This window comes from Ursus arctos, unplaced genomic scaffold (genome assembly GCF_023065955.2).
Source record: "Ursus arctos isolate Adak ecotype North America unplaced genomic scaffold, UrsArc2.0 scaffold_14, whole genome shotgun sequence".
NCBI classification, from domain to species: domain Eukaryota; kingdom Metazoa; phylum Chordata; class Mammalia; order Carnivora; family Ursidae; genus Ursus; species Ursus arctos.
The window spans coordinates 22,449,843-22,510,790 of NW_026622808.1; the positions used below are offsets into that span (position 1 = coordinate 22,449,843).

Sequence of the window (60,948 nt, forward strand, 5' to 3'; positions counted from 1 at the left end):
TTCATCAGACATCCCGCCATCCCTAATATTCCTATTCCCTTTAATTGCAAAACTCACTGGTTGTGTTCTATTTTACTGGAAGTACTTTATGTCTCCCGCCCCCTGACTTCATTGCCAACAATCACCCATGTGCTCCTGAGCTCAATGTTCACTTCTTTCTTTAACATCATCAATGACTCCATTAATCAGCTCATCAGGCAAAAAAATGAGCATAAAGATCTCTAGGTTCTAGGTTAGGCTGGTCATTGTCCGCTGACCTCCGGTCAATGCACCAGATTTGGATTGTCTCTGACCCTTTCCTGCAGGACCTGCTGGAGTCTGGGAGTCACCTGAATGGGAACTCTGAGGAAGGGGTCTCCGTGTGGCAGTCTGAATTCCTCCTGGGTGGGGATATTGGTGACTAAACTCTGTCCCCACACAAGATGGCAGGAAGGAGGCTGCTGTCAGTCTCCTGGCCAAACATAGGACTCCAGAAGCAACAACCAGGTCCCATCGAGGCCAAGGTGGCACAGGCAGAGGGACTGCAGCACAGGAGATACTTAGAGCTTCCTCTGTCTGTTCATCAGGCACGTTTCCCTCCTGCTCCCCCAACCTCTAAGGACATGATTTCCCTATGGGACACTGGTGTGGACACAAAGGAAAGTATCATGGAGATTCTGTGTTCCCAACACACCAGCTTATAACCAAGTGAATCCAGAGTTAATTACTCCTTCCTTGGGAACTCCACTGCTCCCAGAGTTCAGACCTCCTGGCACCTTACCCAACGCTGACTTCAACTTTTCCCCGAAGTCTAGGACTGAGCAATCTGTCTGGATTAGATCCCTCAGATCTCCAAAGTGTTGACTTGTGGTGCAGATACTGCCCTACCACCTAAAGAAAATTGCTGTTTTCCTTTCCAACAATGAGAAGAACTGTTTATTTGATATGAACCTTGAACCACTACACACCTCAGCTGTAGGACTCATTTGCCAAACAATTAGGAATTTCATGCTTGTAAATTAACAGCTGTCATTTAGTCCCTTGTTGTGAAGCATTTGTTAACTGTAAGAAATATTTTTAGATTTTTTTTGCACTATAATATGATCTTGTAATGGTAAAGTAGATTCTTCCTGGTAGCCTCCAGAATGAACCAAGTCTTGCAAATGCAAATGTTTTTAGCCCAATGAGAGCCATTTCAGGCTTCTGATCCCCTGAATGCTAAGAACATAAATGTGTATTAAAACACTAACATAATCCTTTTACATAGTAGTAGGAAATGAATGCAAACATTTATACAAAAAAAATTGTTCAGGAAACTGAGATTAGGCAATTGTAGGCAAATGTTCAGTCCTTTGACAATTGGTCATGAAGTATGCTTTCACAAAGACTGCTTTCAGAGCCCTTTTCATGTCTTTGTTCCTCAGGCTATAGATGAAGGGGTTCAGCATGGGTGTGACCACTGTGTACATCACCGAGGCCACTGCACTTGCGTGGGAGCTCTGGGGAACAGCAGAGCTAAGGTACACTCCCAGGACTGTGCAATAAAATAAGGAGACAACTGAGAGGTGAGATGCACAGGTGGAAAATGCTTTATACTTGCCCAGGGCTGATGATATTCCAAGTATGGTGGAAACAATCTTAGAATAAGAATAAAGGATCCCAGCAAAAGGCCCACCACCCAGCAGGACAGCTGCAAAATACATCACCACGTTATTAAGAAAGGTGTCAGAACAGGCAAGTTGGATCATCTGATTGAGTTCACAAAAAAAGTGGGGGATTTGGAAGTGTGTACAGAAGGACAACCGCAACATCATTAAACTTTGTAACAAGGAATTCAGGATACACATGATCCAGGACAACAGAACCAGCAGTCCACAGAGCCGGGGGTTCATGATGACCGTGTAGTGCAGGGGGTGACAGATGGCCACAAACCGGTCATAGGCCATCACGCTCAGCATAAAGAAGTCTAAGACACCAAAGACTATAAGGAAATAAATCTGTGTGATGCAGCCTGTATAGTTTATAACTTTGCTCTTTTTCTGTATATTCACCAGCATCTTGGGGATGGTGGTGGAGGTGAAACAGATTTCTACAATGGACAGGTTGGCCAAGAAGAAGTACATGGGAGTGTGGAGGTGAGAGTCTGAGCTGGCGGCCAGGATGATGAGCAGATTTCCAAACACAGTGATCAGGTACATGGAGAGGAAAAGCCCAAATAGGAGGGTCTGCAGTTCTGGTTCCTCTGATAAGCCAAGAAGAAGAAAATCTGAAATTTGTGTATTATTGCCTGGTCCCATGTGATGGAGGTGACTTGAAGGAAAGAAGCAAACGGCATGACTAATTCTTACACAACCATTTATTAGTCATAGATTCCAAATGTTACTCTTTATATTTTGTAGTCTAGAAATTCATTTCAATATGTTGTGCATGGATATGGTCCCCTTCAATGAATCTCTTGTATTCCAATCCCTTTGTTCCCCAAAAGGCCATGTATTCCACAGTTTTAATTAAAAAATTATCCCCAATTTCAGAAATATAAATTGAGTGTTGGCAATGTTTTAGGCATTCTATAGGCAAGGAGTATAGGGTTCTAGAAAAAAAGAAGTCCCTATCACGCAATGATGGAGAAAGAATAAATTAACAAATAAGAAAATTAATTACATTTCTGATGGTGGCAGGTGGTAATATGAAGAAAAGGAAAAGAGGGATAAAGCAGAGAGTGAATGGGGCATGTTATTTTCATGCGCATGGAGGCCAATTCTGCAAACAAGGTGACATTGGAACACAGACCTCAAGTAAGAGATGGTGGCAGATCAAGGATTATGGGAAGTGTGTTCCCAGCAGAGGGAATGGCCAGTGCAAAGGCCCCAAGGAAGGCACTTGTTTCCAATTTTCAAGTCAAAGAAGAAAAGTCCATACTGCAAGGGAAATGAACAGGAGAGGGACACTGAGGAGAGAAGCTTTCAGACTTGCTGAGGAGGGAAGTGGCCTCTCTGCTACCTCTGAATCTTCAAGGCACAGGGACTTTCCTGTCCACACTGCCTGTCCCACTGCATTCATCATATTGCAAAGGCATCCCATGAATTGAAGAAGATCCCCTTCTTAGTGGCCTCTCTTGATTGAGTTCTGGCCACTGTGTTGTGTCACCTTGGGATTTATGAGTCCTGGCATCCTGTTGTGGGGACTGCTCACACTCTAAAGTCACACACGCACAGGACACCATGGCCCCCTTTGTTGCTATTCCCTGTCTTTCTCAGCCCCCGCCATCTTGATTATACCAGGAATGGATCTAATCCAAGCAGCCAGATCACCAATCTTTCCCCTGTGAAGTGCAGAAATGCTGATTCTTAAGCCTCCCATGGATAAATTATATATATATATGTTAAGAAATATATATTAATAGTGTACACCCCCCAAAATGAGAAAACAGATTAAGCAACACTTCACAAAAGGAAGTATACACAATACAACAAATGTTGGGCATTTTTATATCCAACATAGAAGACTTATTTTTCCTGTATCTCCTGCATCATTATTTGGCTGATTCATTTCTATGGGGTCTGATAGGAGATGAGGTTAGCCCCTTTTCCCTTTTCTTATGTGACATCTCTTATTGACATTCTTGGGCTTTGGGTATTGCTCTCCTTTGACAGACCCAACGGGCACACTCTAACCCTCATTCTGGATTTCATCCAATGTGCAAAGGCATTCCCAGACATTGGTCTATAAATCCTGCCCACACCATGACAATTCTATCTTTTTGTTCTCAATAATTTGCTTCATATCATTCTGTCTGTGGACAACATATCATACACACATTTATTTCATTGCGCTCTGTCCTCACGATTCATGATTCAAAAGTGCAGGGAATTTGTCTTCTTTGTTCACTTGGTTTTTTTCACTAAGTTATGTGGATATATGTGTTTAATTTAAAAAGACCTACAATATCAAAAGTTATAGAATGAAAAGTATGAAGGGATCACAAAACCTGGTTAAAATGTAAAATGAGTAGTTTTAAAACACCTGTCCTAGGTGAATTTGTATGAAAAACCAAAATGGACTGAAATAGGATATAAAATTGCAATCATTAATGATATCAACATGAATTAATAATTAAATTGCTAAAGTCATAAGCACAAAAGAATGTAACATATAATGTTCCTAGAATTCTCAGTTTTTACTTGTTAAATGAGTTGGAAATTAGGTCTCAATGTATAAGGACATTTACGACATGGCAAGGTTGTAATCCAATTTCACTGGAAAAGGTTGAATTATTAAATAAATAATGGCATAAGGGACATCTATCTGGAAGAATATGAAATCCATCAGATCTTACCAAAAAATTTAATAACTTAATCAGGGAAACCAAAAAACATAGGGATCCCTCACTCTGAGCTAAGTTGAATTGGCTCTCAGGTGATGACGGGTCAATGTTCTTGGATTCCATTCTTTCTGACCCTGTCATCCATGGTCCACTGGGGTGTTGGACTCACCTGGCTGGGGTGTCTGACAGGAAGGTGTCCTGTGGAAGTCTGAATTCCTCCGTGGACAGCAGATGATATGGCCTAAAGCTCTGTCCTCAGCCAAGACAGCAGGAAGGAGTGAAACATAGGCCCCCAGTCAGAATTAGGACTTGGAACAAACAGAGGAGAAGCATGGTCCTTCCCGTCCAAGGTTGCACAGGCTGACGGACTGGAGATGAAGAGGTATTTTTAGCTCCCTGTATCTGCTCATTAGGCACATTTCCCTCTTGTTACTCCAGCTTCTATGCACATGATTCCCAAGTGGAAAAGTTCTCTGGACAGAAAGGATGCTTTCTTAATGAATCTTGGTTCTCAAAAGACTAGATTAGACATCATGTGAATCCAGCTTTTTTTTTTTTTACCCCTTTTTCCTTGATCCCTTTTCCTTGTTCTCTTCTTGCTCTGTGAATCTCCTAGCATCTTACTTACCTCAGCTCAAAGCTATAATTTTCTCCAAGTCTAAAACCCTGTAACCCACCTGGGGCACCTGGGTAGCTCAGTTGGTTAAGGAACTGCCTTCAGCTCAGGTCATGATCCCGGGGTCCTGGGATCGAGTCCCACATTGGGCAACCCCTGCTCTGCGGGGAGCCTGTTTCTCCCATTACCTCTGCCTGCCACTCGGCCTGCTTGTGCATGCTCTCTCTCTTTCTGTCTCTCTCTCTGTCAAATAAATAAATAATTTTAAAAATCTTAAAAAAATAAAACCCAGTAACCATCCTGGATTAGGTTTCTTTATCTTCAAGGCATTGACTTCTGGTGGGGACCCAGCCCTGCTACCTCCACACATGGTCTGTTCTTCTTCTCAAGAAGGCAGAGAAGTGGGTTCTTCTGATAACAAACCTTGGCCACAACGCACTTGGTTTCAGGAGATGTTTGCTGTTACAATTAGGAATTTCTTACTTTATACAAGTTAAGAGCTGCCACATAGTCCTCTGTCATAAAATCATTGTTTATTATAACAGGTGTGTTTACGTCTTCTCATGTATTACAACATGACCTTCACATCTCATATGGATTGTTTCATTTAATTTTAATAAACATCTTATCCCTGAGGAAGTACATTTATGAACTCCATGCTTGGTGCTGTCTAGTGACCTGTCCATATTTAATATCCAAGTATGTGGTGGCCTTGAGTTCATTCTGTCAGGATGCTTCCACTTCTCAAGCTCTGGGGAATTGGTTCTCAACCGGAAATGAGCTTGCTTCTGGGGAAATCAGGCAATGTCTGAAGGGGTGTTGCTAAACACCTATAATCCACCTAAAATACGCAATTTTATTATCCTGCCACAAATGTCAACCATGAACACTGAGAAATCCATCCAGACCAGCATCTCTCCAACTTCGGTGTGCCTGTGAATGCACACGGATCCCACAGCAAGTGTAGAATCTGATCACAGGTCCCTGGGTGGCCCAGAGATTCTGCATTTCTAACAAGCTCCCAGGTGATGTTGCTATCTTGGTGTTAGGAGTTAGTTGGACAGTTAGGTAGTCTGGGCCAGGGTCTCCAACAATAAAAAATGGAGTCAGGATAGCTAAAATAAAATAGCACTGAGATCCTGTTCTCCAGCTTAGACAGAACCTCACTGACATTCTTCTTCATAGCCCTTGAAGAAACGACTTCTTCAAAATGTCCTAAATAAGACAATTAACCACAAAGCATTTGTCAATATCATAAGGGTAAGGGGAAATTAGGCCATATGCCCCCAGAGGACAGGAAAAAAAAAGACCCATCTTTTGGGTTTTCAACATAGAGTATCATGTCATCTGCAAAGAGTGAGAATTTGATTCCTTCTTTGCAGATTCTGATGTCTTTCATTTCTTTTTGTTGTCTTATTGCTGAGGCCAGTACTTCTAGTGCTGTGTTGAACAACAGCAGTGATAGTGGACATCTCTGATGTGTTCCTGACCTTTGGGGAAAACCTCTCAGTTTTTCCCCATTGTGAATAATATTAACCGTGGGCTTTTTGTATATGGCTTTTATGATATTGAGGTATGTTCCCTCTATCCTTACACTGTGAAGAGTTTTAATCAAGAAAGAATGCTATATTTTTTATTATGTTCAGTTATCCACTGTATAGTACATCATTAGTTTTTGGTGTAGTGTTCAATGATTCATTAGTTGCTAAAATACCCATTTGCATCAGCATGGATGGAACTGGAGGGGATTATGCTGAGTGAAATAAGTCAAGCAGAGAAAGACCAAAAACAAAACAAAACAAAACAGATGGTAAAGCACACACATAAAGTGAATACCTGTAATTAAAAAATGCATACAAATGAATTGTTCCAGAATGTGAAAAAGTATTATCAGAGCCTGGGAGGGGTTTTGTCTCTCAAGATATAAAGAATATTTTCATCTGAAAAAAAATAAAAAAGAATGCTATATTTTGTCAAAGGCTTTTTCTGCATCTATTGAGAGGATCATATGGTTATTTTCCTTTCATTTATTAATACAGTGATCACATTGATTTGCAGATGTTCAACCACCCTTGCCACCCAGGAATAAATCCCACTTGGTTGGGGTGGAAAATCCTTTTAATATATGTTGGAACCTATTGGCTAGTATCTTGGTGAGAATTTTTGCATCCATGTTCATCAGGGATCTTTGTCTGTAATTCTCCTCTTTGGTGGGTTCTTTGTGCAGGCTTTGGTATCAAGGTAATGCTGGGCTCAAGGGAAAGAGTTTGGAAGTTTTCCTTCCATTTCTATTTTTGGAAACAGCTTCAGAAGAATAGGTAATAGTTCTTGTAAATGTTTGGGAGAATTCCCCTAGGAAGCCATCCAGCTCTGGACTCCCATTTCCTGGGAGATTGATTATTGCTTCAATGTTCTTGCTGCTATGGTTCTGTTCATGTTTTCTATTTCTTCCTGTTTCAGTTTTGATAGTTTATATGTATCTAAGGATGCATCCACCCCCAAATTCCTAAAACTCATGCAGGAATTCAGCAAAGTGGCAGGATATAAAATTAATGCACAGAAATCAGTAGCATTTCTATGCACTAACAATGAGAAAGAAGATAGAGACATTAAGGAGTTGATCCCATTTGGAGTTGCACCAAAAACCATAATATACCTAGGAATAAACCTAACTAACAAAGTAAAGAATCTGTATCAAAAAACTGTAGAACACTCATGAAAGAAATTGAGGAAGACACAAAGAAATGGATAAACATTACATGCTCATGGATTGGAAGAATAAATATTATTAAAGTGTCTATGCTACCTAGAGTAATTTATACATTCAATGCAATACCTATCAAAATACCATCAACTTTTTTTTTTTTTTTTACAGAGCTGGAACAAATAATCCTCAAATTTGTATGGAAGCAGAAAAGATCCTGAGTAGCCAGAGGAATGTTGAAAAAGAAAACCAAAGCTGGAGGCATCACAATGCCTGACTTCAAGCTATATTACAAAGCTGTGATCACCAAGACAGCATGGTACTGGCACAAAAACAGACACATAGATGAATCGAACAGAACAGAGAACCCAGAAATGGACCCTCAACTCTATGGTCAACTAATCTTTGACAAATCAGGAAAAATATCCAATGGAAAAAAGACAGTCTCTTCAATAAGTACTGCTGGGAAAATTGGACAGCTGTATGCAAAAGAATGAAACTGGACCATTCCCTTACACCATTCACCATCAGAAAGAATGATTACCCAACATTTGCAGCAACATGGATGGGACTGGAGGAGATTATGCTAAGTGAAATAAATCAAGCAGAGAAAGACAATTATCATATGGCTTCACACATTTATGAAACATAAGAAATAGCAGGAAGATCTGTAGGAGAAGGAAGGGAAGAATGAAGGGGGGTAAACAGATTGGGGAATGAACCATGAGAGACTATGGACTCTGGAAAACAAACTGAGGGCTTCAGAGGGGAGGGGATGGGGGACTGGGATAGGCCGGTGATGGGTATTAAGGAAGGCACCTATTGCATGGTGCACTGGGTGTTATATGCAAATACTGAATCATGGAACATTACATCAAAAACTAAGGATATACTGTATGGTGACTAACATAACATAATAAAAATTATTATTTAAAAAATGGATGAAAGACCTTAATGTGAGACAGGAATCCATCAAAATCCTAGAGGAGAGTATAGGCAGTAAACACTTTCACATTGGCCACAGTAACTTCTTTCAAGACATGTCTCCAAAGGCAAGGGAAACAAAAGCGAAAATGAACTTTTGGGACTTCATCAAGATAAAAAGCTTCTGCACAGCAAAGGAAACAGTCAACAAAATTAAAAGGCAACCTACAGAATGGGAGAAGATATTTGCAAATGACACTACAGAAAAAGGGCTGGTATCCAAGTTCTATAAAGAACTTATTATACTCAACATCCAAAAAACATATAATCTAGTCAAGAAATGGGCAGAAGACATGAACAGACACTTCTCCAAAGAAGACCTGCAAATGGCCAACAGACACATGAAAAAATGTTCCACATCTCTTGTCATCAGTGAAATACAAATCAAAACCACAATGAGATAACTCCCTACACTGGTCACAATTGCTAAAATTAATAAATTAGGAAACCTCAGATCTTTATTTTTTTAAGGATGCAGAGAAATGGGAACCCTCTTATACTGTTTTTGTGAATGCAAACTGGTGCAGCCACTCTGGAAGACAGTATGGAGGTTCCTCAAAAAGTTGAAAATAGAGCTACCCTATGATCCAACAAATGTACTACTAGGTATTTACGCCAAAGATACAAATGTAGTGATCCTAAGGGGCACCTGCACCCCAATGTTTATAGCAGCAATGTCCACAATAGCCAAACTATGGAAAGAGCCCAGATGTCCATTGACAGATGCATGGATAAGGAAGATGTGGTACATACATAGAATGGAATACTCCTCAGCCATCAAAAAATAAATTCTTGCCATTTGCAATGACGTGGATGGAACTAGAGGGTATTATTCTAAGCCAAATATCTCAATCAGAGAAAGACAGTTATCATATGACCTCACTCATGTGAATTTAAAAAACAGAACAAGAGCATAGAGGAAAGGAGGGAAAAATAAAACAAGATGAAATCAGAGAGGGAGACAAACCATAAGAGACTCTTAAGTATAGGAAACAAACCAAGGGTTGCTGGAGGGGAGGTGGTTGGGTGTTGGGGTAAGTGGTTGACGGACATTAAGAAGGGCTGGTGATGTAATGAGCACTGGGTTTTATAGAAGACTGATGAATCACTGAACTCTACCTCTGAAACTAATAATACATTTTATGTTAATTAATTGAATTTAAATAAAATTAAATTTTAAAAAATAAAATCTCCAAATTCTAGTATATGCTATACGCATTCTGGTGATATTAAGATAGTACTTCAGAAAAGGAAATGAGTTGGAGAGAGAAAGACAGAGAGATTGAGAGGGAGCGATTGACATTTTCCTTTCCAACTAAGGGAAATTTTCAACAAATATGATTTCTGATTCAGAGTGACCTAGGTTCAAATCCTGTTTTGACTACTTATTAATTGTGTGGTATTGGGTAGCTTAGTTAAAATTCCTGAATGTACTTTTATAACTGCAAAATTAGGAAAAGATTGTCTCCCTCTGTCAGGTGTAGGGAGAGGGAGAGGAGATACAAGGACCTGGAACACTGTAAGTTCTTGATAAATATTGCCTGCATTTTATCTCATTCCATCAATGATGTAGGCTTATTGTGAGCAGAGTGAGAAGAAACAAATGACCATGAATTAAAATACAGACTTTTGGTGGTCCCTAGGTAGCTCAGTCATTTAAGCATCTGACTCTTGATTCTGGCTTAAGTCATGATCTCAGGGTCCTGAGACTGAGTCCTGTGTTGAGAGTGGAACTTTCATAAGATCCTCCCTCTCCCTCTGTCCTTTCCCACCCTGCTTGTACACGTGGACCCGCTCTATCTCATGAATGAATGAATGAATGAATGAATGAATGAATGAATAAATATTTAAATAAATAAATAGTTAAAAAAAAAGAAAGGACCATCATCATAGAGCCAATAACCTAATAAGTAAACAGATGCATGACCAAGGCCTGATTGGCATGACTCACCACACCCTGATTACTTAAGATAGTTCTGCAAAAGAGCTCATAAAAACCCCTTAACATAGAAACTCTGGGTCCCAGCCTCTTGTGCTCCCTCACTCTCTGGGAGCTTTATACTTTATATTGAGTTTATGCTCAATAAACTTTGCTTTGCTGTCTACCACTCTTTGTCTGGCCTACCTTTTCATTCTTCAAAGTGGTGTGATAGGAACTGCAGAGAACTAAGGGAATAGAGATCCTGTAACACTGGTGTGTGGATCACTCTTTGATTAACAAAGCTGTGATCCTGCATTAGAGGTAACTATGGGGAGTTTTAGGTATTTGTCACCAAATATTGTCATTGCAAGAAATTTCGAAGAAATGGTATATTCACTCATTCTCGAGGCTGTGTAAAATCCGTGTTTATTGCTTTCATAACTGAACAGAATAATTCACTTATGATAAAGACTTTGTAGTAGGCACAAGATGGCCCTCCCAAATATGTCCATGTCCTAATCCCCAGGGCCTTTAATGTGTTATTTGTTATAGCAAAGAAGGGTTAAGGTAGAAGATTGTACAGGGTTGCTAATCAGCTGCCATTAAGATAAAAAGATTAGATATGATTGTACAGGTGGGACGAAGGTAATCACAATTGTCCTCCAAATGTTGACAAGGGAGACAGAAGAGTTGGTGTCCGAGAGACATTGAAAATGCTGCCCTGCTGTCTCTGAAGGTGGAGGAAGAGCCAGGAGCCCAGGAATGCAGATGCCCAGCAAGAGAGACTGGAATTGGAAAGAAAACAGATTCTCTCTTAAGCCTCTAGAAGGAACTCAGCCATGTGGACATCTTGCTATTAGTCCAATAAGACTCCTTCCAAGTTTCTGACTCCAGAACTGTAAGAGCACATATGTGTTTGTTTTAAGCAAATAGTCTGGGGATATTTTACAGCAGCCGGAGGATTCTCATACTGACAGTCAATAAAATTATTTTAGAAAACTGACTTTAAGCCTCTCAATTCACTCATCAACTTCCCTTGGGAAAGGGCAGTTTGTATTTAAGGAACCCAAATAAATAGAAAAAGAGAATTGAATCAATTTGGCAATATTCTGCCCCATCAGCTGGCACAGTGAATTCCTCATGGCATGTGTGGTCTGACACTGAGGACTTTGAAGCAGTGACATGGGAAAGGAGCTTATGATCAAAATTAGGGTTACCCATTGTAATTTACAATTTTATGTCTATATTTCTGTATCGTTTTATTTCATGTTGATTCAACTGTTCATTCATTTCACAACCACTGAACTGGAATGTTTTCTTTGGAGTAAAAATTAATTTCCATGCATTTCATTATTTTCTTACAACATTCAAATGAAGTTACTTTTAGTATTTCACACTGCCTTCAGAAATAAGGAAAGAGACCCAGAGATCTGAATTTTTTAACAATTACCTAATAAAGCAGATAAAGCTTACAAACAGCCCTAAATTAGAGACAAATAGAAACTTACACCATGTGCTCTTCATTTTCATGTAGCTCCTATAAGTCATCAAATTGTACCCATTAAAATTGCAGTTTATTGTGTGTAATTACATGCCAATGATTTAATTAGATGGGCAAGTATCTATGGTGCACGGTTAGGGAAGAATCTAGAGCACAGGTGGCTGACTCTCCATTGAAGGTTTGGGAGAGAGCTCTTCTAACAGGGAAGGAAAGCAAGTGTTATATGGATATAGGAACAGTGACATAAAATTCAAATAATTCACATCAGTTCATTTAATTCACAAATAGAAGAATAACTTACATATAGAAATGTAGTAATAAGACCATAAGTTGACTGGTACAGAGAAGCACTACAGCCAGGTACAACACCGTGAATGAGCCTTAGAAACACATGTAGAGATTCACTCCTGACCCCAGACCCATGAGGAGCCCTGCAGAGATCAGAAATGCCTCCCAGAATATAATGCTAATTGATTGTAAAGGGATTACTGATGAGGAGAACAAAGGCAAGAGAAATGTAGCTAGAAGGCAATCTCCTTACAACCTGCAGGCCTTGCTTGATGAATCCCTGAGACACGCAGAGTGTGACACTCCTCCAGGAGCTCATGGCTGCCTTGATGTTGATGTTTTATCAGAGACTAAAAGCAGCGGTATCTTGACAATAGCCAGACCTCCAAGGTCCTGTAAACTTCCTGTACAGAAATTCCCTAGAAATTTACATTATCTCCAGCTCCACCTTCCACAAACTCCAAAGTACAGAATCAGTCACGGCTCACAATCCTGTGTGTCTCTCTCTACCCACGGGTCCTGTCCCTGTGCTAAAGTAAAAGCACCTTTTTGCACTGTAAAATGTCTCAAGAATTCTCTCTTGACCTTCGCACTTGGCCACCCACATGATAGGGGTGTCCCATTTGACAAGGACAGCTTGTTATGCACCATAGGTGACTGACACAGTAATCCAAGTGAACAGATCTGAGGCAGTTAAAACAAGGGCTGCATTTTATTTGTGGCACATGATCTGACAAAAGAGGACAGCAGTCGTGATCGTTCTGTTACTCAAGTTTCTTTCCATTGACGTTATGAACAAGTGTTTGTAGTGGGCTCCCTTCTGAGTCACTGGGAGAGTTTGAAGGACATGCATGCTTGTGCAGAAGAACTGGTGATTCTGAATCACAAGACCAGCAGGGCATCAGCTCTCCCATGAAGTGTCTTCTGGTCATGCAGTTGGAAGAGATTTCTGAGCAGGAAGGAGGCAGAAAATGGATGATACTGATACTGTTCGTTTGCCATCCCTTAGCATTTGTGACAAATTTTAGGAAAAGGGAGACATTTTGCGGACCAATAGAGTCATATTAGCCCGTAACATTGACAGTGTTCAAGTAGGAAAGGAAGATAATTCAGTGATGAAACATACAAGACACTAACCAACCCTTCAACTCAATAAATAAAGAAGCCCCCTCAGTTGTGGACACCAATCTTCCATGCTTCAATAAATAGATGCAAAGCATGAACTTTGATGTGAAAGAAGAAAAAAGTAAAAAAAGGAATATTTTGTTTAGTAACGAAATGAGTGTTTTGAAATTTTTCTTCATAGTATTTATAGTCATCCTGACACTTAGAACATATCAGGTCGATCTGTTTATTGAAATTTGCCTTTCCGTAGACTCCACTGGGAGAGAAATGTTTGCTCATCAGTGTTTCTTGGTGGCTACCATAGTCTTTCTGGACACTGAGCTGAATCACAGGATAAAATCAGACCAGTCAGGAAACACAGGAGAATGTTTATAGAGTAGGTGCCTGACTTTAATCTTTGAACTTCTGAGGCATCCATTTCATAGACAACCATGTTGAATAGACATATTGTCAGGTGTGGGATGCTATTATCAGATAAGCCCTGAGACTACCCCAGCCATGAAGTACCTCTTCAGAAAGACCTGGGTCACCTCCATACGGACATATGAATGGCTCTGCTTTCCTCTTCAGCACCCAAATTCTACTCATATAAAATTGTCCTGCAAAATGTGAAACCAACAAATCCTTAACCACCCTGGCCATGTTCCCCAATAAAGACAGATCCCTCCGCACCACTCTCTCTCTCTCTCAATGCCTCTCTCACCCCTCTGAGACCTCTCTGAATGGTCTTTGGGATCGCCTGTGCCCTCCAGGACCTGTGAAGAATAAACCTGGTTTTGTTAGAGTCTCTGATGGGTGATGCTGAGACCTGTCTTGCAGTCACAGTACGAGCCCAAGGGCTGGTGCAGCCACAGCAGAGGCTCTGGTCAGGGAAGCATCTGTGGGAATGTCCACAAGCACAGGGGTGCAGGGGGTGCCCGGGCTTTCCTAGCCTGAGCATCCCTGTCAGGAGCCTGAGATATAAACAGAACAATGTTAGAGTCCACATTCTCAGGAAGACTAATGAGGGCAGATACATAAAAAGGTTGACAGACTCAAGGTAAAACTATGGTTTTGTATTTCCATCTTCAAATACATTATGTGAAGGGCTTAGTGGCCAAGTATAGTTTCTTCCACATGAAAAATATAATTAATGATTATTCTTTTGTGAAATCTGGAGAAAATTTACTTGGCATGGTATAAGTCATTTGAAATGAAATTATTTTTAAGAAATCCATCTTGCCCTATGTAAGATACAGAAATATCTAGCCATTTGTGCCCAAAGTTGGAGAAAATATTGGAAGTTTATGAAAATAGATAAATGGGAAACTGTCTGTATGTATGGAGAAATTGAATTCAAACAAATGGATATCCAGGAAATAAGTAGGAGAAGCAGATTCCACTTCCACAGCCTGATGGGAGAATGGCAGTTCCTCACTCTGAGGATGTGAGCCCTGCAATCATGGGCACTTCTTCAGCCTCAGGACAATTGGCACATACATCATTGGAACCCTAATGATTCTTTTCAGAGCCCTCTTTATGTCTCTGTTCCTCAGGCTGTAGATGAAGGGGTTCAGCATGGGGGTGACCACCGTGTACATCACCGAGGCCACTGCACTTGCGTGGGAGCTCTGGGTAACAGCAGAGCTAAGGTACACTCCCAGTACTGTGCAATAAAATAAGGAGACAACTGAAAGGTGAGATGCACAGGTGGAAAATGCTTTATACTTGCCCTGAGCTGATGATATTCTGCATATGGAGGAAACTATCTTAGAGTAAGAGTAAAGGACCCCAGCCACAGGAGGACAACCCAGCACCACAATTCCAAAATATATCACCATGTCATTAAGAAAGGTGTCAGAACACGCATGCCCAACCACCTGATTGATTTCACAGAAAAAGTGGGGGATTTCCATGCCTGTGCAGAAGGACAGCCACGACAGCATTAAGCTCTGTAACAAGGAATTCAGCACACTGATGATCCAGGACACCAGAACCAGCAGTCCACAGAGTCGGCGGTTCATGATGACTGTGTAGTGCAGGGGGTGACAGATGGCCACGAAGCGGTCATAGGCCATCACCATCAGGAGTAAATTCTCCAGGAATCCAAACACACTGAAAAAAAAAAAATCTGGTTGATACAGCCTGCATATGTTATGGTTTTGCCCTGAAGCTGGATGTTCCACAGCATCTTGGGGATGGTGGTGGAGGTGAAACAGATGTCTACAGAGGACAGGTTGGCCAGGAAGAAGTACATGGGGGTGTGGAGGTGGGAGTCAGAGCTGACGGCCAGGATGAGAAGCAGGTTTCCAAACACAGTGATCAGGTACATGGAGAGGAAAAGCCCAAATATCAGGGGCTGCAGTTCTGGTTCCTCTGATAATCCTAGGAGAACAAACTCTGAAATTTGTGTATCATTACCTGGTTCCATCTGGTGGATGTTACTATCAAGGAAGAAAAAAAATAACAGAACAATTTTTAGCAAATTGATGTGATTTGTTTTTTTTATTACCCTTTATTTTTTTTTCATTATTTATGTTTCTATTTAAATTCCAGTTAGTTAACATGAAGTATAATACTACAGTCAGGTGTGCAATATAGTGTTCAAAACATCCATATGACACCTGGTGCTCAGCACAAGTGCTCTCCTCAATTCCCATCAACTATTTTCCCATCCCTCACCATCTCTCCTCTGGTAACCAGCAGTCTATTCTCTGTAGTTAAGAGTCTGTTTCTTTGTTTGCTCGCTCTCTTTTTTCCCCCTTTGCTTGTTTCTTTTGTTTCTTAAATTCCACATATGAGTTAAATCATATGGTATTAATCTTTTTCTGAATGACCAATTTCACTTAACGTAATACTCTTTACCTCCATCTGTGTCGTGTAAATGGCAAGAATCGTGTTCTATGGATGACTCTTATTTCATTATATATATATATATATATATATATATATATATATATATATATATATATATATATAAAATATACCACGTACTCTTTATCTATTATCAGTTGAAGGACACTTGGGCTGTTCCCATAGTTTGGCTATTGTAGATAATGCTGCTATAAATATTGGGGAGGATATATGCCTTTAAATACGTATTTTTGTATTATTTGGGTAAATACCTAGCATTGAAACTGCAGGATGAAAGGGCAGTTCTATTTAACTTTTTGAGGAACCTCCCTACAGCTTTCCAGAATGGCTGCATTAGGTTGCATTCCCACCAACAGGTCAAGAGTGTTCCTCTTCTTCACATACTCACCAACAATTGCTATTTCTTTTGTTGTTGTATTAGCCATTCTGACAGGTATGAGGTGATACCTGGTAGTTTTGACTTGTAGCAAATGGGCATTATTAACAAAGTAACATGCTACAATTTATATTTTGCAATCAGTAAGAAATTTATATTTTTTGTATAGATCTGATCCCATTTAAAGGATGTTACCTGACATCTCCAATTAGGAATTCCTGTCCATTCAGCCTTTGCCCTAAGAGGGCAGATATTACAGTTTAAATGAGAAATGCTTTCCTGCATTTGAAGAATATATGTTGAGCACTGACATCTTCTAGACAAAGAGCAGAGGGTGTTGAGAAAGAACAGTCCATACATCCTTTGGGTAAATACCTAAGAGTGCAATTGCTGGAACATAGGGTAGTTCTATTATTAACTTTTTGAGGAAACTCCATACTGTTTTCCAGAGTGGCTGCAACAGTTTGCATTTCCACCAACAATGAAAGAGGGTCCCCTTTCTCTGCATCCTCACCAACACCTGCTGTTTCATGTGTTGTTCATTTTAGCCATTCTGAGGGGTGTGAAGTGATACCTCATTGCAGCTTTGATGTGTGTTTCCCTGATGATGAGTGATGTTGAGCATCTTTTCATGGGTCTGTTAGCCACCCGTATGCCTATTTTGGAAAATTGTCTCCTCATGTCTTCTGTTCATTTCTTAACCGGATTATTTGTTTGTTTGGGGTGTTGAATTTGTTAAGTTCTTTATATATTTTGTATACTAACCCTCTATAAATATGTCATTTGGAGATATGTTCCCCATTCTGTAGGTTGCACTACTATATATTTACCCAAAGGATACAAAAAAAAAAAAAAAAACCTAATTTGAAGGAGTGTGTGCACCCTGATGATTTGCTTAGCAGCATTATCAACAATAGCCAAACTATGGAGAGAGCTCAAATGTCCACTGACTGATGAATGGATAAAGAAGATGTGAAATATAGATGATAGATAGATATAGATAGATAGATAGATAGATAGATAGATAGATATTACTCAGCCATCAAAAGGAATGAAATCTTGCCATTTACAATTACTTGGATGAAGCTACAGTGAAATAAGTCAGTCAGAGAAAGACAAACACCATATGATTTCACTCATGTGTGGAATTTAGGGAAATAAAGCAAACAAACATAGTGGCTAATAAAAGGTAGGCAAACCAGTAACAGACCCTTAAGTATAGAGAACAAACTGAGGGTTGCTGGAGGAAGGTGGGGAGGGTGATAGAGGTGATGGGGATGAAGGAGGGCACTTGTGGTGATGAGCACAGAGTGATGTATAGAAGAGTTGAATCACTAAATTCTACACCTGAAACCAATATGGCACTGTTTGTTAAATAATTGGAATAAATAAAAACTTGGAGAAAAATGAAAACTCCAAACAATCCAATGATGGAGAAAGAATATATATATAAAAAATCACATCCCATATGAGGTGGTGACAAGGTGCTGTGAAGGAAAAAAAAAAATTGGTATAAAAAGGAGTGTATGTGGAGGATGCTGTTTTGATAGGAGTTCAGGAAGACCTGCAAAGAAGGTGACATTTTAATAGAGGCTTGCAAAAAACACTAAGCAGAAGCAAGGTGGAAATCTGAATCAGGTGTGTGCCCTGCAGGGAAAGCAGAGCAAAGGCCCTGCAGAAGATACTTACTGCAGATCTGCAGATCTCAACATGCAGTCAGTGCGGTGAGGGAATGAGCAAGAGGGAGAGAGAGGAGAGGTGGTGGCAGAGAATGTTGAGGACCAAGGTGGCTTTCCTGCTACTGATGGGACTTCAAGACACAGGGAGTCCTTCCTTCACATGGTGTTCTTTGCATCTTATTAATTGTGTTCCAAGGTATTCTGTGAATAGAAATGAATTCATTCCTTATTTCCATCCATTTTTTAACAATCTGGCATTTAAGGGTCACACATTGGAGTATATGAACTTGAGTACCATTGTGCTGAGGACTGCTCATGCCCCACAACACACACACACACACACACACACACACACACACACACACACACATCACTGGCTCACACATGAACACAGTGCAATACCCCCTCCCGCCGCTATGCTACTCTCATGCTTTTCCTGCCTTTAGCCACAATACTGTTGAAAGAAGCGGTAGAAGGCAAGCTGTCAACACGAGATTACCTTTACCCTGAAGACTGTGTAAACAGTACTTAAAATCTATGTAAAGAAACATAAGAAAGCAGTTCCAAAATCACAGCGAGGAAACAAATGGATACAAGGGGGAAAAGAGATCTAATAAGCTCAGGCAGTCCCTGAGAGACTGATGAGCAGAGAGCTTCCCTGGTTCTGGCAGCATTCCAGCCCCAGTCCACATCCCCTGATGCCCAGAATAATTGACAAAGCATGAAAATAACAATGTTTCTAAACAACAAAGCATTGGTATCATCATGATTTCAAGATATTTTACTGATTGAATAACCTTCTAGAAAAAAATGTGCAAACGGAATAAATCACAATTCATAACAGAAAATATACAATGTACGACAATAGAAGGGGATTTTTAAAGATGAAATAATAAAAGACATTTCAGAATGATTTTAAAGGCAAAACTTTTGGAATCAGAAATCCAGGTTTTTTGTTTGGTTGGTTGGTTTTGTCTTTTTTTAAAGATTTTATTCATTTATTTGACAGAGAGAGACAGCCAGCGAGAGAGGGAACACAAGCAGGGGGAGTGGGAGAGGAAGAAGCAGGCTTCCAGTGAAGCAGAGAGCCCGATGCGGGGCTCGATCCCTGGACCCTGGGGTCATGCCCTGGGCCGAAGGCAGACCCTTAATGACTGAGTCACCCAGGTGCCCCAGAAAAACCAGGTTTTGAATGTCAGATCTACCACATATATGCTGCTTGAACTTGGGAGAGACAAGCAATCCATTCCAAATGAGAATATCCTCACTCAGATAGTGGGGATAGCAGCACCCATCCTCCTAGGGTGGCAGACAGCAGTCGTCAGTATGTGTAAAAAGCTTACAGTACAGTTCCTTCCTGTCACTAAGTGAGTGATTACAACCAGTGAAAAGATTTGGCTGAGTTTTTCTTCTACCTTATAAATCTCTCCATCATTTTCACACCTCCTGGTAATGAAGTATTACAAAGTGAAGCTAGTTAGCATATGGCTATTTGTATATGAAATACAATTTTTCATGTGAATACTCAGTGTGAGAGAAGATGCTGAGAAATGTCTGTCTCAGGAACTGCTGTTGCAAGGGAAGAGCTACCTGCATGGGTCTGGGTCTATCTATAAATACGGAACATGCTCAAAACTAATACTCTGTTTTCCTGCTCCCATTAACTGCAGACTCCTTGGATATGTTCTAATTTCACTGGAACCACTTTAGGTCCTCCCCGTTTCTTCCCCCGTCTCATCCAACTGCTCTTACATTCCCAGCACGTATTGTCAACAATGATGACTGCATTGCTGAGTCCAATGGATACTTCTCTTTTGAACACATTACATAAGTTACAAATAATTGAGTCTACTAGTCTCAGGTGACCTCAGGTAAAAGTTTTCAGGTTCCATTCTCTCTGATCCTTTCCTGAAATACCTGCTGAGCTCTCAGACTCACCTGGGTTCAATCTATAAGATGAAGGTCTCTGTGTGGAGGTCTGAATTTTCCTTGGATGATTGATGATGGAGACCAAAGCTCTGTTCCCAAACAGGACAGAAGGAAACAAATGCAGCATGGGTCCCTCTGCGAGACTTAGGAACCCAAAAGCAACAACCATGTCCCGGCCAGTCCAAGGATCCACGTGCTGAAGTTCTGAAGCAGAGGAGATATTTACAGCTCCTTGTGTCTGCTCACTAGGCGCTGTTTCCATTGTTACTCCCACCTCAGAGCACTTCATTCCCTGTGGGCCACTGGTCTGGACAGAAAGGAAACTTATCCTACTGAGACTCTGTTCCCAAGAGAAGAGATTAGAAGTGAATCCAGTTTTGTTTCCTCATTCTCATGAACTTGCCAGCCTTCCAGAGATCTAACATCCTTGTACTTTACTTTAACCTTGAGTTGATATTGATTTTATTTAATTGAAAGGTTACATTGTCATTTGTAGGTTTGGGGAGATGTTAATAAATAATCTATGTGGTCCTCTTCATGTATGGTTTTGAGAGAAAATCTCAATTCTCATGTAGACTCTGAAATAAATTCTGTCTTTGATTCTTCAAAGGGAGGGCCCATGAGTTGACAGTAAATATACCTCTGACAAAGTCTTTTAGTAGCAGAATAATGTCCCCAAAACATTTCCACATTTTATCTACAGAATCTTTGGATATACATTCTGACATGGCAAAGGAGAATTTAGGTTGGAAATGGTATTAACACTGCTAGTCAGCTGACACTAGGGTAAACTTATTCTGATTATCCAGGTGAGCTCAATAGATCACAAGGGTCCTCCAACCGTGGAAGAGGGAGGCAGAAGATGGAGTCAGAGAGAGATCTTGAGGTGCTATATTTTGACTTTGAAGAAAAAGGGAGGGCACATGAGGCAGAGAGTATAGGTGGCTCTAAAGCCGGAATAGGCAAGAAAACCTATTCTCCCCAGACCTCCAGAATGAACTCTTCTCTGCAGACAGTGATTTTAGCCCACAGAAACCTATTTCAGACTTCAGACTTCCAGAACTATCAGAAAATAAATGTATTTGTTTGAAGGCAGCAGCATGGTCATTTGTTACAACCACAAAAAAAATCTAATCCAGGGGCATCCAGGTGGCTCAGTCAGTTAAGCATCTGCCTTTGGCTTGGGTCATGATCTCAGGGATTTGGGATCAAGCCCCTCAACGGGGCTCTCTGCTCAATGGTGATTCTGCTTCTCTCTCTCTCTCTCCCTCTCAAATAAATAAATAAAATCTTTTAAAAATCTAATCCAGACCTTTATCTAATATAACTTTCTCAAGGGAAAGGAATCAAGCCTTGGATCTTATTCATTTATATTCCCTTGGATAAGGATATTTAGTATTGAAATCCTGCTTTAGGTAGAAAAAGAAATATGAAGTCACTTTGGAGTTGTTCAACCCCAATAGCTGATATAGCAAATGTCCCATGCCCTGAGCCGTTCTGAACTAAAGGCACTAAGGTAAAAAATATTGAATCATTAAGGCCACTCATTCCATATTGAATTTCGTGTTCAAATTTTTACAGTACTTTAATTTCACATTAATCCAAATGTTCATTCTTTTCATTCTTATCCTCTCCCCTTTTCTCTCAAGTTAACCTGTGACACAAAAGATCACCTAATAATGAGTCTATGTGTGTATGCATATGAGTACCCATGTTTACTTGAAAGAAAAATGTGTATAAACACACACACATTCATACCTCCCACCTTTGAACATTTTATTAGGATTGTACAAAATACGACCACATATTTGTTTATTCCAACAGTATGCCTCTGAAATTAGTCTTATTATCCCATTTTATCTTCAGAAATAAGAAAACTGAGGCTCAGGGGCATTAAATTTTAATTAGTTAACAGAACCAAGTAGTTAAAGCTTATCGTGCACTTCTGGAATTACATACAAACAGAATCATATGGTTTCACTTATATGAGGGACATAAGGAATAGCATGGAGGACTTTAGGAGAAGGAAGGGAAAAGTGAAGGGGGAGAAGTTAGAGGGGGAGAAGACCCATGAGTTACTAGGGACTCCAGGAAACAAACTGAGGGTTTCAGAGGGGAGGCGGTGGGGGTGGGTTAGCCTGCTGATGGGTATTAAGGAGGGCGTGTATTGCATGGAGCACTGGGTGTTATACGCAAACAATGACTCATGGAACATTACATCAAAAACTAATGAAGTACTGTATGGTGACTAACATATCATAATAAAAAAGAAGTTATTAAGTTTAAAAAAATAATGTGCTCCTATATTTTATATGACCCCTTTAATGCAGCAAACTGCACACTTTATTTAAAAATTATTTTAATTATAGTTGACACACAATATTACATTAGTTTCAGGTGTACAACATAGTCATTCAACACTTTATTTTATGCTGTGCTCACCACAAGTCAAACTATATACTTTAAATAGGTGCAGTTTATTGTATATAATTATACTTCAGTGGTATAATTAAGAGGAAAAAGTCTAGTGGAACATGGATCTAGAGCACTGGTATAGCTGATTCACAGTGAACACTGATGGAAGATATCTCTCCTAACAAGAACGAAAGCAGTGTCTAGATGGATATGGGACCAATTAAATTAAATTAAAATTAAATTAAAGCAATTCACATTAGGTATTCCTTCTCTAAATCACTATCAGGTACTGAGTTTATATACGAAATAACAAACAAAGCCCAGCATGAGTAAAAGAAGAGGAATAATAAAGATTAGAGCAGAAATCAATGACACAGAGACTTAAAAAAGGAACAGAAACAAAATCAATGAAAGCAAGAGTTGGTTCTTTGAAAAGTTAAAGCAAATTGACAATCACTTAGCAACAGTCATGAAAAAAAGAGAGAGAGAAAAGACAAAATCAGCAGTTAGAAACAGAAGTAACAACTTTTGCCATAGAAATACAAAGAATTGTAAGAGAATACTATGAGAAAGTGTAGGGCAACAAAATGTACAACCTAGAAGAAATGGAGAAAGTCCTTGAAATATACCATCTTCTAAAACAGAACAGGAATAAATAGAAAATCTGAGCAGAACAATTATAAGTAACAAAATTGAATTGGTAATCCAAAGCCACCGAAAAGTACAAGTTTGGGACCAGATGGATTCACGGGGAAAATCTATGAGACATTTAAAGAAAAGTTAATACCTAGTCTTCTCAAACTATTCTAAAACACAGAAGAGGAAGGAGAGCTTAAAAATGCATTGCATCAGGCCACCATTACTCTGACACCAAACCACACTAGGACACCACACACACATAATGCCCCCCCCCACATACACATACACGCACACACACATGCACACACAAGCAATGACAAAATCAAAAACAAAATCCTCTAGGCCAACATCCTTGATGAAGACAGATACAAAAATCCTCAACAAAATGCCAGCAAACTATGTACAATAATATATTAAAAAGATCATTCACCACGATCAGGCAGGACTTTTTTCAGGGATGCAAGGAGGTTTCAATATTTGCAAATCAATCAATGTCATACACCACATCAACAAATGGAGGCTGAAAAGTATATGATCATCTCAATAGATGCAGAAAAAGCATTTGACAAGATTTAACATTCGTTCATAATAAAAACTCTCAACAAATTAGGGATAGATGGAGCATACATCAACATAATATAGGCCATATATGAAAAACCCACACCTAACTTCATACTCAATGGTGAAAAACTGAGAGCTTTTCCCCTAATGTCAGGAACAAGACAATGATATCCACTCTCACCACTTTTATTCAACAGAGTACTGGAAGTCCTAGCCAGAGAAATCAGACCAGAAAAAAGATTAAGGGCATCCATATTGGGAAAGAAGTTAAACTGTCACTATTTGCAGATGACATGATATTAAGCATAGAAAATCTAAAGAATCTACCAAAAAAATGCTAGAAGTAATAAACAAATTCAGTAAAGTACAAGTTACAAAATCAATACCCGGAAATAAGAAACATTTCTATAGACAATGAAGTAGCAGAAAGAACAACAACAAAAAAAAAAAAAAAACAACACCATTTACATTTGCACCCAACAGAATGAAATACTTAGGAATAAAGTTAACCAAAGATGTGAAACATCTGTACTCCAGAAAGTATAAAAAACTGATGAAAGAAGTTGAAGATGACACAAACAAATGGAAAGATGTACTACACTCATGATTGGAGATTAATATTGTGAAAATGTCCATATTAAACAAAGCAGTCTACAGATTAAATGCAATCTCTATCAAAATACCAATAGCAGTTACACAAAACTCAAATTAATAATACTAAACTTTGTGTGGAACCACGGAAGACCCTGAATAGTCAAAGCAATCCTGAGATAGAAGAAAAGAGCTGAGGTATCACAATACGAGGTTTCAAGATATACCACAAGGCTGTAGTGATCATAACAGTACGGTACCAGCATAAAAATAGACAGATAGGTCAATGGAAAAGACTAGAGACCCCCGAAATAAGCCCATGATTATACGGTTAACTGATACGTGACAAAAGAGGCAAGAATATGGGAAGAAGATAATCTTTTCACTAAATGGTGCTGGGAAAATTGGACAGCTATGTAAAAGAATGAAAGTGGACCATTCTTTAATTACATACACAAACATAAACTCAAAATCCATTAAAGAACTAAATGTGAGACCTAACACCATAAAAATCTTAGAGAGAGCATAGGTAGTAATTTCTCTGACATCAGTTATAGCAAAATCCATCTAGATAAGTCTCCTAGGATTTGGGAAAGAAAAGCAAAAATAATTGGGACTACATCAAATTAAAAGCTTTTACACAGCAAAGGAAACAATCTATAAAACAAAAAGACAACTTACCGAATGGGAGAAGATATTTTCAAATGATATATCTGACAAGGGGTTAATATCTAAAATACATAAAGAACTCCTACAACTCAACACCAAAAACAAACAAACAATCCAATTAATAAATAAATAATATGTTCTTTTTGTGTTGTTTGCTTGTTTGCCTGCTTGTTTGTTTGTTTGTATGTTTTAGTAGGCTCATTGCCCGACATGGAGCACAAAGAGGGTTTGAACTCATAACCCTGAGATCAAGACCTGAGCTGAGATCGAGAGTCAGTCAGTTAACAGACTAAGGCACCCAGGTCTTCCAAGAAATTTGGTTATTGATATGGATATTGATAACAAAAAATAATAATTGTACTCTGCCGTCACTGTTTAAGTGTTTATACACATTATCTCATGTAAGTTTTCTAATAACATTTGTGTGATTAGTATCATTCCGCATTTATTAGGGAGGAGAAGGCGGAGCTTATGGTAACCAATTGACTCAGTCAAGGTCCCGGCTGTGGTGAAAAGGCTCACCCCTTCTGAGGTCTGTGCAGGGCTGCCTGATTCAGATGGTCTCTCAAGCATCAGGTTATGTTGCCTCCAACCATAGCTTAGTATCATAACAGTTTAATCCCTAACACGTAATTGCACACTTCTAGAAGTCAGCTCCCCAGCTAAGAAATGTTCTGTCTCTGGGGGCCACAGCCTTAGAAATTAATCACAACCTGCACTGAGATTTATTGTGGTTTCCTTAATATTATAATTTCACTTCATTTGATTGCTACAAAGTTTAGCACATTTTCATATTTATACCTTAATTTGCATGTATTCTTTCCATATTTTTGGTTTGCATCCTCAGATCATTTCTCATCTTAGGTATTTATATTCTAATTTGTTTAAAAGAAATTTTTGCATGTCTGCATTTCTTATTTTGTAATAGGCAATGTGTTCAACATATTTTCCCTAGTTTCACTTTGTTTTGAAATTTCTGTTATTGTCAGACTTACACGTTTTCATGCCCTGGGATTCCTCAATTGTGTCCTCAGTTCTTTTACTTCCAACTGGTATATGTTCAGAAGATTAATCTAATCTTTCTTCAAGAATTCCGATGATATTTCACATTTAGTCATTCACATTTTAGTCATTTTATTTTTCTACAAGTTCACTCTTTTATGCCAACAAGTGTTGGTGTTAAGATAAAATTTAATGTAACTAGTTGTTACTAGTTACAAATGATCCAGCACCATTTATTGCAAATGCCTTGCTTTCCTCATTGATTTTGATTACACTTTTATATGACAGGTTTTTATTTTATAGGATTTTTGTTTTCTTATTCTCATATCTTGACACCAATTTAGGCTTAAGCCAATTTCACAATGTTTTGATAAACAGAATTTCATTACACTCTTTAGTCACGAAGAGGTTAGGTTGTCTTTCCAACTTTGATAATCTGCTTTTTCTAAGTGTAGGACACTGATTTGATAAGAGTGGCAATATACTCAGATTAAAACATCAATATAGGGTGATCAAGTGCCTTGGCTTACTGTTGCTGTGGTAACAGTGACCACAGACTTAGTGGCTTAAAAAGAGCACAAAGATATTACCTTGCAGTTCTGGAGATCAGAAGTCCATAACGACTCTCCCTGGGACAAAAATCAAGATGTCTGCAGGGTTGCATTCCTTTGTAGAGACTCTAACAGGTAACTTACTGTTTTGCCTTCTCCAGCTTCTAGACACTGCCCCCAACCCCTGTCCCATGGCCCCGCCCTCCATCTTCAATGCCTGCAGTGGCTGGCTGTTTCTTTGTTATGTCTCATTTCTTAGATTCTTATTTGCTGCCTCCTTTTCCTATTCATGGACCCTTGCCATTACATTGGCTTCGTATTGATAACCCCAGATAAGCTCTATTTTAAGGTTAGGGGAGTAGCAATCCTAATTCCTTCAAGAACTATAATGCCTTTTCCCTTGTAACCTAATATTTTCACAGGTTCTGAGGATTGGGATGAGGACATTTTTGGAAGGCCATCATTCTGCCTAACATATCACATGACACTAATTTGCCAAGATGTATGTGAGCTGAAATCTGTTAGTGGAGCTTCTAGGAAAACATGTATTTTATCCAAATGGGGGGAAAAAGTTTTCAAAATGGCGAAAGAGGAGATTTTTCACACCTTTTCCCCAAGGAGCACCAGTTTTGACAATAACTGATGATGAGAGTCCTTCATGGAAGTACAAATGTCCGACAAAGTAACTCAAGCCCCAAGTTGGAGCAAAATACACCCAGCATTCATCCAACTTACATCAAAAACCAGGGATGTACTGTATGGTGACTAACATAATATAATAAAAAATATTTAAAAAATACACCCAGCATTAAACACACTGAAGAGAGTAAAAGGAACAACTACACTTTACCAACATACCCTCTATCCCAGAGCAGCACATTCAGTGCCACAGGAGCTCTTCTTGGCCAAGGACTTCTCCTGGGGATGAATGTGAGAGGGTGCAAGTGAGCGCCTGGCTCCCCGCCCATGCAGGATGCTGCCAGTGACACCCACTTCATTCCCAAAACACCCAAAAAACTATCCCAGAGGCAGAGCAATCCTGGACTCACTTCCTGTCCCAAGATACCTTTTGTGGTGTCATCATGAGCTTGGGAAATGTGGAACTTAGATGGTCCCAATAGTCCCCATGGATGGAGCACCTGCTCTGTGCCAGAGAATTTCCTGTGAGCTCTAAAATATTACTAAGTTCTCAGACTGAAACCTTAGATGGAATTTCTCCTGTTTAGAGATAAGGGAATAAAGGCTTGGCAGGTTCATTTCCTGTTATAAGAGAAAAGAGATATGGGTAAATTTGTCTGACCACCTAAGGTCAAACCTGAGGTGCACAGGGGATTCTGGGAGAAGAACACATCTGACTCTGACACTGGACCAGAGCCACACAAAAGTGACTACAGACCAAGACAGGGAATATCAATGGCTGGGAACTTCAGATTCAGACTCTCTGGGCCACCTTAGACATACCAAATTAGTAACAGCACTTCCCAAAACAGTCAAAAATTTCTCCAGATAATTTCAAGTGTCCCCTGGAGGCCAAATCATGTCTGGCTGAGAAACACTGTCCTATATTGTAACATTCCAATCAAAACACATCATTTCTTAATGATGCAGTTCGTAATTCTGGGTCAAGCACTCAACACTTCCAAGTCACATTTCTACAAATATGCAATGAGGCTCATCATTTTATGGTCCTCATAGAATGGCTTTTGCACAAAATAAATCAGGTTATCCATATAAGATTGTGAGCTCAGCCCATGGTGCATTAAAAGGTCTAAATTGATCCCTTATAACTACCAAATCTTTTATAAGTGAATGACTAGATGTCAACTTTTAACTTCTATTCAAACACTGAACTTCTAATTGATTTGTCAAAAGAATTATGAATCCAAGGATTGTTGTACCCATGGTTTTGTAGCAAAGGAACATGCTTTTGCTTTTTGGAGAAGGAAGAACAATTTTCTGGTGCTATCAGGAGTTGTGCTCCCACCACAACTCAATATTTTGGAAACATAGGGAGCATAGCCAAGAGAGGTGTCCTCAGTCTTAGATTAGGAAAAAACAATCACTCAGGTCTGTGGACAGTTTCAATATTAGAGCCCTGGAAGCCAGGCAAGTTCAGGAAGGAGTAATAAACATTGCATGTGTCTGAATTCTAACCTGGTCTCATGGGAACAGAGAATCTACAGGAAATAATTCCATTCAGTGCAGATAAGTTCCCATGGGTAGATGTGCTCAGGGGTTGGAGTAACAATGGGATATGTGTCTAATGAGGAAGGACAGGGTACAGATACAGCAAACATAAGGAGCTGTAAATATCTCCCCTGTTGCAGCCCCTGGGCACGTTCAACCTTCAGGTGGAGGAGACATGGTTTTTGTGTTTGGATTCCTACGTCTGCTGGGGGACCCATGCTTCACTCCTTCCTGCTGTCCTGTCTGGGAACAGAGCTTCATTCTCCATCATCAACTATCCAGAGTAGAATTTGGACCTCCACATAGAGACCTTCCTCTCAAAGACCCCATCTGGGTGAGTCTCAGAGCTCAGCAAGTATTTCAGGAAAGGTCAGAGAGAATGGAAGCTGAAAGTTTTTACCTGAGGTCACCTGAAAGCCTAAACAGCCTAGCCATAGCCAGTTTGTTGGCGTGGTGAATTCATTCATTTATATTCAATTTTTTGAATATTTTAAACAAAGAAATGTCTGTGCACTTAGCAATACAAGGATTACCGTTGACAATTAAGTGGTGGGAGTAAAAGTCCAGTTGGATGAGACTAGAGAAGGAATGGGAGGCACTCTCTTTAGGAAAATGTGAACACTTCCAAGGAGATTTGCAGTAAAAGGGAATATGAAAATAGACTACTAGGTATGGAGTTGGGTGCAGTGCAGTGAGGACATTTAAATATATTTTTTAAATGGTGTATATTGTAGCATGTTCTATATTCATTAGAAAGACTGTGGACTCTGGGAACCAAACTGAGGGCTTCAGAGGGGAGGGGGTGGGGGATTGGCATAGGCCAGTGATGGGTATTAAGGAGGGCACGTATTGCATGGAGCACTGGGTGTTATATGCAAACAATGAATCATGGAACACTACATCAAAAACTAATGATGTACTGTATGGAGACTAACATAACATAATAAAAAAAATTTAAAAAAAGAAAGAAAGAAAGTTCCAGACCTGGATTCTTAACTCTAGGAAACACTGAGGGTTGCTGGAGGGGAGGTGGGTGGGGGGATGGGGTAACTAGGTGATGGGCATTAAGGACGGCACATGACATAATGGGCACTGGGTATTCTATGCAACTGATAAATCACTGAATTCTACCTCTGAAACTAATAATACACTGTATGTTAATTAATTGAATTTAAATAAAATAAAATTATTTTTTTTTAAAGTAAAGAATGTCCAGACCAGTGGAGGGAGCCACTACCTTGCAACAGCTGTTCTGGAAATATACATCTCACAGAATCCTCTCTCACATTAGGTATTCACTTACAAAGTTTATTTACAGCACATAAAGGCAAATTGTAAAGGGCTTTAGTTTGCACTTATTTCATTACCTGGAGGTGGATTATATTTTGGGGTTTATTAGCCATTTACTTTCTCCGTCCCAAATCGCCTGTTCACGTTTTTTGCTTTGTATACTGGGGTCTGACCGTTCTCGTTGTTGTTTGTTTGTTTTTCTTGCTGAATCATTTTTTTCTTCTGTTTGATTGCATTCTTTCCAACAAATAATTACAAATGTGTAAGCTGAGTTTGCTATTTGATGTTTAATTCTTGTGTGTATGTAGAGATGTATTTGCTGGGTAGTCTGAGAGTTTATAAACTTTGACCAGTCCAATCTATCCATCAGTCATGTTTTGTCCCCACCCATTGCTTTTTATTTGCGTCTAAATAAATTGCCTTTTGGTATGCATTGCTTTCTAAGTTCACATCTGTGCCTGCTTACTGCTGCCCTTTGCCTTTTCTGGTTAGATCTGTTTTCTAAACTAGCACTCATCTTCTGCCATCCTGTCCAACCAATTCTTCTGCATTCAAATTACACATTTTCACAAGCATGTTTGACTCTATTTAAGTTTATTTAGGATGACATTATAATTTTAGATACTGCTCTCTGCCTATTTTTAGGATAAATTATGATTTTAAGGTATATTGTCCTATTCTTTTCATTAGGTTTTTGCCTACCCCATTTTGATTTAGAGATCTGCTAATGTGGTGAAATTGTTATTTTAGATCTTTTCTTGAAGAAGTTAGTCTTTTTATTTTTATTTCTTTAAAGTTGTTTTATTTATTTTAGTAATCATGGCACCCAATGTGGGACTTGAACCCATGACCCTGAGTTCAAGAGGTACACGCTCCTCAGACTGAGCTAGCCAGCACCCAGAAGTTAGTCTTTTTAAATTCAACTGAGATTAATAAGATTGTTTTGAATCCACTGTATTTTTGCCAGCTTTTGTTACCCTTCTTGTTTTTATTTTATGAATTTATCTTCTAAAAACGTGTTTCTATCTAAATGCACACCTTTTCCAAACAACAAAAGTGCACAAAGGAGGTGAGGTCCTGCTCATTTGGATCCTGTGTCAAACAAAGCAAGGAGAGTGGGTGACATAAATGTGTGTGTGACTAAGGTCCTTAGCAATATTCATATGAAGGATGGAAATAGGTTTCTGAGGTGTGTCTGATTTTATAGAGTATATTGTAGGGACGCCCACACGTGTGGGACCAAAATCAGAAACAGGAGTGGAGCGTGCCCAGGGGTTTGTCAAAGAGAGACCGAAACTCAAAGCCCAGGAATTACAAAGCAAAGATGCCCCAGGGGTGCCTGGTGGGCTCAGCTGGAAGAGCATTCAAGTCTTGCTCTCAGTGCCCTGAGTTCCAGCCCCACATTGGGTTTTAAATAAATAAAACTTATTTTTTTAATTAAAAAAAGAAAAGATGCCATAAAGACATGTGAGAAAAAGGCTAGCCTCATCTGTTCCTTCTTGAGCCATATGAGGACAAGGGTGGCCAAACACATAGGAATAAATATGGAATAAAAACCAGAACAAGGGCCTGATGTGGGTACTGTAACAAAGCAATTGGGGAAATAAAAGTACAGTGAGTGTGCGGTGCCTGAATCTGGGGGAACCTCAGCACCCACACTTGGCTGCCTACTCCCTCTGCATCCTGGACGTTCTAATGGGCTCTTCATTCACAGTGCTTTTCCATCATTGCCCAGAAGGGCCATCCTTTTATTTTTTTATTTTTTTATAGTATTTTATTTATTTATTCTGGGGGTGGGGGCAGGAGCTGAGGGACAGGGGCACACAGACTCCCGCTGAGCTGGTAGCTGGACTCAGGGTTCCATCCCAGGACCCTGGAATCATGACCTGCTGAGCCACTCAGGAACCTTGGAAATGCCCTTCTTTTTAAAATATTCTTGCATTTACTGACATGGATAAGTTTCTTTTGATTTTATCTCAGAGCAAAACATGCCTTTTACATGTGATCCAGCAGCTGTGCACAGGCAAACACAGAAATAAACACATTTGTGCGCACACACACACACACACACACACACCCATGGGACTCAACAAGGAGAACCATGAAATGCTTTGGTATGAACTCCGACCACGTATGATGCACTCTGATATTTTCCATTGTGCCTTATTTATCTTATTCTATTTATTCTTATAAATCACAGTCTGACCCACAAATGGTCCCAATCTGAGGATGTGGAAAACATTTCTCTCCCATGTCCTCCATTCCTGTGAGTAGCTCCCTGCTTCTGTTCTCTCTCTCATCACTGGCAACTTCTGTGAGCAGAGGTTCTCTCATTCCTTATGAACATTTATTTATTCCCACTGTTCCCAACCAAACTATGTCTGGGGATAAAGTGTAAGAGTCTGTATAACGTGCCCCCAGGGCACCCATAGTCTAGCAGAGAAACATACATGGAATTAAGTAAAAGTTACACAGTGATAACCCCTACATCTAAATTACTGCAAGAGGAAGCATCCTTTTTCTGTGGGAATGTTAAAATAACAGAACAAAAACAAAGGATTCATGAAGGAGATGACTCCTTATAGTTTGAAAGAGGCGATGGGATTTTGAAGATAGAGAGGAGGTGAGTGATCCCAAAGAGACCAGTGGGCAACTCCCAGCAAAGGGCAGCAGGTGTATGGAGGCTCTGAGCCTGGAGACTGGGGCTTCAGGTGAAGCTACAACTCAAGTTCGGTGTTTGTGACATTGATGTCGATGAGGCAGTGGGAGTGGGAAGCTGGTGGATGGGCCAAGGGAGGCAAGCCAAGTGTTGGAAGTTATGGAATTTGGGGTTCCCTCTCCAGTGGGGAGTCACCAAGAAGGGGTTAAGATGCAGAGTTGGGACAGTAACCTAAATGCAATATAAAAGATTTCTCTGGGTAAATGTGAATATTGGCTAGAGGACGCCAGCCTGTGATAGGTGGAGAGATGACAAGGGGCTGAAATAAGGGGGTGGAACTGGGGACTCAGAGGTGGGGAAGCAATGGAGACATTGAGAGAAGAAAAAACTCAGCCAAATCTTATCACCAGTATTAACCACTTATTATCAACAGGAGGGAACTATGCTAAGGACTTTCCGTATGTTCTCTAAATCTGTCAACCACCTGAGAAGGATGGACAGCTCAAGCCCTACGATTTGGGGGAGGATATTAACATTTATTATAGTTTGGTTGGTGCTCTAAATTCAAACAGCAAATATGCATAGATCCAAAATTCAAAACCCTAGTTTCTGATTATAAAGTTTTGCATTTTTTATCATTTAGAAAATTTCCTTTACCAAATCATCTTTTAAAATCCCCCACTTCTGTTGTACTGTGTGTGTTTCCTTTAGTGAACTGTGGGTGTCTTCCCTTTATTTATTATTCTGGTGGGATGTTCGATGGGTCAGATGTCTTGATAACGTAAAATCCTCCCTACCTTTTCTTTTGGATAAATGGCCTTTTGCTTCTTTATTACTCTGGGCATAAAGACACTGTAACTGGGGTTGGAGTGTTGCCAGAACCAAGGACATTTGCTCCTCCTCACCATCTCTAGGGGCTCACATGAGCTTATTGGATCTTTGTCCCTACTTCCTTCCTCTAAGTTTTTGGAACTGACTTTTTATGTTTCTTTAACTACTGGGCATAAAATGATCACATTAAAATGGAAACACGTTTACATGCTCATAGGAGACATTACTACTAGAATTTGGATGCACATTCACATTTTCTTTTTAGTTTTTTTAATTAATTAATTATTTTTTTATCATATTATGTTAGTTACCATACAGTACATCATTAGTGTTTGATGTACTGTTCCATGATTCATTGTTTGCGTATAACACCCAGGGCTCCATGAAACACGTGCCCCCCTTTATACCCTTCATGGGCTAACCCATGTATACAATGGACTATTACTCAGCCATCAGAAAGAACGATTACCCAACATTTGCATCAACATGGATGGAACTAGAGGAGATTATGCTAAGGGCACTTTCACACTCTTAAGGGAGAGACTATCTGATGTCAGCAGCTTGCCTTGGATCCCTGTTCTCTTAATTATTGTGGTGGAGGTGACAATAGCCTGGCAGTGATATTTATTTATTTATTTGTTTGTTTGTTTATTTATTTATTTATTTATTTATTTATTTATTTATTTATTTATTTATTATTATATTATGTTAGTCACCGTACAGAACATCCCTAGTTTTTGATGTAAAGCTCCATGGTTCATTTCTTGCGTATGCTGGCAGTGATTTTTAAAACAAAAAATGAGCAAAGGAAAGGCAGAATGGTGAAGGGGAGTGGTAAATAAGGCTTCCAGTTAAGGAATGAATGAGTCATGGGAATAAAGGGCACAGCCCAGGGAATGTAGTCACCGATAAGGTCACAGTGTTGTGTGGTGACAGATGGCAGCTCCACACGTGTGAGCACGGCGTGGTGTTTAAACTGACGATCACTGCATTGTACACCCAAAACTAATGTGACATGCATGTCAACCATACTGAGGTTTTAAAAATTAATTTGAAAAAAACCCAAGTCTTTTCTCAGAGTTTGCATTGGTTGTTTCCCCTGACGGGCAAATACCTCCTGGATAAATGTGTCTCCTCCTGAACGAGGCCCCTGTGTAATGTGGGCTGGACTATCCGAGCACCCGGGAACATTAACACCTGTGTCCACTGTTTTATTTTTACTGGCTTTTCTTCATAGCACCCCTCACAGTCTGATTTCTATCAACTTTTTCTATCCCCTTATATTCTCCATCACTGAACTCTGCAGACTTTTGTTTCTTGAAACCTATACTCTTCACCTGGACATTAGTCAGAACTGAAATTTACTCTCAAAAGTGTGACAGAATTTCTCATTAAAGTATAGAACATACGAGTACTTGCGTAAAAGGCGAAGTGTGGGATGTGCATTCCTATTCAGAACTGGGATGCAGAGTCCCAACAGGGGACAAGTTCCATACAAAAACTATGGATATTGACTTTTTGGTGAGATTTTATTTATTTATTTGAGAGAGAGAGAGAGCAGGAGCAGGGGGAAGGGCAGAGATGAAGCAAAGTCCCTGCTGTGGGGAGAGCCCAAAACAGGGCCTGATCCTGGGATTCCAGGATCAAGACCTGAGCTGAACGCAGATGTTTAAGCAACTGAACCACCCAGGCACCACAAGATATTGAATTTCTTTTTTTTTAAAGATTTTATTTATTTATTCGACAGAGATACAGACAGCCAACGAGAGAGGGAACACAAGCAGGGGGAGTGGGAGAGGAAGAAGCAGGCTCATAGCGGAGGAGCCTGATGTGGCGCTCGATCCCATAATGCCAGAATCACGCCCTGAGCAGAAGGCAGATGCTTAACCACTGTGCCACCCAGGCGCCCCCAAGATATTGAATTTCTGATTGCAAAATGAAAATTGCAGAATTTCAATGTTACTTGTAATGTTCAGTATTGAAAAATTAGTCTGTTGTTTTTTTTGTTCACTGGTAGTCTTCTCCACCATATGGAACCAGGCAATGATACACAAATTTCAGAGTTTCTTCTTCTGGGATTATCAGAAAAACCAGAACTGCAGCCCCTTATATTTGGGCTTTTCCTCTCCATGTACCTCATCACTGTGTGTGGAAACCTGCTTCTCATCCTGGCCGTCAGCTCTGACTCCCACCTCCACACCCCCATGTACTTCTTCCTGGCCAACCTGTCCTTTGTAGACATCTGTTTCATCTCCAACACCGTCCCCAAGATGCTGTGGAACATCCAGACTCAGAGCAAAGACATAACCTATGATGGTTCTATCACTCAGATATACTTTTTCCTACTCTTTTCAGGCTGGGATGCCTTTCTCCTGAGTGTGATGGCCTATGACCGCTTTGTGGCCATCTGTCACCCCCTGCACTACAAAGTCATCATGAACCCCCAGCTCTGTGGACTGCTGGTTCTGGTGTCCTGGATCATGAGTGCCCTGAATTCCTTATTGCAAACCTTAATGGTGTTACGGCTGACCTTCTGCAGAGAGGTGGAAATCTCCCACTTTTTCTGTGAAATCAATCAGGTGGTCCGACTTGCCTGTTCTGACACCTTTCTTAATGACATGATGATGTATTTTGCAACAGTGGTGCTGGCTGCTGCTCCCCTGGCTGGGATCTCTTACTCTTACTCTAAGATAGTTTCCTCCATATGTGGGATCTCAACAGCTCAGGGCAAGTATAAAGCATTTTCCACCTGTGCATCCCACCTCTCCATTGTATTTTTGTTTTATTGTACAGGCCTAGGAGTGTACCTTAGCTCTGCTGCTACCCAGAGCTCCCACGCAAGTGCAATGGCCTCGGTGATGTACACGGTGGTCACACCCATGCTGAACCCCTTCATCTACAGCCTGAGGAACAGAGACATAAGAAGGGCTCTGAAGAAAGTCCTTGGGGTTCCAGTGATGTGAGGGCCAATTGCCCTGGGGCTGAAGAGGTGCCCATGATTGCAGGGCTCACAGCCTCAGAGCCAGGAACTGCTATTCTTTGATCAGGCTTTGGAAGTAGAATCTGCTCCTTCTATTTATTCTCTGGAATTGCCATTTGTTTGAAATCAACTTCTCTATACATTTGCATAACTCACTTTATTAAGCTTCTGCTCTGTCTGAAACACACACAGTTTCCCCCTTTCTCCACTTTCATATGTCCCCAGTGTTTTCCAACCTTTATATCACAAGTGCCTGGAAATTTCTGTAACATACGTGGGACAGGTTGGATTTTTTAAAAATAATTTCATTTTAAATGACTTATCTCATGCCAAGTAAAATTTCCCTAGATTTCCTAAAAGAATAATCATGATTTGTATTCTTCATATGGAAGAAACTACACTTGGCCAAGAACCCTTCACATAACCTTATTGTAGATGAGAATACAGAACCCCAGTTTTCACCTAGACTGTCAGTCTTTTTATATCACACCTTCACTCCTCTTCCTGATGATGTGGATTCTAACCTTGTTCTGTTTACATCTCAGGCTCCTGACAGGGATGCTCAGGCTAGGAAAGCCCAGGCACCCCCTGCGCCCTGTGCTTGTGGACATTCCCACAGATGCTTCCCTGACCAGAGCCTCTGCTGTGGCTGCACCAGCCCTTGGGTTCTCACTGTGACTGCAAGACAGGCCTCAGCAGCACCCATCAGAGACTGTAACAAGACAAGGTTCATCATCACAGGTTCTTGTAGGGATGGGCAGAAAGGTCTAGGGGGCCTGTTATTGGAGTCCATGGGCAGAGCGACTAGGGGTTTGCAGGTTCACTCTTTATTTACCAGCTTAAAACAACAGAGTGAAATTCTGGCACAGAAGGGAAGGCACAGCCACTCATGTGTCAGTATGGAGGTTATCAGGGTTTTGGAAGAGGTGTTTCATGGCTGGGGCAGCCTGACTGCTTCTCTGGTATTAGTGTCCCACACCCGACAATGTGTCTGTTCAGCATGGTTGTCTCCAAAATGGAGGCTTCAAAAATCAAAAGCTTAAGGTCAGGTACTTTCTCTACAAACATGCTCCTGTGCTTTAAAACTAGTTTCCTTGTTTTATTCTGTTATTCACCTGGGTGTCCTAACGCCTGCCATAGTCACTAGCAAATGCTGATGAGCAAACATATAGCTCCAGTGGAGTCTACGTGGAAAGAGAATTTGATAAATAGTTTGACCCGATATGCTGTTAGTGTCAGAGATGACCACAAATATGAGAATAGATTTTCTTTGGGTATATCCCAGTAGCGGGATCCCTAGATTGTAGGGTAGTTCTATTTTCAATTTTTTTAGCCCCTCCACTCTGTTTTCCAAGTGGCTGCACCAGTTTGCATTCCCACCAACATTGCGAGAGGGTTGGCCTTTCTCCACATCCTTGCCAACATCTGTTGTTTCCCGTGTTGTTAATTTTATCCAGTCTGACAGGTGTCAGGTGATATCTCATTGTGATTTTCATTTGCATTTCCCTGCTGATGAGTGACATTGACCATCTTTCCAAGGGTCTGTTGATCACCTGGATGTCGTCTTTGGAGAAACGTCTGTTCATGTTTCTGGTCACTTTTAATCGAATTACCGGTAATTTTTTTGCTATAAGTTCCTTATATATTTTGGATATTAATCCTTTATTGGATATGTCATTTGCAAATATCTTTTACACTCAGTAGTTGTATTTTTGTTTTGATGACTGTTTCCTTTGCTGTGCAGAAGCTTTTTACTTCAATGCAGCCATTTACAACACGGATGTATCTAGAGGGTATCGTGATAAGGGAAATCAGTCAGTCAGAGAAAGACTGATACCATATAATTCACTCATATGTGGAATTTAGGAAACAAAACAAATAAAACAATAAAAAAGAGACAAACAAAAATCTAGGCTCTTCAATATGGGGAACAAAGCTGTGGTTGCCAGAGGGGAATTGGGGAGAGGTTGGGTGAAATAGGAGATGGGGATTAAGAGCACACTTATCGTTATGAGCACTGAGCAACGTATAGAATTGCTGAATCAGTCTATTGTACACCTGAAACTAACATTACTATGTATGTTAATTATACTGGAATTAAAAAATAAAAAAAAATATTTAAGATCTACCAGGTTGCAACATTTCAAACCACCTTTTTATTAATAATCAAAATGTTTCCTTTTTATGTTGTGCATCTATTTACTGAATATTATTTATTGATGATTGGTGTCCACAACTGAGGGGGTTTACTCACTGAGGTGTCAGATTGCTTAATGTATCTATGTTTTATCCCAGATTTGTTTTCCTGTTTCCACTTGAAAACTTTTAATGCTACCAGCTAATATGACTCTCTTGTTGTTCCATGAAATAACTCCTTTTTCCTAAAATGTTTCACAAATAGTAAAGGCTGGTGAAGGAACCATATCAGTATCATTGATTTCATACCTCTTTCCTGCTCGGAAATTCCATCCACTTGCATTATCAGAAGAAGCTTCACACGAGAGGTGGATATCCTTCTGGTCTTGGGGTTCAGGGTCAACAGTTCTACACAACAAGCATGTCCTTCAAATACTCCCAGTGACTCGGAGGGGAGCCCACAGCTAGTCACTGCTCATAGAGTCCCTGGAAGGAAACTTGAATAATGACGAATTGCTCTCCTTAATGTCAGATCATACACCACAAATAAAAACCAGTGCTCGCTAACTGCCTCCTGTCTGTTCGCTTGGATTATTGTGTTAGTCAAATATTGGTGATAACAGGCTGTCCTTGTCCTAGGGGATATCATTAATACCGCTAACATCAGATGACATCTGCTGGGAAGGGTTTCTGGTCTCTGCTGAGCTCCTCGCGGATATGGAGTCAGCTGCCAATCTCTACATTACATTTCTAAGGCTCATCCATGGTGTCATGTGAGGCTGTAATGCTCTTCTGTCTCGGCCACTCTATGGGCTCTCATTACTGCATTTCCATATGTGGGTTAATCTAGTCACAGAAAAAATTGGTTTATCATGTGAGTTACTTAAATTTAATTCCACTGTTGGTACATCCATATTAACACTTGCTTTCTTCCCCATTAGAAGTGCTGTCTCCCACCCCTCTTACATGAGAGTCAGCTACCTCTGTTCTAGATCCTACCAGTAGCCATGCACCATTAGATCTGTTCCACTGAATCAATCATTGGAGTACAATTATCCACATTAACCTGTATATGTAAAGCGTACATTGGTGAATTAAAGGAGCTCCACAAAAATGAAGAGTATGCAGTGCAAGTCGTATGTGTAATTTAAGAGCGTACATAAGTTTTAACAGCTTTGTTAGGTAATTACTAAAAATTTAAGCTTCCTGAGCATCATATTCCTCTTCCTGAAGGAAATGTGGGAATCTAAGCATAACTTCAGACTCCAGGAAACAAACTGAGATTTGTGGAAGGGAGAGAGAGGGGTGGGGGGACGGGGTAACTGGGGGATGGGCATTAAGGAGGGCACGGGATGTGATGAGCACCGGGTGTTATCCGTAGTGGATGAATCCTTGAACGCTACATCAGAAACTAATGCTGTACTACATGCTGGCTAATGGAACTTAATTGTCGGGTTTGGCCAGCAAACCCCGAGACGGCGAATGAAAACATTATTCCACACACCTTAGTAGGAGAAAGGAGAGGCCTGGGGACCAGACGCTCTAGTGGTGCAAGGCCCTGAGCAAAGCCTTGTCTCCAGTTTCATTGAGGTCTTAGTAATACATCAGGCATAAGTGCAAAGCAAGGAGGAAAGTGTAACTTTAATGGTCAGGATAATAATACATGGATCAGAAGGGGGAATGAAGCATGAGAGACTATGGACTCTGAGAAACAAACTAAGGGTTTCAGAGGGGAGGGGGGTGGGGGACTGGGATAGGCTGGTGATGGGTAGTAAGGAGGGCACGTATTGCATGGTGCACTGGGTGTTATACACAACTAATGAATCATCGTAATTTACATCAAAAACCAGGGGTGTACTGTATGGTGACTAACATAATATAATAAAAAATATCATTATAAAATAATAATAATAATAATATATGGGGCAGCGTGTGATAAGGTGGGGGCAAGGAGTCCACAAAGTACGTGACCACCACAGGTGCCTGTTTTTCTTCAAAATTTATACATTTACTCCCGAGATGAGAAACTTGAGCCGCAGTAAGAATCTGGCTGTTTTCAGCCAGGAAACTTGAAAGGAGGCCCAGTGTTCTGGGCGCTCCTCCTTTGCTTTTCAATTAGTCCCATCCAGGGAGGTATATACAAGTCGGGTTTTATCTATCCAGACACCGTGAATTCCCACACTTAATAAAATAAACAAACAAACATAACTTTATAAGAACATTGTTAAGAATGAATAAAATGTGTGGAACTTCCTATTTTATCGCAAAGAAAACATTGAGGGTAACGGTTGTGTCTTGTGTATGTGTGTGTTTCCACACATTTTCTTTCAAATAAGCTCATCACGTATTCACACACAGATGCATTTATGATCTCGTCTTTCATGTTGAAGCAATCTTGAGAAAGCTGGAGAGGATAGCACTGAGAAGAGGGAACTTTTCGATTTATGTGAAATAAAAGGATGCAGAAATACAAACAAAGATCTAAACTACAGTGAGTGACCTTAGTTTTGATCACAAGTTTCTTCCCTATGTCACTGCCTCAAAGCTTCTGAGTCAGACCACATTCCTATTTATGCCACAAGGAGCTCACTGTACTAGCTTACACGGCAGAATACCTCCATAGGATTTAAGTTTCCTTCCTACTTACTGTGGGTTTTTAATACAAATTGCCCTTAACCAAGGGAAGCTGATGAGTAAATTGAGAGGCTTAAACTCAGTTCCCTCAAATAATTGTGTTGACTGTGTCCAAATGAGATTCCTCCTGCCGCGGTAAAATAACCTCACCCTAGTTACTTAAAACAAACACACAGGTGCTCTTACAGTTCGGGAGTCAGAAACTTGCAATGAGTCTCATTGGGCTAATAACAAGATGTCTGCAGGGTTGAGTTCCTTCTAGAAGCTCAAGGGAGGATCTGTTTCCTTTCCAGTTACAGGTTCTCTTGCTGGCCGCCTGCATTTGGGCTCCTGGCTCTTCCTCCACCTTCAGAGACAGCAGGGCAGCATTTTCAGTGTCTCTAGGACACCAACTCTTTTGTCTCCCTCATCCACATTTGAAGGACCATTGCGATTATCTTCGTCCCACCTGGATAATCATAGTTAATATTTCTATCTTTTGTCTTTTTAAAAATGTGTATTTATTCTTTATTTTTTAATTGATCTGTATTTAACATACAGTGTTTTATTCATTGCAGGGGTATACTATAGTGATTCTACAATTTTATACATTTCTCCGTACTGATTAAGATCAGTATACTCTTTTATTTAGTTTTTATTTGAATTCCAGTTAGTAACATACATCAAAATATTAGTTTCAGGTGTACTATTTAGTGATTCAGCACTTCTGTAAAATACCTGGTTCTCATCACAACTGTTCTTCTCAATGCCAATGAACTCTTTCACCCACCTCTTAAGCATTTTTTAAATTATGTTATTTTTATTTCATTTTATTTTTAATTAGGCCCTATGCCCAGTGAAGAGCCTAATGCAGGGTTTGAACTCACCACCCTGCAATCAAGACCTTAGCTGAGATCAAGAGTCAGAGACTCGGCCAATTGAGCCTCCAAGGTGCCCCTTGATCATTTTTTTTTTTTTTAAAGATTTTATTTATTTATGTGACAGAGAGACAGCCAGCGAGAGAGGGAACACAGCAGGGGGAGTGGGAGAGGAAGAAGCAGGCTCACAGCGGAAGAGCCTGATGTGGGACTCGATCCCAGATCGCCAGGATCACGCCCTGAGCCGAAGGCAGACGCTTTAACGACTGCGCCACCCAGGCGCCCCTGCCCCTTGATCATTTTTAAGTGCACAGCTCAGCGGGACGACATGCATTCACGTTCCTGTGAGCTGGCAGCACCATCCATCTCCAGAACTCTTTTCTTCTGGTTAACCTGAAGCTCCATACCTAAATACCCATTTTTTAATTATAAAATATTTTATAAATTTAGAAGAAACAACAGCTCTCAATTTATCCTAAAGCACTGAACTCTTAACAGTTTTAGCAAAAGTGTCATGGAAGCCAAGGACTGTAGTCTTCCTGGTTTTATATCAAAGGAATACAGTTCTTCACCTTGTTGAAGGGGGAAGAGCAATCTTCTGGAGATATCAGTGCTGTGTCCCACCATGAGTCAATATTTGGGGGACCCAAGGAGCTTAGTAAGGAAAAATTCTTCACTCTTAGATTTGGAGAAAGCTCTAACTCAGGGTTGGGATAAGGTGCTAGGAGGTTAGCTCTGTGGGAGGCAGCTGAGTTCAGGGAAGAGTAATGAGTGCATTCACCTGACTTCTAAGCTGGTCTCTTGGGAAGAGGCAACTGTAGGAAAAAAAAGTCCATCTGTCCAGAGGGGGATAATGTGCCCAGGGGTTGGAGTACCAGGAGGGAAATATGTGTAGGGAGCATAGGGAGCTGTAAATATCTCTTCTGCTATTGTCTCTCAGCAGGTGCAACCTTGCACTGAATGGGACACGGTTATTTCTTTGGAGTTCCCAGGTCTGGGTAGGAGATTCCTGCTGAATTGTTTGAGAACAGAGCTTCAGTGTCCATCATCCACCATCGAGGGAGAAACTTGGACTTTCTCACAGAGACCCCATGCAGGTGACTCTAAAAACCCAGCAGGTTCTGCTGGAAAGGGCCAGCGAGAATAGAAGGGTGAGAAATATTTACCTGAATCCACCGGAGAGGCAAGCCATCCCTGCCCAGCACCAGGACATCACTGCGGTTTTTGGCTTGCTTGAGTAACTAATGAATATATTTATTTATTATCCTAAAAACAAAAGTAAACATTGAAATCAGCCATGCAAGGGAGATTGTTGAGGATGAAGTCGTGGTGATGGAAGAGCGGTGATGGGTAGCAGAAAGTGGTCCTAATGAGAGTAGAACACAAGTCCAAGAATCTTTGCAAGTAAGGGGAACAGATATAAAGGGTCTTAGCCAGGAGGGATACGCAGTCAAGTGAGGGCATTCTTTTCATGCTTTTTAAGACAGGGACTATTTGAGCGTGTTCCCATATTGATGAGAAAGACCCAGACTAATGGATCAAGAGACATATATTTCACAGTGTCCATTTTCATGCTGGGTATTCCAATCGATTTAAAAAAAATGTAAGAAGTGAAAAGGGGATATCCTAAAAAAGCCTTACATTGCAATTATTTCCTTACTGGCGAGGATGAGTATATTTCTGGGTTTCTTAGACATTGCTTTTTCTATTGCAAATTGTCTGTGTCTGTTCTGTGCTTTTGTTTGGTGGGTTTGGAGTGTTTATATTCCTGTGTTTTTATTCCATTTTTCCAAACATAAGACTTGGAGTTTTTCTATCACCTTTGCTATTCAATCTTCAGTTCCTTTACGCATTTGGAGGTGTATTCGAGGGTAGTAGTAAAGTTCATCCATTTTGTGTGCTCAAACCTATCATTCGGTCATATTTTCCTCCCTTCTCTTGCTAGCTTAAGTGTAGAAAGTGCTGCATCATTTGAATTAATAAATCGCCTTATATACATATTTCCCACTTGTCTTCACATTTCTGTTATTCCTTATTCTCCCTTTCAGCGTTTTGTGATTAGATCTATTTCTCAAAGTCACGTCACCTGCAGCCATCATTTGAAGGGTATTCTTCTTCATTGTTTGACTAGCATTCACTTTCCTAACAAATATGAATTAATATATCATGTATAAGATGAAATTATAACCTTAGATAATGCTTCCTAAACTAATATTAATTAAAATATCTTGTATAAAATGAAATTGTAACCTTAAATAATGTTTCTTACCTACTCTTTAAGAGGCTTTTTTTTATATTCTTTTATTTCTAAGTTTTTATGTTTTTCTAAAGTAATCTCTACCCCAACATGGGACTTGAACTCACAAGCCCAAAATCTAGAGCCACAGGCTCCACCGTTGAGCCAGTCAGGGGCCCCATTTCCAAGTCTTTAGCACTTTAATCCTTGAATTAGTGATCCACGCTGATGTCATTACATTAACACTATTTTATGCATGTCTGTAAATTAGTTATACGTTGTCATTGTGTTTCAGACTGTCATTTGAGATAGCTCCCTGCCTAACCTAGTCTCAGTTTCACTACTATCCTTTGTTCTAACCTCTTAGTTTCTTTTGAAACTGATGTTTCTATATTATGCACACATAATATTCATACCCTTTAATCAAATTCATGCAGAGAATCCTATGCACATTTTAAATAGTCTTTTATGCTCTGATGCAGTGTTTTGTTTTGTTTGTTTTTATAGCTTGTCTCTCTCAATAGCACCTTACAGACTTGCCTCCATCAACCAGTACAATGCTAATTCATTATTTCAGTGATCCCATAATATTTCAGGCTATGGCTGTGTTATTTATACTTTTGAGGATTTTTCATATTCTTTCTCATTAACTTACTGTTACACCAATTACACAAATATATTTTGAGATTCAGTTAAAATGCTTGTTCTCCACTGGGATCAATTTTGTCCTTCAGGGAACATTGAACAATGTCCAGGGACATTTTAGGCTGTCAGACAGGGAGGTGTCACTAGAGGCCAGAGATGCTCTAAACATCCGACAATGCCCAGGATAAACCCCAGCACAGAGAGTGATCTGGGCCCGAATGTCAATAGTGCTGAGACGAGAAACCTTGAGGTAAATAATGCATATCTATATTTTCAATTCTGATAGCTGTTTTCAGATTATTTCCCCAAAACTGTATAGCACATCACATTTCTGCAATGAAAATTAAAGAGTACCACTTTTCTACCTGTTTAAAAGTTCCAATCCCAATTGATGTAACAGCTCTTTAAATTTTTTTGTATAATAATATTTTTTATTATATTATGTTAGTCACATACAGTACATCCCTGGTTTTTGATCTTTAAATTTTTTGACAAGCTGATGGGTGTGGAAGGGATTTCTTCTTGGTTTTTCTTTTCTTTTATTTTTTCTTTTTATTTTTTATTTATCTTTTTATTATTATGTTATATTAGTCACCACACAGTACATCTTCAGTTTTTGACGTAGTGTTCCATGACTCATTGTTTGCGCAGAACACCCGGTGCTCATCACAACATGTGCCCTCCTTAATAACCTTCACTGAGCTAACCCAGCCCCTACCCCCTCCCCTCTGAAATCCTCAGTTTGTTTCCCAGAGTCCATAGTCTCTCATGGTTCCTGTGCCCCTCTGTTTCCCCTCTTCATTGTCCCTTCCTGTTCCTAATGTACTTGTTGTTTTCTTAAACTATTAGTGAGTGTGTGCAAAATTCACTATGTGACCACCATTTTGATTTGCTCATTATTATTATACCCATACATTATATGCCCATTTTCTACAGTTTTCAGCATTTCGAATGATGTTTACAGATTATTGTCTCTCTCTCTCTCTCTCTCTCTCTCTCTCTGTCTGGAAACATCAGTCAAAATGCTGAAAACTGTAGAAAATGGGCATATAATGTATAGGTATGTGAGAGAGAGAGAGCGAGCGAGAGAGAGAGAGCACCCTAATGAGGAGGGACAATGTCAGAGGGAGAGGGGGAGAACATTAAGCAGGTTTCATACCCAGCACAGAGCCTGACCTGGGGCTCAATCTCATGACTCCAACATCAGACCTGAGCTGAAATAAAGAGTCACAGGCTTAACCAAGTGATCCACGCAGGTGCCCCCACAGATGATTGTTTCTCTGTTGAATTCTATGGAGATATTTTGGCCATAAAAATGTTTTAAATTCTATTACTTAATGTATAACTTCTTCCTTCTCTGTTTCTTGCCTTAATTAAGATGGTTTTGCCTATAGATTTTATGTGGTTTTTCAAATAATTATTTTGGGGATTTTTTTTTGGGGGGTAATTTTAAGGACTTGGGATTTTTTATATTTAAAATTTTATTTTTTAATTTCAGTATAATTGACATTCAGTGTTATATTAGTTTCGGGTGTCCTATATAGTGATCAACCATTTTATACATTACCCAGTGCTCATCATAAGTGTACTGTTAATCCCCTTCACCTATGTCACCCATCTCCCACTGCCATCCCTCTGGTAACCAGCAGTTAGTTCTCTATTGTTAAGAGTTTATTTTTTTGTTTGTATCTTTTTTTCTTTCTTCATTTGTTTTGTTTCTTAAATTCCATATATGAGTAAAATCATATGTTATTTGTCTTTCTCTGACTGATTTCACTTAACATTATACTCTCTAGATCCATCCATGTTTTTGCAAATGGCAAGATCTCATTTGTACCCCTTAATATCCTTTAAATACTCCCCCCACACCTGCGTTGTCACAAGTACCACTTTGTTCTCTGCATTTGTCTGTTTGTTCTGTTTATCAGATTATACATATAAGTGAGATCATATAGTATTTGTCCTTGTCTGATTTATTTCACTTAATATAGCACCCTCTAGATCCATCCATGTTGTTGCAGGAGGAAAGATCTCATTCTTTCTTATGGCTAAGTAATATTCCAGTGTGTGTGTGTGTGTGTGTGTGTGTGTGTGTGTGTGTGTACACACATACCAAACTTCTTTATCCATTCATCTATCACTGGACACTTGGCTGCTTCCATATCTTGACTATTGTAAACAATGATACAATGAATATTGGGTGCATATATGTTTTCAAATTAGAGTTTTTGTCTTCTTTGAGAAGCAGCATTACTTGACCATGGGGTGGTTCTATTTTTAAATTTTTGAGGAATCTCCATACTGTTTTCCACAGTGGCTACACCAGTTTACATTCCCACCAGCAGTGTAAGGGATTCCCTCTTCCCCACATCTGTACCAACACTTATTATTTCTTGTCTTTTATATCAGCCATTCTGACCGGCAGGAAGTGATAGTCTCATTCTTGCAGATGTCACAAAAATATAATGATTTTATTTCCTTTTCATATGTTCACTGATCATATGTGAAAATGCAACTGATTTTTTGAGGGTTGGCCTTGTAACCAGTTACATGGCTGAATTAATTTATTATTTCTAGTAATGTTTTTGTGGCATCACTAGGGCTTTCTACATGTAAGATCACACTGTCTGCACACATAAATGTATTTCTTCCTTTCCAGTTTGGATGCCTGTCATTTCTTTTTCTTTCTTTAATTGCTCTTTAGAACTTCCAGTGGTATGTTGAGTACAGTCAGGGAAATAGGCATGCTTGCCTTGTTCTTGATCATACAGGAACAATGTTCACTATTTTGCCATCGAGTATCACATTTCCTGTGGGTTTTTCATAAAAGAGTTTATCTTGAGATAGTTTCCTTCTATTTCTAGTTTGTAGTGTTTTTATCGTATTCCATACACAAATATAAACATTAATTTCTTGAGTGTAGAATGTAAACAATAATATATCTTCCAGGTTAGTAAGGCATAATTGTGTCCTGCTCTTTCTCTCTTATTTTGGTAGTCACGTCAATGACATGGAACTAGAGAATGATACACGAATTTCAGAATTTCTTCTTCTGGGATTTTCTGAGGAACCAGAATTGCAGCCCTTCCTGTTTGGGCTGTTCCTATCCATGTACCTGGTCACCATACTTGGGAACCTGCTCATCATCGTGGCCGTCAGCTCAGACTCCCAGCTCCACACGCCCATGTACTTCTTCCTGGCCAACCTGTCCTTTGTAGACATCTGTTTCACCTCCACCACCGTCCCCAAGATGCTGGTGAATATACAAACACAGAGAAAAGTCATAACTTATGAAAGCTGCATCATGCAGATGTACTTTTTCATACTTTTCATAGTTTTGGACAACTTCCTCCTGACTGTGATGGCTTATGACCGCTTTGTGGCCATCTGTCACCCCCTGCACTACACGGTCACCATGAACCCCCAGATCTGTGGACTGCTGGTTCTGGTGTCCTGGATCATGAGTGTCCTGCATTCCTTGTTACAAACCTTAATGGTGTTGCAGCTGTCCTTCTGTACAGAGGTGGAAATCCCCCACTTCTTCTGTGAACTTTGTCAGATGATCCAACTTGTGTGTTCTGACACCTTTCTTAATAACATGGTGATGTACTTTGCAGCTATCCTGCTGGGTGGTGGTCCTGTTGCTGGGATTCTTTACTCTTACTTTAAGATAGTTTGCTCCATACTTAGAATATCATCAGCTCAGGGCAAGTATAAAGCATTTTCCACCTGTGCATCTCACCTCTCAGTTGTCTCCTTATTTTTTTGTACAAGCCTAGGAGTGTACCTTAGCTCTGCTGCTCCCCAGAGCTCCCACGCAAGTGCAGTGGCCTCGGTGATGTACACGGTGGTCACCCCCATGCTGAACCCCTTCATCTACAGCCTGAGGAACAGAGACATAAAGAGGGCTCTAAATGTATTTTTCAAGGGGAAGGCATTAAAGGGCCATTTTTTAAGAAGTACCTCTGATTGCAGGCTTAATGCTTAACAGCCAGAAATTGTGATTCTTTAATCATATCATGAAAGAAGAACTTAATCTATTTGTCTCCTGGAGATTCAATTTTTCTAAAGTTCAACTGCTTTATTAAACTTTCTGCTCCTTCTGATAGCCAACAATTTTCCCGTTGTTTTCTTAATTTCCAAACTTAGTCCGAATCATGAGTCAAAAACAGTTTAGGGATTGTATTTGCCTCAGGGAGTGATGAACTGTCTTAGTTTTATGAAATAAACTACATTTGACAACTGAAGGAATTTCTATAATTTTATTGTGGGAATTTTTAGAGGAACTTCCGAGATCACAGGTTTTCACTTCGTGTCTACCATTCCTTTCTATGTTACTACCTTAAATGCTCTCCCTGATAATAGAGACTTTAGCCTACTGGTTCGTTTTGTAGGTAGTCATGGGGCTTTGTGATCGTCATTACGATCTTGTTCTCTTATCAGCTCAGCAGCCGCAGTATCCCTGGCACAGAAGAGTAAGGCAGAAATTGCTTATGCGAAACACCATTCAAGTGTAACCTACAGAAAGACCAATTTGCATAAACAAAGTGACTTAATATGGGCTTGGTATCAGAGAAGACCTGAGACATGATCAAGTAAAAATTTGTACCAAGCCATATATATATATTTGTCTTTGGTGATGTTCATCTACTCATCTACTGAAGTGTGGGTTCTTTGGTGTCCATGTTTAGAGGGTTTTATTAATTGTAGTGAGAATTTAGTGGCAGACTTTATATTATTTAATTGGGGGATTTTGCTGTTTCTCTTTGAAAATTTCCAGTGATGTCTTCAAACATTACTCATTCCACTGCCCTAAACTTGGTAACTCCTTCTTTAAAAATGTTTAAAAATGCTGTCATAAATGTTATAGTGTGAGTAAGTGAATGATAAGTGCATTCACTCTATCATTAATTTCTTTATCTTTTTTATACTCTAAACTTTCTTCCATCCTATGATCAAAGGATGACTCAGACAACAGCTGGAATTGCCCAAAAATGCTCTGGGTATGGAAACTTGTGACTGAGGTCCCACAAGTTATTCCTACAAAAACAAACATATTGGTCTTTCTAAACTCTGATACCTGGATGGGAATCTCAATGGTGTCACTTTTTAGCAGAGTTACCTGAAATAAATGAGCATAACCAGGCCATTACAAATACTCCTTTCAAATATCAGAACAAATGTTGAAAATAAGAAGCAATAGATTATTTTTAATATTCTCAGTTCTGTTTACATTGATTGTTGTATCAGTCAGCTATTGCTGTATAACAAGCCATGCCAAAAGGAAACGCTATAAGATAATGCTTTTTTTAAAATCACATGGGAGTCTATGATCGGGAAGTCCCCTGATCTCTGCTGGTGTCCTCATGAGTTGCTATCAGCTGTGGGTCAGCTGGAAATGCTCTGCTAATCCTGGATGTGTTCTCACATTTGGGGGCTTGCTGGTGGTAGGGTGGTCTAGGTTGGCCATCGTTAGAGCAACTGGGCTCTGCTCCACATATTGTCTCCTCCTACAGCAGGCTAGACTGGACTTGTATGCACAGCAGAGGCAGGGCTCCAGAGAGCAGCAGAAACACACGAAGGCCCCTTGAAGCACCCTATCACTTTCATACACTATTAGTCAAGGCAAATAAAATGTTAGTTCAGTCCAGATTCAAAGCTCGAGAAATAGACTCCACCTCTGAATGTGAGGAGCTTCACAGTCACATTGCCAAGTACAAGGATACAGAGATAAGGGGTGAATGGGGGCCACCTCTGCAAAAGGTCTTCCAGAAATGTAATTTTCAATTTATTAAGGTTTTATTGCTACAGGACACAAAGTCAATGTACAGAACAATATAGTACAGTATAATATAGTGATTCAACAATTCTACACACACCTCTGTTCTTCATCAAGGTGAATGTGTTCTTAAGGGTTGAGTAAGCAGGATTTTCTATATTTATATATATAAATATAAATATATATATATATTAATAATATATATATTATATAGGAGACCATTGTGAAAAATTTCACTCCACCAAATTGGACACAGTAAACTTTTTCTTTCTTTCTTTCTTTCTTCTTTCTTTCTTTCTTTCTTTCTTTCTTTCTTTCTTTCTTTCTTTCTTTCTTTCTTTCTCTTTCTCTTTCTTTCTGATTTGGATGCCTTTTATTTATTTATCTTGCCAGGTGGCTCTAGCTTGGACCTCCAGTATTACCTTAGATAGGAGTGGTGATAGTGGACACCCTTGTCTTGTTATTGATCTCAGAGTAAAAGTTTTCTAACCATTAAACATTTGAGTACAATGTTATTGTAGGTTTGTCATATATGGTTTCTATACCCTGTTTGTTGAAGTTTTTTTTTTTTTTAACTCACGAAAGGATGTTGTTTTTGTCAAAACCTTTTCCACATGTGTTGAGATGATCATATGATTGTTATATTTCATTATATTAATGGAGTATAGCACAATTACTGACTTGCTTTATTTGAACCATCCTTCTATCCCAGGGGTAAGTACCATTTGATTGTGGTGTATATATTCTTTTCAATATGATGTTTAAATTAAGTTTGCTAATATTTTTTTTCAAAAATGTTGTGTCTATGTTCATCAGGGATATTTGTCTATGATTTTCTTTTTTATTAAGATTTTATTTTTTCATTTGAAAGACAGAGAGAGGCAGAGAGAGCACAAGCAGGGGGAGAGGCAGAAGGAGATGTAGAAGCAGACCCCCCGCTGAGCTGGGAGCCAGACATGGGGATCCATCCCAGGACCTGGAGATCATGACCTGAGTTGAAGGCAGTTGCTTAACCATCTAAGCCACCCAGGTGCTCCTATGGTTTTCTTTTTTGTACTGAACTTTCCTGTCTTTGGTATCAGGGTAATCCTGGCTTTGTAAAATGAGGTTGGGAATACGCCTCCTCTGTTAGTATCTGAAAGATTTGAGAAGGATTGTTATTAATTCCTCTTGATATGATTAGTAGAATTCACCTGTGAAGCTCCCTGGTCCTGGGCTTTTCTTTCCTGGGAGATTTTTGCATACTGATTTAATTGTCTTAATCATTATTCATTTTTTTTCATATTTCCTACTTCTACCTGATTTTGTCTTTGTGGGTTATACATTTCTAGGTATTTTTTTATGTTTTCAGGGTGTCCAATTTGGTGGAGTGAAATTTTACACAAGGTCTCCTATGATTCTTTTTATTTCTATGGTTACCACTATAAGTCATCTTTTTGCTGCTGATTTAAAAAAAGAATATTTAATAATTTTTAAAGATTATTTATTTATTTATTTATTTATTTATTTATTTATGAATGCAGGGGGAGAGCAGAGGGAAAGAAAGAAACAGACTCCATACTGACCATGGAGCTGGATGTGGGGCTCCATCTCAGGACCCTGAGATCATGGCCTGAGTGGAAACCAAGAGTCAGACCTAACTGACTTACAGACTTAACTCAGAATTAACTGAGCCAGCCAGGCATCCTGCCGTTGCTTTTATAGTTTTGCATCTTCTCCCTTACCCCTTTTCTTTGGTCTAATAAAGGTTTGTTAATTTTCTTAGCTTTTCAAAAACTTGGCTCCTAGATTTGTTAATATTTTCTGTTGGTTTTCTGGTCTATATATCATTTCTGTGTGCTCTGATATTTGTTATTTCTTTCCCTCTGCTGCTTTGGGCTTAGTTTGCTCTTCTTTTTCTAGCTCTTTGAATCATAAAGTGAGATTATTTACTTAAGGTAAATATCCCATTCAACATCTCATTAACTCTGATAGGCTGCGTTTCCATTTGCATTCCATTGCATTTGATTCCCTTTTTTTAAAATAATTTTTATTATGTTATGTTAGTCACCATATGGTATATCCTTAGTTTTTGATGTAATGTTCCATGATTCATTATTTGCGTATAACACCCAGTGCACCATGCAATACGTGCCCTCCTTAATACCTCTCACCAATTTTTTAAATGTCTTTTTTGGTTTCTTCTTTCACCCATCATGATCAGTGTGATTTAATTCCCACCTATTTGTGAATATCTCAGATTTCTCTACACTTACATTCGGGGCAGCATATTCACAATAGCCAAGACATGGAAACAGCCCAGTGTCCATTGACAGATGAATTAATAATGAAGGCATATTCATACAATGGAATTTTACCAAGAAAAAAAAAAGGAAGACTGCCTTTTTTCTGTTAAAACAAGGATGGACCTTGAAGGCATTAGGGTCAATGAAATAATCAGACAGAGAAAGACAAATAGTATATGATCTCACTTACATGTGAAATACAAAAACCTGAACTCATAGAAAACACAGAGAGTAGTTTGATATTTGCTGGTGGCTGGGGTTTGGGGAAAAGAGAAGATGCTGGTGAAAGCCTACAAACCTTCTGTTATAATATGAATAAGTTCAGGGAACATAATATACAACATGGTCATAATGGTTAACTAAATCTGTTGTAACTTGCATGTTGCTAGCAGAGTGCATAGTAAATGTTCTTACAACAAAAAGAAATGGTAACCCTGTGAAGTGATGGATGTATTCACTAACCTATTGTGATCATTTCACAGTGTATATGTGTATGAAATCACCAATCAAATTTTATATGTCAATTACATCTCAGTAAAACTGGATAAATTAAGAAAAAATATTCCTTTGTCTTTGTCCTCTATTTGTATTTCAAATGTCACCTCCTTCCAGCACAACCCCCCCTATAAAAAATAAAACACAGTGCCAGGATGAAAACTATTTTGAATATGTCATTGGGAAGAACAATTAATAGGAAAACAGTACCTGCATAAGGATTCCAGGAAGATATCATCAGTGATACAACAGTTCTTAGCTCCATCAATCAGTGAGTTAGATACCATGTCCCCAGTCTCTCTGAGGAATCTGGAAAGAAAAACTTTTATTTCTTTGATCTTTTCTTAGATTAAGAATGGTGATCTAGAGGCAAGGGGCAGAGAGGAAATATTTACATTTGGAGGAAAGCCTGGCCTTTTGAAGTAGAATTTCCATAACTGTCCAGTGGACAAATGATTCAGTCTCACTGTCTTCTCAGAGATCATTCCACTGCTGAAGGTAGAAGGGGAAATGAAATCCTTCAAATTGAAATTTACACCAATGAGAGACTGTTTGCTGCGATGGCCCCAGATCCCCATCTTTCTCTGTAGCCATGTCTTTGGCAATGTGTGCAGCACTCCCCATCAGGTGGTAGAGACTATTCTTCCACCTTTCATTTGGGCTGGATTAGGATATTTATGTGCTATGGCCAGCAGGGTATGATGGGAGTGACCTTACAGCCTTGGTGCATTTCCCTGCTCTGCCTTGGAACTCTGTCTCCAAAAAGTGAATTAAGCCAGGTAGACTGCCAAAGGAGGTGAGAACATGTGGAGCAGAGGCCAGTTGTCCAAGCCAAGGCCACCCTGGATCAGCCACAGGTATTAGCCAGCCCCCAAGTATATTAAAATGCCCTGGCAAGATCTCAGAGCCCCCTCGGCTGATGCACAGCTGACTCAAGACTCTTAAGGAGACCAAGAGGTATTTAAACAACTCATCATCATACAATTCCACTTGATAATAAAGACATTACAGCAGGCCATTCACTTTCCATTTGGCTTGCTATGCAGTGACATTCTTGATTATTCTGTTATTCAAGTTTATCATGGATAACTGTTAAAAAGTGACTCTAATGAGGATCATTTTGGGGAGCCAAGTAGATAATGACTTGCGTTTTTGTGAAGAAAAATTGGTCACCCAGAATCATGTAACTAGGTGGGAATTTACTATGTGCCCGGCACAGTCATCTTGATTTTAGCCCAATATATTCATTTTCGCTTTGACCTCCAGAACTGGAAGTACACCAATTTGTTTCTTTTAAACCCTCAGTGTGGTCATTGCTGATAGCAGCAAAAGAAAGTAACAAAGATGTTTCTCCAATAAAATTTCTTTGAAGAAACTGAATTACACCCCTCAATTCATTCACTTAGCTTCCTTGGGTAATGGCATTTTGTGATGAAACCCTATCTTACGTAGAAGAAAAATCTAAAGTCATTTTGGAGTCATTTCAGCCCTATTAGCTGGTACAGAGAAGTGCTCCTTGCATAAATGTGTGTGTGGTTCTGTAATGAGGACTCTGGGCATTCATATAGGAAAATCGATTCATTGTGAGCATTAAGGCCAGCTGTTGTACTCTAAATTGTTTATCTAAATATCTATATTCCTAAAATTTCATGCGAATGGGAACATTCAATCTTTTCACTTCTTTACGAGTTTCTCTCAAGCTTTCTTTCAACACAGTAGATAGTTTATAATGGATTACAGAGAGGGTTATGATTCTTGTGCATGTACAAATATGCATGTGAGTATATTTTCTTGAAATAAAATGTACATGAATATACGTACATTTGCATACACACAACCCTTAGTGTTGAACATCCTTTGGACCCAACAAAGTATTTCCACACACTTCATCTAGCCTTACAACATCCCTTGAAGTTATGTTTATGATTCCACATTGCCTTCAGAAGAAAACGAAGGCTAAGGGATTACACCCTAACAATTGCATAAGGAGCTGGTAGAGTTTACTGTGCACCTGCTGGAGTTCCATGGAAATGAAGCCGTGCAGTATGCACCCATGATTTTTCAATAACTCTTTCAATTCCTAAAGTTGTACACTTCAAATGTGCACAGTTTATCACATGTAATAATTCTCCAATAAATTAATTAAAATTTGAAATTCTACTGGTGCATGACTCAGGGTCAGGTCTGGAACCCAGTTAGCTGAGTAATACCTAACGGGATGGGAGAGCTCTCTCCCAACTGTGAAAAAAGCAAAGGATGTTAAAATAGTGGAATTGATTTAAGATAATTCACATTTGATAAACTCATTTTTTTGTAAACTAGGAGATTGGCTTACATATATAAAAGGGGTAAAGGAGTAAAGTGTCGTTAATTGGTTCAAGACAGAAGACCACTTCAGCCACACACCTCATGCATGAGCCTTAGAAACATACTCTGTAGGGGCACCCGGGTGGCTCAGTTGGTTAAGTGTCTGCCTTCCACTCAGGTCATGATCCCAGGGTCCTGGGATAGAGTCCCACATCAGGCTCCCTGCTCAATGGGGAGCCTGCTTCTCCCTCTGCCTTCTGGTCCCCCTGCTTGTGGTCTCTCTCTGTCTCTGTGTCTTTGGCAAATAAATAAAATCTTTAAAAAACAGAAACACAAACAAAAAGAAATTAATCTATACATTCGCACCTGATTAAGGACTCACGAGGAGCCCTGCAGAGATCAGAACAACTCCTTACCCAGCAATCCCCTTGCATAATAAAGATGTTATAATAAGCCATCTTATCTTAGGTTGCTTTGTATGCAGCAATAGCTAACTGGCATAACAGTCAAATCAGGCAGAACTCCTGGCATTTGTAATAATCTGATTTTTTAATTCTAAGCATTTGTTCTAAATAAGATAAGTATAAAAAATAGAAGAGTAATAATTTAGTGAATTTCACATGGGTCCAAATCTAAGTTAGATTGCGAATGACTCAGGAATAAAGAATACGAAAAAGTCTTTTAATGTGAAGAGAAAACATTATCTTAAGTTTTAGTTTCATCTCACATAAAGAGACATGGGACCAGTGTGCTTATGGAAGGGAACTGTGATTCATGGTCAAACATAACAAAAAGAATCCCTTCCAAGTGATGGCATTTTATTTTACAAATAGATCCAATAATAAAGGCCACAAGGAACAATAAGGACTACAGAGATGTGAACACTAGTTGGAAATATGTAAAATGGGTGATTTGTGAGCAGTAAGTATGCAGAAGGACATTCACTTTCATTTTTTGGAAACATGGTATTCACAAGTGAAGAATATTAATGTGACAGATCAACTTTTTCAGAAAAAAAAATCTTAGAAAAAGCAGTGGAGTGAAGATATGATTAACTCAGACTTTACCACACAAAGTTTATACACTCTCACACATTCTGAAAAATACATCTACACGTACATAAAAAAACAAAATGGCAAGTAGTTAAATTGATTAAATAAACAGCAGTTCTTTGCTCAAAACAATGTAATAAAAAACAGGAATAAAACTACTCTGACCCCACTATGCAAACACCAAGGAATCCCACAGATAATTTTCAACCAAAAAAGAGTGGCTAGCTAACCCAGACCATGTTCAGGCTCACAGGTAATGAGGTAATTGTAAAGGAATCTCATTAGCATACTCTTTTTCACATAATCCATGTAAAACATTACATTTGAATACTCGAGAGAGAGGAGGTACTGTGATATGTAGGTTTCATGTACTGCTCTTGCGAGGATGTACCTGCAAAAATTCTTGCCTCTGGATTTTTCTGCTCAGTATGGACACATAGTCTAATATGTCCCATCTTAAAAGAGAAAAGACATATACTCCTTCACTCTATAACCCTCCACAGTTCATACTTGACTTTTCTACTCTGTTTAACTGCAATGATCCCTGGTCTCATCTCCTACTTTTATGCATCCTATCCACTGTCTGATTGGGTTTCCGTTATTATCACTCAGTAGTTAAGTTTGGACCTTGCATTTCTGAGTTCAATATTCACTTCTGTTTTTAGCATCAGAAATACATAAATGAATTCATCAATGCATTTCTTAATCAAGCCAGCCAACAGCCACAGCAAACTCTATGCTCTGGATTGGGCTGGATTGGTCCTCAGATGACCTCAGCTAAATGCTCTTGACTTTCATTCTCTTGACCTTCTCCTGCAGTCCCTACCGGGCAGTAAAACTCATCTACGTGGGGTCTCAGAGAAGAAGGTCTCTACATGGACATCAAAATACCTGTCTGGTTGGTAGATGATGGAGGACAGAGCTCTGTCCCCAGACAAGAGAGCAGGAATGAGTCAGACTTCAGTGCCCCATCCACACTTAGGACTGCACAAGAGACGACCCAGTCTTGTCCAGCCCGAGGTTACCTGTGCTGTGGGACTGCAACAGAGGAAGTATTTACAGCTGGTTCAGTCTGCTCATTAGGCACATTTCCCTCTGTTCCTCCCACCTGTAGGCACATGATTTCCCTGTGGGACACTAGTGTGGTCAGAAAGGAAATTTTTCCTGTTGAATTACTGTTCACAGGAGACCGGGTGATAGACCAGGTGAAGTCAGTTTTTCTTACTCTTTTTCTATGACTTCTGCCTTAGATCTAAACTCCCAGAACTTTATCTCATTCTTGAGTGAAAATTTTTTCCTGTTTAAGACTGAGGAATTGATCCTGACTAGGTCCCTTCAGTCCTTCAAAGAATTGACTTGGGCTGGAGAAACACCCCTGATTTCTCTAGGAAGTTACTTACCTTTTTTTTTCTTTTTTTTTAATAATAATATTTTTTATTATATTATGTTAGTCACCATAGAGTACCTCCCTAGTTTTTGATGTAAAGTTCCATGATTCATTATTTGCATTAACACCCAGTGCACCATGCAATAATACCTCCATAATACCCATCACCAGCCTATCCCATCCCCCCCCCCGAAGCCCTCAGTTTCCCAGAGTCCATAGTCTCTCATGCCTCATTCCCTCTTCTGTGTACCCCCTTTCTTCTTCCCTTTCTTCTCCTACCGATCTTCCTATTTCTTATGTTCCATAAATGAGTGAAACCATATGATAATTGTCTTTCTCTGCTTGACTTATTTCCGTTTGCATTATCTTCTCCAGTGCCGTCCATGTTGCAGCAAATTTTGAGACATTGTTCTTTTTGATGGGTGAGTAATATTCCATCGTATATATGGACCACATCTTCTTAATCCGGTCATCTGTTGAAGGGCATCTCGGCTCCTTCCATGATTTAGCTATTGTGGACAATGCTGCTATGAGCATTGGGGTGCATATGGCCCTTTTCTTCACTACGTCTGTATCTTTAGGGTAAATAACCAGTAGTGCAATTGCTGGATCATAGGGTAGCTCTATTTTTAACTTTTTAAGGGACCTCCACACTGTTTTCCAGTGTTACTATACCAACTTGAATTCCCACCAACAATATAGGAGGGATCCCCTTTCTCCACATCCTCTCCAACAATCGTTGTTTCCTGCCTTGTCAATTTTTGCCATTCTAACTGGCGTAAGGTGGTATCTCAGTGTGGTTTTGATTTGTATTTCCCTGATGGCTAATAACGTTGAACATTTTTTCATGTGTCTGTTAGCCATTTGTATGTCTTCATTGGAAAAGTGACTGTTCATATCTTCTGCCCATTTTATGATTTGTTTATTTGTTTCCTGTGTATTGAGTTTGAGAAGTTCTTTGTAGATCTTGGATACCAGTCTTTTATCTGTAGTGTCATTTGCAGATATCTTCTCCCATTCCGTGGGCTGCCTCTTTTATTTTTTTTTTTTTTTTTGACCGTTTCCTTGGCTGTGCAGAGGCTTTTTACCTTGATGAAGTCCCACAAGTTCATTTTTTCTTTTGTTTATCATGCTTATGGAGATGTGTCATGAAAAAATTTGCTGTGGCCGATGTCGTAAAGGTTGCTGCCTATGTTCTCCTCTAGGATTTTGATGGATTCCTGTCTCACATCGAGGTCTTTCATCCATTTGGAGTTTATCTTTGTGTATGGTGTGAGATAGTGGTCAAGTTTCATTCTTTTGCATGTAGCTGTCCAATTTTCCCAGCACCATTTATTGAAGAGACTGTCTTTTTTCCACTGGATGTTTTTTCCTGCTTTGTCACTTTCCCTTTTTTCAACAAAGATGATAAGTTTGTTCTTTTAATATAAAACTCTGGCCTTACATTCCTTGGGTTCATGACCATTTTGTCAAAACAATTGGGAATTTCACACTTCTTTTTTTTCTGTCACAAATTCAGAGCTAGGAATTAAAATGTCACTATAAATTTTTTGTTAATTGTAAGAGATATATTTAGATATTTTATTCATCATAATCCAAGTTTAGCACTTTATAGCAATTTTCTGATGTAATTTTTATAAAAGTCCATTCTGTGGGGAAGCACTAGTGTGAACTCCATTCCCTATAGAGACAGAAGGCTTGAAGAATTTAGTGAGATCCTCAAAATTATCATTGCAGAAAGAGATAGGTGTTGATTGAATTGTCAGAATGGTCCCAGTTTTCAAACTCTGTGCCAGTGGTCTCAACCAGAGGTGATTATTTTCCCCTGGGCACATCTGGCAATGTGTGAGGGACGCTGCTAAATACCTCCACTGAGCAGGACAGCTCCCAACAAAGATAATGACCCTGCCTCAAAGGTCAGATTGAGAGTGTGAGATAATGCACTCTAGACCAGCACTTCTTTAACTTCAAAGTGCATGTGAATCACCTAGGATTCTGGCTCAGATGCAGATTCTGCTTTAGAAAATGCTGGTGGGCCCAGGAGTTCAGCGTTTCTAACAAGCTCCTGAGTGACGTTGATGCTGCAGGTCGTGGTCTGTGGACCACTCTCTGAGTAGCAAGCCTGTGGCCCTGTGTTAGAGTAAGGTGCAGGTGGTTCTTCACACACACACACACACACACACACACACGTTTGCATAAAGTTTTGAGAGACAAGTGTATGCACTCATTCTATGGGCTCTGATAAATTTCTGTTTGTTTCTTTTATGTAAGGACCCTTGAGTAGCACTAAATGCAATACTTTTGGAAAAGACTTTCTAGTAGGCAGAATAAGAGCCTCCTGAAGTTGCCCACATTCTAATACCTACAAACTTTGACTATGTTATGTGTACAGGAAGAGGGAGTTTAAGGTAGCAAATGGAATAAGGCTGTTAATGAGCTGACTTTTAACTAAGACTGGCCAAGATTATGTAGAGGGAACTA

At 39.6% G+C, this 60,948-nt stretch overlaps 3 protein-coding genes and 1 pseudogene across 3 annotated transcripts; 2 read left to right on the plus strand and 2 right to left on the minus strand.

The window, feature by feature from the left end:
* Positions 1-1,301: 1,301 nt before the first annotated feature.
* On the minus strand, positions 1,302-2,276 carry LOC125283813 (olfactory receptor-like protein OLF4). Its single transcript, XM_048227244.1, has one exon. The coding sequence runs from the start codon at positions 2,274-2,276 to the stop codon at positions 1,302-1,304; it is 975 nt and encodes a 324-aa protein (XP_048083201.1).
* A 12,605-nt stretch (positions 2,277-14,881) lies between these two features.
* On the minus strand, positions 14,882-15,852 carry LOC125283737 (olfactory receptor 7A17-like; annotated as a pseudogene).
* A 19,852-nt stretch (positions 15,853-35,704) lies between these two features.
* Positions 35,705-36,637, plus strand: LOC113249269 (olfactory receptor 7A17-like). The gene has a single exon (XM_026490778.2). The coding sequence runs from the start codon at positions 35,705-35,707 to the stop codon at positions 36,635-36,637; it is 933 nt and encodes a 310-aa protein (XP_026346563.1).
* An 11,481-nt stretch (positions 36,638-48,118) lies between these two features.
* Positions 48,119-49,150, plus strand: LOC125283814 (olfactory receptor-like protein OLF4). Its single transcript, XM_048227245.1, has one exon. The coding sequence runs from the start codon at positions 48,173-48,175 to the stop codon at positions 49,148-49,150; it is 978 nt and encodes a 325-aa protein (XP_048083202.1). The 5' UTR covers positions 48,119-48,172.
* The last annotated feature ends 11,798 nt before the right edge of the window (positions 49,151-60,948 follow it).

Excerpts from the sequence above, each read along its gene's own strand:
- LOC113249269 (XM_026490778.2), top strand. The coding sequence starts at position 35,705 with ATGGAACCAGGCAATGATACACAAATTTCAGAGTTTCTTCTTCTGGGA.
- LOC125283813 (XM_048227244.1), bottom strand. The coding sequence starts at position 2,276 with ATGGGACCAGGCAATAATACACAAATTTCAGATTTTCTTCTTCTTGGC.
- LOC125283814 (XM_048227245.1), top strand. The coding sequence starts at position 48,173 with ATGGAACTAGAGAATGATACACGAATTTCAGAATTTCTTCTTCTGGGA.